Raw genomic sequence first — 72,089 nt, 5'->3', positions numbered from 1 at the left:
CGTCGAGGGTCACGTACAATGCAAAAGCGTACATGCCGGCCTCGTCTGTTAACTGACAGACATCGCTGACAGTTGGAAAGGGTCGTAATGTGTAATAGGGAGACATCTATCCAGACCATCACACAGGAATTCCAAACTGCATCAGGATCCAGTGCAAGTACTATAACAGTTAGGCGGGAGGTGAGAAAACTTGGATTTCATGGTCGAGCGGCTGCTCATAAGCCACACATCACACCGGTAAATGCCAAATGACGTTTCGCTTGGTGTAAGGAGCGTAAACGTTGGACGATTGAACAGTGGAAAGACGTTGTGTGTAGTGACGAATCACGGTACACAATGTGACCATCCGATGGCAGGGTGTGGGTATGACGACTGCCCGGTGAACGTCATCTGCCAGCGTGTGTAGTCCCAACAGTCAAATTCGGGGCGGTGCTGTTACGGTGTGGTCGTCTTTTTCATAGAGGGGGCTTGCACCCTTTGTTGTTTTGCGTGGCACTGTCACAGCACAGGCCTACATTGATGTTTTAAGCACCTTCTTGCTTCCCACTGTTGAAGAGCAATTCGGGAATGGCGATTGCCTCTTTCAACACGATCCAGCACCTTTTCATAATGCACGGCCTGTGCCAGAGTGGTTACACGACGATAACATCCCTGTAATGGACTGGCGTGCACAGAGTCCTGACCTGAATCCTATAGAACACTTTCGGGATGTTTTGGAACGCCGACTTCGTGCCAGGCCTCACCGACAGACATCAGTACCTCTCCTCAGTGCAGCACTTCGTGAAGAATGGGCTGCCATTCCCCAAGAAACCTTCCAGCACCTGATTGATCACATGCCTGCAAGAGTGGAAGCTGTCATCGAGGCTAAGGGTGGGCCAACACCATATTGAATTCCAGCATTACCGATGGAGGGCGCCCGAATTTGTAAGTCATTTTCAGCCATGTGTCGGGATACTTTTGATCACGTAAGTTAAATATTGTATAATCACAAAGTCAATGAAGTTCCCAGGGCCTTAGCTAAGTTTTTCTCTCACATAAGGAAATAGTATTACTTAGTGCAAAGATGTCTAGAAGGCTTCAAATGAGTATAAGTCATCAGTGGAAAATTTCTTCCCTGAGTCTGTCCATATTTGATTCTACATGTATTCCCAATCTTCAGAGTGTGGTCTGTGATGGACAGTCAGTTGCCTTACTGAGGCTGCCTCTGATATAGATTCACCAATGTTTCGAGAAATTGTGTCAATATTGTACTAGTTCCATTCCTTTACCTAGCCACAAAATTAATGGAAAATACACTTTAATAGTATCTTCGTTGGTGGTAAGTGATGCAACATTTTAGCTTGAATTGTATTCTCATACTGGCTTCAAGATTAATGACGTGAGACATTACAGCAAATCTTCGATGGTTGTAAGTGATGCAATATTTACCTAAAGTCTACAGAACTCGGCAAATAGTACGTGTGCTTTCTCCCTGTCCAAAGACAATATTCATGTGAAAAACGGAAATCAGAGTATGCCCTTGCACATTTTGTAACCTGAATCCTAAATCCTAATACTTCTAATGTTATTTATAATTGTAAGTTATTGCACACATGTCTTTGTAATTTGAAAAAAATTACATTCCACTTTCCTTACCACGGCTAATACAATCGGTAGACAACTTTTTCTTGGAATGAGGGGGAGGGGGGGTGGAGGGATAGTGTAAGATTCTCATATGTTTTCTGCTGTTGTAAACTGTTCACCGTTATTGCACTGGGACAAAGATGCATGAGCGCACTGCATGAGCAGTGAATAAAATCCTTGATTCTGAGTTTAGTTTTGTCTGTGGTTGACTTGCTAGCTAGATGTGTAGCGTTAGGGCATTCTTATTTGAGCTTTTGTAGCGAGCAGTTTAGTTTTTCAGAAAACGAGATCTGCTTTTTGTGAATATGGCAGAAGCTATCTGGAATACTTTATTCTGGAGATAAAAATTCATTTATAATACTTTCTCTCTCTTTATATTGACGGAGAAGACATTGGAGAAATTTTAAAGGTAACGAAGAAATGTACAAGAATGAATTGTTTGTCAGAATTATCAACTGAAGGAAATCTTTGTCCCTCAGATAACTAATAACTTTCATGATTAGTGTTAATTTGATCTCTGTGTTTTTCGTTATGACATGTATAACTCAACTGATTTAAATGTTTGTAGGTTTTTGTAGTGAGATAATTTTGCAAGTAATTCGTCAGTAAGCACAAATTAATTTGTCAAGAACGATCTTCTTCCAAGTAAAACGCACCTCCACGGTTTATAGTAAAGTTTTGGATATTTTGTCGTCTGCGTGGATTGCACCTTACGCTACGCGAAGTGACAGATTGTTTCTGACAAGCAAAAAGAAATAACTTGGTAGTGAGTAGTTTATTTCCCTTTAGGTGCTGCATCTGCTGAGTTGTACTTCCTTTCGAGCACGTCACTACTCCAGAGACAAAAACAGCATGCTGAGTAAGAGGCGAGTCACTTTTATTTCAGGGCAGACCTCACCTTGCATCCTTGAGCAAACTGTGTGTTGTCAGGATTTTCAGATGTCGTGCTAGCAATCAGATTAATTTCCAGTGAACAGTGTTCCTAATTTCAGTTATTTTCTTACGAACAGAGCAGTAATTTATTAGTAGATATTCTTAGTCTAACACTGCACATCACACAACGTTCATAACGTACTTTGGCCTTGAATTTTAGTTATATAGTTTTCATTGAGCACACAATTAGGTTATTCGTTTTGGCACTTATTTAGATTCATTTTCTTTATTTCAAGTTTTGGATTTCATGAAATTTAAAGTTTTATTTCACTAAACGGTTCACGTGCGCAACATAGAGCCAACCAACAGCCAGTTTTGTTCAGTAATTAAATGTGATACCTAAAGCATGCGTTAAATGAAGAAGAAGTTTCTGAAATCAGTTTTCTTACATGAAGGCAGTCTTTTATAGGAAGCATACACGTTGACTTTTTTATACGATTTGCTACACAATTGCATCTCACCGCTAGGAGGAATAAGTATTCATTGGCCTGAACGTAAATAAATGTAACGTATTACGAATGAAGAGGTGTAGAGATTATACTACTGACGACAAATCACTGCAAATACGAGGGCTATTCAGAAAGTACGGAACGTTTCCGTCTGACGCCGCTAGGCGCGCCGATCGCGTGTATTTTGGTTTATGTGCGTGCTCGGAAGCTCAGTCGGCGTCCATCCGTGACAGCGGGAAAGTCTCTGCGCGTCTGGTTATTTCGATATTCCAATTTGAAATGTGCGCTACAATCGAAAATCCCGCCAGTTGTGAGGTGCGGTCTGTGATACGGTTTTTGTTGGAGAAAAACCTAAAACCTACAGAAATTTATCATGAACGGTGCGAAGTGTACGGAAACAAAGTAATGAATGAATGTTCCGTCCAGAAATGGTGCATTCGGTTTAAAAATGACCAAAGATGATGAGGAGAAGAGTTAAGCCCGAGAATTGTGACTGACGTTCTTGTCGCTAAAGTTGATGGATCGGTTTGTGAAAACCGTCGCTTCACAATAACGGAGCTTTCGCTTTCTTTTCCACAAGTTTCACGGACTTTTGTTTAAACCTGTCACTCCACAAGTTTTGTGCACGATGGGTGCCCAAAATGCTGACAGAGCACCATAAAGAACAGCGAATGGGTGCAATGTTGACATTTCTGGAGACCGACCACAAACATGGTGATGCATTACTGGAACAAATCTACATCTAAATCTACATCCATACTTCGCAGGACACCTGAGGGTGTGTGGCGGAGGGTACCTTGAGTATCTCTATCTGTTCTTCCTTCTGTTCCAGCCTCGTATTGTTCGTGGAAAGAAAGATTGTCGGTATGCCTCTGTGTGAGCTCTAATCTCTCTAATTCTATCTTCATGGTCTCTTCGCAAGATATACGTAAGAGGGAGCAATATACTGCTTGACTCCACGGTGAAGGTATGTTCTCGAAACGTCAACAAAAGCCCTTACCGAGCTACTGAGCGTCTCTCTTGCAGAGTCTTCCACTGGTGTTTACCTATCATCTCCGTAATGTTTTCGCGATTACTAAATGATCCTGTAACGAAGCGCGCTTCTCTCCGTTGGATCTTCTCTATCTCTTCTATCAACCCTATCTGGTACGGATCCCACACTGGTGAGCAGTATTCAAGCAGTGGGCGAACAAGTGTACTGTAACCTACTTCCTTTGTTTCGGACTGCATTTCCTTAGGATTATTCCTATGAATCTCAGTCTGGCATCTGCTTTACCGACGATTAATTTTATATGGTCATTTCATTTTAGATAACTCCTAGTGCCTACTCCAAGATAATTCATGGAACTAACTGCTTCCAGTTGCTGACCTGCTATATTGTAACTAAATGATAAAGAATCTTTCTTCCTATGTATTCGCAGCACATTGAGATTCAATTGCCATTTCCGGCACCATGCGTCAATTCATTGCAGACCTTCCTGCATTTCAGTACAATTTTCCATTGTTACAACCTCTCGATATACTACAGCATCATCCGCAAAAGGCCTAAGTGAACTTCCGATGTTATCCACAAGATCATTTACATATATTGTTATATTGTGAGTAGCAATGGTCCTACGACACTCCCCTGCGGGAATCACTCTTACTTCGGAAGACTTCTCTCCATTGAGAATGACATGCTGCGTTCTGTTATCTAGGAACTCTTGAATCAAATCACACAATTCGTCTGATAGTCCACATGCTGTTACTTTGTTCATTAAACGACTGTGGGGAAGTCAAGAAACACGGCATCTACCTGGGAACCCGTGTCTATGGCCCTCTGAGTCTCGTGGACGAAAAGCGCGAGCTGTGTTTCACAGGATCGTCTTTTCCGAAACCCATGCTGATTTCTACAGAGTAGATTGCTAGTCTCCAGAAAAGTCATTGTACTCGAACATAATACGTGTTCCAAAATTCTATAACTGATTGACGTTAGAGATATAGGTTTATAGTTCTGCACATATGTTCGACGTCCCTTCTTGAAAACGAGGATGACCTGTGCCCTTTTCCAATCTTTTGGAAGGCAACGCTCTTCTAGAGAACTACGGTACACTGCTGCAAGAAGCGGGGGCAAGTTCCTTCGCGTACTCTGTGTAAAATCGAACTGGTATCCCATCAGGTCCAGCAGCCTTTCCTCTTTTGAGCGATTTTAATTGTTTTTCTATTCCTCTGTCATCTATTTCGATATGAACCATTTTGTCATCTGTGCGACAATCTAGAGAAGGAACTACAGTGCAGTCTTCCTCTGTGAAACAGCTTTGGAAAAAGACATTTAGTAATTCGACCTTTAGTCTGTCATCCTCTGTTTCAGTAACATTTTGGTCACAGAGTGTCTGGACATTTTGTTTCGATCCACCTACCGCTTTGACATAACACCTGAATTTCTTAGGATTTTCTGCCAAGTCAGTACATAGAACTTTGCTTTCGAATTCGTTGAACGTCTCTCGCGTAGCCCTCCTCACACTACATTTCGCTCCGTGTAATTTTTGTTTCACTGCGAGGCTTTGGCTATGTTTATGTTTGCTGTGAAGTTCCCTTTGCTTCCGTAGCAGTTTTCTAATTAGGTTGTTGTACCACGATGGCTCTTTTCCATCTCTTACGATCTTGCTTAGCACATACTCATCTAATGCATATTGTACGATGGTTTTGAACTTTGTCCACTGATCCTCAACACTATCTGTACTTGAGATAAAACTTTTTTGTTGAACCGTCAAGTACTCTGTAATCTGCTTTTTGTCACTTTTGCTAAACAGAAAAATCTTCCTACATTTTTTAATACGGATTTCTATTTATAGCTGAAATCATCGATGCAGTAACCGGTTTATGGTCGCTGATTCCCTGTTCTGCGTAAACTGAATCAAATAGTTCTGGTCTGTTAGTCACCAGAAGGTATGTTATCGTTACGAGTCGGTTCTCTGTTTAACTGCTCAAGGTAGAGTTCAGATAATGCACTCGATTCCTTGTATATGCCACCCGCTATAAACGTTTGTGTCTCCCAGTCTATATCTGGTAAATTAAAATCTCCACCCAGAACTATAACATGGTCGGGAAATCTACTCGAAATATTTTCCAAATTTTCCTTCAGATGCTCTGCCACAACAGCTGCTGAGCCAGGGGGCCTATAGAGACATCCAATTACCATGTTTGAGCCTGTTGTAACCGTGACCTTTACCCAAATTATTTCACATTTCGGATCTCCGTCAATTTCCTTCGATACTATTGCACTTTTTAGCGCTATAAACACGCTTCCTCCTTCACTGTCCAGCCTGTCTCTACGGTATACATTCCAATCTGGTTTAGAATTTCATTACTGTTTACATCTGGTTTCAGCCAACTTTCCGTCCCTAGTACTATGTGGGCATTGTGGCCGTTTATTAATGAGAGCAGTTCTGGGACCTTTCTATAGACGCTCCTGCAGTTTACTATTACCACATTAATATTGTTTCTCCCTGTTGCGTTTTGCCCACTGCTACCTTGTCGCATCTCAGGAGGCGTCTTGCCGGGCCTAGGAAGAAAATTCTCTAACCTAAAAAACCCACATGTGCACTCCACACGTACTCCGCTACCCTTGTAGCCGCTTCCTGCGTGTAGTGCACGCCTGAACTATTCAGGGGGACCCTACATTTCTCCACCCGGTAGCGGAGGTCGAGAAATCTGCACCCTAGATCTCCGAAGAATCGTCTGAGGCTCTGGTTTAAGCCTTCGACTCGGCTCCAAACCAGAGGACCGCAATCGGTTCTGGAAACGATACTACAAGCATCCACCCCACGAGCTAGGCTTTCCGCCTTCACCAATTCCGCCAACCGCCTGTACGAACTGAGGATGACCTCTGAACCCAGACGGCAGGAATCATTGGTGCCGACACGAGCAACAATTTGCAGTTGGATGCACCCAGTGCTCTCTATGGCCTCCGGCAGGGCCTCCTCCCCATCTCGAATGAGACTCCTCGGCAAGCAGACAGAGTGAACACTGGCCTTCTTCCTCGACCTTTCCGCTATTTCCCTAAGGAGTTCCATCACCCGCCTAACGTTGGAGCGCCCAGTCACTAATAAACCCCTTCCCCTCGTGTTTCCGCTCGGACCTTGCTGAAGGAACGGCCACACGTCCACTCATAGGCAGAGCGGGCGATGCCACACGGCCAGCCTCCACATTTACCCTCCGCCTCGTGCGACGCGAACGCCGCTGAACCCGCCACTCTCCTTGGGGAGAGGGTGGCCCAACCGCTCTCGGTACCCGCGAAGATGTCTCGACAGCAGGGTGAAGCTTGTAACACCTGGGGTATACCATTGACGTACCAGACTCCCCACTGCCGCTACACTCCGAGGCAGCAGCCTGAAGACGGCCGACCGCGGCCATCAGCACGTTCAGCTGTTCGCCAACAGTGGCCAGCTCCTCATGCGTCCGTACACAGGGGTCATACATCCTACCCATCCTAAGAAATCAACAATTTACTGTAGAGAGTTAATCAACTTTTAACTAGACTTCTAATTCACTAAAGACGGCTGATAGCTAACTAAACTGTGGTTACTAGACATTTCTTGTTGAAAACAATGAAAATAAGCACTACTTGTCTCTGGACTGTATTCAGAACTAACACGAAATCTGTGGAACACTACTACTAGTAATCGTGAATTAAAGCTTACTAAAAGCAAAAACACGCGAAAAAAGAAGTGACAAGTAAGAAAAACACAGTTAATACTTAAATTTACGAAGCTTGCCGCACAGCAGATGTGAAGCAGACGGCAGTTACAACTCGTAACCGATGATGAGACTTGGGTGAAACACGTCAATGGCGAGACAAAATTACAGTCCATGGAGTGGGGGCACATAAGGCCCCCCCCCAAAAAAAAAAACCAAGAAAATGTTTGCAGACCTTGTCAGCAAGGAAGTTGATGCGGACAGTGTTTTCGGATAGGCAAGGTGTGCTTCTTATTGATTTTCTCGAACGCGGGGCAACCGTAAATTGTGACTGGTACTGTCAAACTTTTCACAGCCTTAGAAGAGCGGTTGAAAACAAACGCCAAGGTAAGTTGACGTCCAGAATTTTTTTTTTGCACGACAATGCCCGACCTCACACGCCAAACCGGACTAAAGAACTCCTTAATTCATTCATATGGGAAATTTTCCCTCGTCCGCTCTACAACCCCGATCTTGCACCAAGCGACTTTCACTTGTTTCCCAAGACTCAATGCCCAGGCGTATCAAGGCCGTTATTACGGCCAGAGGTGTTTGTTCTGGTTATTGATTTATCAGGATCTATGCACCGAAATTGCGTGAAAAAATAATCACATTTCAGTTCTAATATAATATATTTGTCCAATGAATCCCCGTTTATCTTCTGCATTTCTTCTTGGTGTAGCAATTTCAATGGCCAGTAGTGTAATTGTAGGTAGACTTCACAGTACATAGCAAATTCAATCTACAACTGCCCGTCCACTTCTAAGTGTTCACTATGCGACATTCCGTGTCTAAGTCAGCTCTGGAGAAGCTGCGCGGGATTAGCCGAGCGGTCTATAGCACTACCGTCATGGACTGTGTGGCTGGTCCCGGCGGAGGTTCGAGTCCTCCCTCGGACATGGGTGTGTGTGTTTGTCCTTAGGATAATTTAGGTTTAGTAGTGTGTAAGCTTAGGGAGTGATGACCTTAGCAGTTAAGTCCCATAAGATTTCACACACATTTGAACATTTTTGACCTCTGGACGATGATCTACAACCAAGTGGGCGAGAATTCCTCTTCTGTTTCCCGAGTAGGCTTCTGTCTGTTGTCTTCGGGTCATCGGCGATTGGCAGAGGCGAAGTCGATATCTTCATCCTCAGCGCCGCCCTGGCGCTGGTGGAACTCGCGCAAGTGACGCCAGCCAACACCTTCTAACATACAGGCCTCCCAGCCAAGACGAGTAGGCCATGTGACGTCACTTCCACTAGGCCATTGGTGGAAAGACAGATTCTGCTACAACTAGCGCTGCTCGTGGCCAAAACTGGATCTAATAGCCATACCAACCACGCAACAAAAGGCACCGTTAGGATACGTTGTTCGTTTAATTGAAAATGAGTATATGAAGCACTGCAAGATAACGTAGCGCCGTTTACAAAGCAATATGTGATAAGAAATCTGCACTGTGAGACGCTGTGCTTAATTTGTGTGGATTTACCTTTATAAGCAATTCGAAATTCTATGTTTATTTTGGCTAACCTACCCGGGAAACAAAACTTGTGTTCTGTTTACTTTCTAAGTATAGTGGTTGATTCGTCGAAATTACATCTCCGTTTAACTCTGAGATTTGATTTAATCGTTCGAAATGGTGTATAAGTGTTGTGTTCCACGTTGCAGAGGAAATTACGAAAATGGGCCACGAGTAGCGGTGTTTTCTTTTCCTAAAAGCGCTGAAATGGATATCTGCAATACATCGTGAAAATTTCCAGGTTACACAGAATTCGAAGGTAAGCTCAGGTTCTTTACAATTCAGTTAGATTGCCTCAAGGTGTGTGTTCTTTAATTTAGAGAGCGGGAGCAACCAATCACATATTTAAGTAGCACGCTCTTTAGATGTTCATTAACAACGTGAAATCGATTCATTTCATGTCGTTGTCTAGAAGGTCAACTACATTACATACATTACTGAGTCACTGGAAAACTGATTTACTTATGCAAGAATAGCTTTAGCCTTTTAACCTGAAATACCGAGTGAACAATAATCGATTTGATCTGAAGGTAACTGACACTAATCCCATGTGTTAGCATTAGTTCCCCTCGGGATTATTACATGTAGCTGATAAAAGATCTACCCATTATTTCAAGGTCTGCGAGCTCCACTTCACTGAAGACGTCATTCTGAAACATGGTGAATATTTCGACAGTTCCACAGGGAAGAAATATTCTGTGCCACTTCCTAAACCTCGCCTTAAAACAGGAGCCATACCATCCATTCTGCCTAACTGTCCGAAGTATCTTTCGTCAGCTTCTTGTTCGAGGGAAAGTGAAGATGAGAGACGAAAGCTTCTAGAAAATAGAGACTTAGAAATTGCTATTGCAGCGAGTGTAGCAACCCATGCTCAGTACGAACAGGAGAGACATTTCGTAGACTTTAATGGTTTTGTTAAGTGTTTAGTGGGTATCAAGCTGCCTAATGACTTACATCTGATAAAGTCAGAAAGTTCCATAACTTTTGTTCTAACAGACGTCAAAGATATTCCTGCGCTTTTGTGTTCTGTTGTGGTGACTACTGACCTGAGTATGTCTTTATGTGAAGGTAAGAGTGTAATCTCAAAACTTGGTACAAGAAAGTTCCCTTCAACTATAAACCATTTAAATGACTTAATTAACACTGTTGATAACTTGGAGAACTTTCTAGGAAAAACAATGGTAGCACTGGAAAAGACCACTTGCTATTCGTTACTGATTATTTGACAGATATGGCAAAGCATTTTGATGAGAGTGAAAGTAACAACATAAATTTTTATGTAAGCAATTGAATCTAATGGGAGTCCACAAGAGCCATTACAGATACACCACAAATGAGTCCCATTTCACGATTTTGTACTGGTTAAATTAGCGTTTGTAATTAAACTTTTCACTGTGACAATATCGCCAATATCTATGCGATCATTGATGTGTCACTCATGCCGCAGTGAATTACATTTTTGTCCCAGTAATAAATTGTGATCTCTACAATAATTTTGTCATCCTGTCTGTTAACTGTTACAAAGTATCTCCGTTAGTGTCATTTACTGACTAATGCATCTAGGTTTCTGTAGCGAAGTTTTTGTTAACAAGTAAGTCAGATTTTGCATACGATTTTAAACACAACACAAGGAAATCACACTGTGTTGTAATCAGTGTGCCACATTGCGCGCGATATCATGCAAGGGCGGCACAATTTCTCTGTAAAGAGCAAATTGAACGATCAGTGAATTTGTTATGGTTTCACGAAAGAAATACACGTTCATCGGGTCTAGCGCACAGGCTGTCTTGAAGCGGCAGAGGGTGTTAAGCCTAGCGCTGATGACGCCATAGTTCCGCCGTGAGGCCTGCTCGCATCTTTGCTCGTGTGGTGCTTTTGCCCTGGCTGTGTCTTGTTCGCACGTCACAGCACTTCGTACTTGAACCCACCCACCGACGTCAATTTTTGTTACTAATTGTAGTGCATCCTGTAAAGAGGGTGTTTGACTATTGCAGGCGCAAAGGAAAGGGGTGAATAGAGGATCATGAAACATGAAAATAATCCTAATAAACATAGATCTGGTAACCAATGGCTTCCCTGATACGGCGTATTACGACGGAGTGCGCGAACACATTACACAAGAGCCTCCAAGCGTCCAAACTGCAGATAACCACTTGAGGACACACACATGACAACGACTGCTCCACATGGCCACCCTGTGAAGACAGGATTCAGCACTTCTCCTCATCGATGCCCGTACACCTTCAGAAACCCCAGGCGTGTTCCAACTACATTGAAAACAATCCACAATCCGCATTCTGTTCCCGTTCAACGACAGTGTTAGCAGTGCTGGAATATACCGAAGCTTTTAAATATCCCCCACAGAAAACCAGCAGGTTCAAGTTGGGTGCCCTGGACGCCATGAAACTGGGGAACAACGAATGATGCACTTGTTTTCGCAAATTTTGTGCTGCGTATTCCCGATCAGCCATGGGTTCGTTTAGCCTGAAACGGGTCTACTGGGGCACAATTGTCTCTGATAGGCTGTATAACGCGGATCACTGACTGCGTACGATCGCAGAGCCAAAGTTACTGCCTCTACTCTGAGTTTGTAGTGTTGGAGAAAGGGTGCGCTAGTGAACACAGTTGTAAATAGCTGTCTGTGAGTCAAAGAGGATGGTGTAGGTAGTTTTTGTGAAGCCACCAAGTGTTAGATTAATAATTAATATACGAATTACAAGAACTTGGAAGCAGAAGTCTTCTCATAGGCAAGTTAAAGATGTTAAATAATTAGGACCATCGTTTTGCCAGCACGTTAGTATAGATGAATTGGCTGGTAATTTGTAATCGTTGAGTAATCCCAGATTTGGTAAAAAGTCTAGTTATATATTTCACTTTTATAATGTTTCTAAGATTAGTTAACTGAGCCATATGTAATTTGGTGATTTGTATTTATGCTGGCTTAGTGAGGTTAGATAACACTTGCTGTTTAAATGTCATTGCTTGTGGATCAATTAGTAAATATGATGTATTTTTCTGACCAATGTAACTTCAATCGTCAGATGTTTTTGAAAATCCAGACTTAACTTGCAATATAATTTTGCTAAAAAGAAGTCTGTGTTAGTAATTCAGCACACTCAGTACCGCATCCCTCTCCATGTCATGTGTTTTTAAAGTAGATGGAATTTTCTTAAATGTTTTCATTTATCAGCCAAAAGATTTTCATGTGCATTTCAAAATATTATGGCCAGCATTGTACACTGCTGAGCCTGTATCTAGCATAATTTTTTGTGAGAGACGAGAATACATCGCGTTCAACCGTTGCTGCTTTCAACGTTATCATAAACCTGTTTTTATTTTAAAAGAAGGTTACAAGTCAGCCTTAGATTGAAACAAATATTAAAAAATCTGTATTGAAAGAAGTTACTATGAAGGCGTTTTTAATCTTGGAGAGCCGAACTTAGGCAATTCCAAGAATCCAGTTTCCAAAACGAGGCAAGAAAAGACTTTCAACAAACTTTTCGTGTAATGATGTCGCCGCCAAAACTACAGAAACTTCGGATCTTACGGAGGACGTATACCTTTGAACGTGGTCGGAAAGTTAGAAAATTTGAAAAGGGAAATTTAAAAGGTCACTCTAGATGCAGTCAGGGTCAGTGAAGAGCTCAGATGAATATAGGGTAATATCAACAGCAGCAGAAAATTGTATAAGGGGTGTAGGATTCGTTATGAGTAGGTAGGTAAGACAGGGAGTGATTTACAGCGATAGAGTTGTCATCTGAATCGACAAATACCAACGCCAAAAGAATATAACAATATAAGTGCCGACGTCACAAATAGAGGGTACAGAAACAGAGAAGATATACGAGGATACTGAGCGGGTAGGTGACTGTGAAAAGGAAATAACAATATAATAGTCAAGGAGGGTTGGAACACAGTTGTAGAGGAAGGAACAGGTGTGTGCGTGTTTGTGTACATTTTGTAGCCGTGCATTACAAGATGGACGTTGACCTCGCTACTCATAAATACGCATGGCACCCAGTTTTACGACTAGATGAGGGCAATGTATCCACATCAGCTGCAATAAACGGACTTTAGACTGAGCCCTGCCCGAAATTGCAAAATAAATTTCAAATATAGCCCGGTGGAATAACGTCCTTCGAATTTATCGGGAATGTGGTGCCCACCGAGAAGAAAATGATAAAAGACAGAGTTATGAGTGAATATTGATTTGGTATTAGGCACGAGACAGTAGTAGCAAAACCACCGTTCAAAAATCCCAAAAGGAGGAGGTATATGTGAAAAACGTCTGCAAATACAGGAAAAGTCCACATGCATTATATTATGGTCAGACAGATTCCGAAATCAGATATTTGATTTTAAGATGAACTTGCAACAGTCGTATCACAAGGCTGAAGTTTAAGGGACTACTCTGGAAGAATTACTGTGCAAAGAAGTGAGATACTGAACACTGTGGAATGATGAATTTCTCTAAGACTATAAATACTGCGATAATGAATATCATAGTAGCCAGTTCAAATGAAGAGTAATAAGTATTACTAAAAAATGTAATTACAGAAGTTGAGTAAACAAATCTAGGTACAAGGAAGATAACCGCGAAGAAATCTACGTTAAGTGCAAAGGAGAGAGTGGACAGCTGGAAACAGGCACGTTTAGGATCTCTAAGAGAGGAGTTGTCTGGCGACGTGACAGAAGAAGAAATGGTAGTCGATCTGAAAGACATAGGGAATCCAGTATTACAGTCAGACTTTAATAGCGACTATTCAGGTAGATGTATAGAGATTGTAGACATGCCATTAGATTTTACACACAATCCAAAGATAGTAAAAGGAAGAATGGAATTGAAAAGTGAGTACCAGTTTGCCTTTCGGAAAGGAAGGGGCACCAGGGAAGTAGTTCTGACATTGCACTTGATAATACAGTGAAGACTTACGGAAAATCAGGATACACAACAGAATATGTTGACCTGGAGAAAGGGTTCGACAATGTAAAATGGTGCAAGATATTCGAAATTCTGAGAAAAATAGAAGTAAGCTGTAGGGTAAGAGGGATGACATAAAATACCAAAAGGGAACAATATGAAAGGAAGACCAAGCACGAAGTGATCGGATTACAGAGAAAGTAAGGTGGGGGTGTAGTCTTTCGCTTCTATTGTACAATCTACTAAATGAAGGAGCAATGACGGAAATAAAGGAAAGTTCAAGAGTGGGATTTCTATTTAGATTGAAAGGTCACCAATGATAAGATTCGCTTATGGCACTGCTGTCCTGAGTGAAAGTGAAGAAGAGTTACAGGGCCAGTTGAAAGGAATGAACAGTCTAACGATCGAGAATATGAATCAATAGCAAACTGAGGAAAGACGAAAGCAATGATATTAAATTCAAAAATGGTTCAAATGGCTCTAAGCGCTATGGGACTTAACATCAGAGGTCATCAGTCCGCTAGAGTTAGAACTACTTAAACCTAACTAACCTAAGGACATCATACACATCCGTGCCCGAGGCAGGATTCGAAATTGCGACAGCAGCAGCAGCGCGGAAAGCAATGAGAAATGGCAGACATAAGTTTAGCGATAAACTTAGCATCAAAACATTGCAAGATAAGGAATTCTACTAAAACGGTAGCAAAATAACACATGGATGACGAAACAATGACGACACAAAAAGCAGATTATCAAATGCACACAGGGCGTTGATAGCGAATTTCTGAGATTGTGTACTTGGAGCAGAGCATTGTATGGTAGTGAACTTTAGATAGTGAACCTTAGACTGGGAAAAAACTGGGAAATAGAAGAATCGAAGCATTTGACATGTGGCGCTAGAGAAGGATGTTGAAAATCAGGTGGAGTGATGCTGGAGGAGATGCTCCCCAGAATCGGCGAAGAAAGGAACGTGTAGAAAATATTGACAAGAAGAAGGGACAGATGGTAGGAAACGTGTTAAGATATTAGGTACTAACTTCTATGGTACTAGAGGCAGCCGTATAAGGTAAAAACTGTAGAAAAAGACAGAAATTGGAATACATCGAACAAATAATTGAGGTTGTCGGATGTAAGTGCTACTCTGGTATGAAGAGGTTGGCACACGAGACGAATTCGTGGCGTGTCGCATTAAAACAGTACGGAATTGATGACTCGAAACTTTCCGCTTACCATTCGCAGGTGAGGTGGGGAGGCAGATAAGTGATTGAGGTACTCCGTGTGTATTCCACAAGACACTGTAATCGCTGAGTACAGACGTAGATTTAAACACATTTTACACCATTTAGAGTCAAATGAGGCATACTGCCATCACGCGTCAAAAACGCGTCAGCGCGCTAAGAAGCGGCCATTTCCTTAACAATACAGGGGAAACAATACAGTCATTGGCCACCTTTTGATATCTCATACGAGTCATCTGATTAGTTCACAGGTGACATCCATAGGCTCTTCTTGTACATGCAATGCAAAAGTATATGCACAGGTTGTAGCACTGCAGTAACGGCCGCTATCGACAGGGGATCTCAAGTTGATTATTTCTGGATTTCCGGAAAGCTTTTGACACCATTCCTCACAAGCAACTTCTAATCAAGCTGCGGGCCTATGGGGTATCGTCTCAGTTGTGCGACTGGATTCGTGATTTCCTGTCAGGAAGGTGCAGTTCGTAGTAATGGACGGCAAATCATCGAGTAAAACTGAAGTGATATCAGGTTTTCCCCAGGGAAGCGTCCTGGGACCTCTGCTGTTCCTGATCTATATAAATGACCTGGGTGACAATCTGAGCAGTTCTCTTAGATTGTTCGCAGATGATGCTGTAATTTACCGTCTAGTAAGGTCATTCGAAGACGAGTATCAGTTGCAAAACGATTTAGACAAGATTGCTGTACGGTGTGGCAGGTGGAAGTTGACGCTAAATAACGAAAAGTGTGAGGTGATCCACATGAGTTCCAAAAGAAATCTGTTGGAATTCGATTACTCGATAAATAGTACAATTCTCAAGGCTGTCAATTCAACTAAGTACCTGGATGCTGAAATTACGAACAACTTCAGTTGGAAAGACCAAATATATAATATTGTAGGGAAGGCGAGCCAAAGGTTGCGTTTCATTGGCAGGACACTTAGAAGATGCAACAAGCCCACTAAAGAGACAGCTTACACTACACTCGTTCGTCCTCTGTTAGAATATTGCTGCTCGGTGTGGGATCCTAACCACGTGGGATTGACGGAGGACATCGAAAGGGTGCAAAAAAGGGCAGCTCGTTTTGTATTATCACGTAATAAGGGAGAGAGTGTGGCAGATATGATACGCGAGTTGGGATGGAAGTCATTAAGGCAAAGACGTTTCTCGTCCCGGCGAGATCTATTTACGAAATTTCAGTCACCAACTTTCTCTCCCTAATGCGGAAATATTTTGTTGAGCCCAACCTACGTAGGTAGGAATGATCATCAAAATAAAATAAGAGAAATCAGATCTCGAACAGAAAGGTCTAGGTGTTCGTTTTTCCCGCGCTCTGTTCGGGAGTGGAATGGTAGAGAGATTGTATGACTGTGGTTCGATGAACCCTCTGCCAAGCACTTAAATGTGAATTGCAGAGTAGTCATGTAGATGTAGAATCACTTACCTCACAAAAATCTTCGTTACTGAAACTACTGCAGTACAGTTGTGTTATCATACCATATGGGACAGCCTTATGAATTTTTAGGGGTTACACTTCTAGGTACCTTTCCCATGTATTTCATAAATTTAAAACTAGAAATATAAACTTTGTAAATGTGGAACCTGTTCCTGCGGAACATCAAGCGCCGGCACGTCGACCCGGAACGTAACCGCAGGGAAGGCTGTGAGACGACGTCAGCCAATGGAACACTGACTAGGACCACACCACAACAGGAGCAGCCTCTACCCGAAGAGAATGTAAGTGCCGCTCCAGTTACCCTTGGCCGCACTAGAAGAGCCACACTGGAACACACTAACTCTTTGGTCGTGACTTGGGATCTGTATTATTTACTAGCATGTTGCCAATTGCTTGCGACACCTATTTGTGAAAAGGCAAAGTTAAGTACTGTCAGTTCCATTTCTGTAATAAACTCCATTAATAAGATTTGCTCGAATGTTGTCTAGCTATCCGAGAAAACAGATTCCTAGGCCTCTATATTAGAGTAGTGAGTAAAAAAAATATGGTTCAAATGCTCTCAGCACTATGGGACTTAACATCTATGGTCATCAGTCCCCTAGAACTTAAAACTACTTAAACCTAACTAGCCTAAGGACATCGCACAACACCCAGTCATCACGAGGCACAGAAAATCCCTGACCCCGCCGAGAATCGAACCCCGGAACCCGGGCGAGGGAAGCGAGAACGCTACCGCACGACCACGAGCTGCGGACAGAGTAGTGAGTAAGATCCCACAGTTTCGTATCTGACGAAAGAATGTGCTTCACGTAGTTTTTGAACTATAACAGAAAATATCCTCGTGTAAACCGATACTTTTTTCCCTGATTGACAACCCCGGATATTATTGAAATATGAAGTGTCCAATAACATAACATTAATTATCCTTCACAGATACCTTACCTATATTATCATTGGCACTTTGGCATTACACATTATGATGAAGAGAAACAACAGACAAGAGTCATCCTGTAACTCCTCACGCTGGAAAGACCATCCTGGAGTCCAATAGTGCCCACTTTGTAAACCATGGCCCAATTCATGATGGTTCTCAAACATTAAAATCTGTTAAGAGGGTTGGGTTATTTGATTATGACTATACGGAAGAATTCCTTGAGTGACAGGGGCGCCTAAGCGAAACGGGAGCCGTCAAACAAAGAGGCAGCCTTATGGAATCACTTCAGAGGTATAGAAAAATGTTTGAAAAAAATACAAAAAAAGCGGAAGGACCAGGAATTTGGGAGAGGAAAAATCCAAATTAGAAGAAAATAAAGAAGCATGTACTGCCACAAAAACCTCATCTATCAAGCAATGACAAGTTGTAAACACGCTTCTCTTTCCGTTCCACCTACAAGAGAGCACCAAAGAAGCAGGGGAGAACAGCTACAGTGTACGTCATAAATTACGAATAGACCTATACCGTAAGAAGCGTATTAAAACGCCACACAAGTACAATATGCGTGAAAGTGGTGAACACGTGTTCAGACACATAACACAACTGTTGGAAGGAATATTCTTCTAGAAGCTCATTAGAACCAGATCTATTAGACACAGAGCCTAAGTCTTCTTATGAAGATGTCTATAGCTTACTAAAGACAAAGAGCTACAGATTTCATTTCAGTTTTGTGAACATAATAATCACCGGTGTGTGTTTTAATTTAATTATAGCAAGGTTGAAGGTACGCGATTGCAGTCTTTTTCGGCGTATTCCACTGATGAATTCTTCTCGGGTTATCAACCGAAACTCATTGAAACGTTGCGACAAGACGACGCCACCACTGGGTTGATAACCAGACAAGAATTCATCAAAAGTTGAAAGTGTATAACAATCTTAAAAACAAATGCGAAAGCTGATCTCTGTATTAGAAACATCCAATATTTGTATTGGTCAATCACTGTGCTACCAGTGGTCAATAACTATTTTATAGCGAGTGACTGTATGAAAATACAAATTTCATTCTACCTTCGAATACAAGCAATATAGGCCTAATATAAAAGTAAACGGTTATTTTAATTAACGTACAGACAAAGGCTTATTGGTGAGTTACTGAAATTAAAGAATCAGTTGTCTAACTGTAATTCTTTTGCACAAGTCGGACGAGAGAAACAGTGAAAAAACGTTAAGCAAGTCAGACGAGCCACGTGATGTATCTGTGGCTTCTGGGTGTGGAGAGAAAGAGAGAGACTCCATGCTCTTAGTCTCTAGCAACATGCATAGCCCAACGGCGGATTAAAGGGTTGCAGGTGGGGGTGAGGGTGGAGGAGGCGATCGCCGCTCCCCCCCCCCCCCCCCTCCCCCGCGTGAGTTGAATCTAAATTAAAATCAAATGGTAGTCTTTGTAATCTGGGCCAAAGTTAAGCAAGCTAATTTAGAGTCTTGGACAGTGCAATGAGTCATTTATTCCCCAGTCCACCTTAACTGGCGAGGCAGTGACTTGTGCTGCCCCTCCTGTTCGAACACTGGGTGCCAAATCGTAGCAGGGCTTTCTGATCTGCCACATGAACACGCGCTTCGTGTTTCCCTTAGGGCACTACCGACAGTGGTAGCTCAATGTGAAGCATTCACTCACTTAGATTGAAATTTTGTATAAGAACTTAAAGAAAGTGCGGGCGACGAATACCATTCTGAACAGTATTGAAAATAAAAATTAAAAAAAGGTTATTATTTTCAAAATATAACCATAAATATGAACCAAACTGGCAAAAATATATCTGTCAACAAACTACAGTTTTAAAAGTATTTTATTCTAATTTAAGTTTATTTACTTTTAATTTGCATATCAGCTCTGTTAATACAGGGTGGTCCATTGATAGTGACCGGGCCAAATATCTCACGAAATAAGCATCAAACGAAAAAACTACAAAGAACGAAACTCGTCTAGCTTGAAGGGGAAACTAGATGGCACTGAGGTTGACCTGGTAGATAGCGCTGCCATAGGTCAAACGGATATCAATTGCGTTTTTTTTAAATAGGATCTCCCATTTTTATTGCATATTCGTGTAGTACGTAACGAAATATGCCTCAATGCATTTGGCAATATGTGTAACGACATTCCTCTCAATAGCGAGTAGTTCGCCCTCCGTAATGTTCGCACATGTATTGACAATGCGCGGACGAATGTTGTCAGGCGCTGTCGGTGGCAAATATCCTTCTTCTTTCCCCACAGAAAAAATCCGGGGACGTCAGATCCGCTGAACGTGCGGGCCATGGTATGGTGCTTCGACGACCAATCCACCTCCCATGAAATATGCTATTCAATACCGCTTCAACCGCATGCGAGCTATCTGCCGGACATCCATCATGTTGGAAGTACATCGCCATTCTGTCTGTATAAGTACGTGGCATGACGTAAAATTCCGCCAGTGCGGACGGTATTTGCTTCGTGATACATTACCCTTGTTAAAATAGACTGTTCACCAACTGTGGAAAAGGTCGTTATCGTGTTGATGTATGGTTATCGTGATCAAAATGCCCAACGGGCGTGTGCTATGTATGCTGCTCGGTATCCTGGACGGCATCATCCAAGTGTCCGGACCGTTCGCCGTTCCGTTATTTAAGAAACAGGAAGTGTTCAGCCACATGTGAAACGTCAACCACGACCTGCAACACATGATGATTCCCAAGTAGGTGTTTTAGCTGCTGTCTGGTATAATCCGCACATCAGTAGCACAAAAACTGCGCGAGAATCGGGAATCTCAAAAACGTCGGTGTTGAGAATGCTACATCAACATCGATTTCACCCGTACCATATTTCTAGGCACCAGGAATTTCATGGAGACGACTTTGAACGTCGTGTACAGTTCTGCCACTAAGCACAAGACAAATTACGGGATGATGACAGATTTTTTGCACGCGTTCTATTTAGCGACGAAGAGTCATTCACCAACAGCGGTAACGCAAACCGGCATAATATGCGCTATCGGGCAACGGAAAATCCACGATGGCTGCGACAAGTAGGACATCAGCGATCTTGGCGGGTTAATGTATGGTGCAACAATATGGGAGGAAGGATAATTGGCCCCCATTTTATCGATGGCAATCTAAATGGTGCAATGTATGCTGATTTACTACTGAATGTTCTACCGATGTCACTACAAGATGTTTCACTGCATGACAGAATGGCGATGTACTTACAACATGATGGATGTCCGGCACATAGCTCACGTGCGGTTGTAGCGGTATTGAATAGCATATTTCATGACAGGTGGATTGGTCGTCGAAGCACCATACCATGGCCCACACTTTCACCGGATCTGACGTCCCAGGATTTCTTTCTGTGGGATAAGTTGAAGGATATTTGCTATCGTGATCCACCGACAACGCCTGACAACATGCGTCAGCGCATTGTCAATGCATGTGCGAACATTACGGAATGAAAACTACTCGCTGTTGTGAGGAATGTCGTTATACGTACTGCCAAATGCACTGAGGTTGGCGGACATCATTTTGAGCATTTTTTGCATTAATGTGGTAATTACAGGTAATCAAGCTGTAATAGCATGCGTTCTCAGAAATGATAAGCTCACAAAGGTACATGAATCACGTTGGAACAACCGAAATAAAATATCCAAACGTACCTACGTTCTGTATTTTAATTTAAAAGATCTACCTGTTACCGACTGTTCGTCTAAAATTGTGAGCCACATGTTTGTGACTATTACAGCGCCATCTATCACAAAGCGAAAAAAGTGGTCCAACTAAAACATTTATATTTCTTTACGTACTACACGAATATGTAATTAAAAATTGGGGTTCGTATTTTTAAAAAAGCAGTTGATATCCGTTTGACCTATGGCAGCGCCATCTAGCGGGCCAACCATAGCACCATCTGGTTTCCCCCTTCAAGCTAGACAAATTTCGTTCTTTGTAGTTTTTTTTCGTTTGACGCTTATCTGGTGACATATTTGGCCCGGTCACGATCAATGGACCACCCAGTATAAGGTTTACGAGCTTGTTGCTGTGTGTAAACAATTATATAAAAGAAGTTATACAGAAAATGGGTGTGAATACTTTCACAAGAAATTTTTAATTTTTTCGTCTAAAATAAGACATTTTTGCAGTTGTTTGATATTTTTAAGTACCCAAACAGCTTAAAGCAGTAGTTTTTGAAGGTTTTTCCCTTAAATTTGAAGGGGAGGAAGCCTGAGTCTTCTTTCTCTTCTAGGCAACTGCCCCACCCACAGAAATTCATTAACCCGCCCCTGGTACAGCCACCAGCTTAGGGGAAAAAAATGTTCAAATGTGTGTCAAATCTTATGGGACTTTACTGCTAAGGTCATCACTCCCTAAGCTTACACACTGCTTAACCTAAATTATCCTAAGGATAAATACACACACCCATGTCCGAGGAAGGACTCGAACCTCCGACGGGACCAGCCGCACAGTCTATGACTGCAGCGCCTGAGACCGGTCGGCTAATCCCGCGCGGCAGCTTAGGGAAGCGAGAGCCGTGGCGCTGCGACTTACCGCAGGCTGTGGTACGCGCAGCGCGGACGTCGTCGACTCGTGTGGCTGAGTGAGATCCGCTGCTAGAGACGCAGTGAGCCTATCGGCTACCACCAGACGTCCCCAGCCAGTCTGTGTGGGCCACGGCCACCTAGTTTCGTCACTCCCCGGCGTCCACTGGGATGATCTTCCGACTGCTAATGCCCTCTCCAGTCTTAAATTTATCCGTTCAGAATAGATTCAATCGGGCTTCGTCAGTTTTGTACATCTTATAGCGCTTCTGGGGGAAAGGAATGGAAGAGGAGGCTGCCCGGCAGAATTCTGCACAGAACATAATTTAATCATCTCTATGGTTAAAGAATCATGATAGAAATCTGTAAGCGAGGAAGAGACCTGGAGACATTGGCAGGTTTCAGATTGATTATACACTCCTGGAAATGGAAAAAGAACACATTGACACCAGTGTGTCAGACCCACTATACTTGCTCCGGACACTGCGAGAGGGCTGTACAAGCAATGATCACACGCACGGCACAGCGGACACACCAGGAACCGCGGTGTTGGCCGTACGAATGGCGCTAGCTGCGCAGCATTTGTGCACCGCCGCCGTCAGTGTCAGCCAGTTTGCCGTGGCATACGGAGCTCCATCTCAGTCTTTAACACTGGTAGCATGCCGCGACAGCGTGGACGTGAACCGTATGTGCAGTTGACGGACTTTGAGTGAGGGCGTATAGTGGGCATGCGGGAGGCCGGGTGGACGTACCGCCGAATTGCTCAACACGTGGGGCGTGAGGTCTCCACAGTACATCGATGTTGTCGCCAGTGGTCGGCGGAAAGTGCACGTGCCCGTCGACCTGGGACCGGACCGCAGCGACGCACGGACGCACGCCAAGACCGTAGGATCCTACGCAGTGCCGTAGGGGACCGCACCGCCACTTCCCAGCAAATTAGGGACACTGTTGCTCCTGGGGTATCGGCGAGGACCATTCGCAACCGTCTCCATGAAGCTGGGCTACGGTCCCGCACACCGTTAGGCCGTCTTCCGCTCGCGCCCCAACATCGTGCAGCCCGCCTCCAGTGGTGTCGCGACAGGCGTGAATGGAGGGACGAATGGAAACGTGTCGTCTTCAGCGATGAGAGTCGCTTCTGCCTTGGTGCCAATGATGGTCGTATGCGTGTTTGGCGCCGTGCAGGTGAGCGCCACAATCAGGACTGCATACGACCGAGGCACACAGGGCCAACACCCGGCATCATGGTGTGGGGAGCGATCTCCTACACTGGCCGTACACGTCTGGTGATCGTCGAGGGGACACTGAATAGTGCACGGTACATCCAAACCGTCATCGAACCCATCGTTCTACCACTCCTAGACCTGCAAGGGAACTTGCTGTTCCAACAGGACAATGCACGTTCGCATGTATCCCGTGCCACCCAACGTGCTCTGGAAGGTGTAAGTCAACTACCCTGGCCAGCAAGATCTCCGGCTCTGTCCCTCATTGAGCATGTTTGGGACTGGATGAAGCGTCGTCTCACACGGTCTGCACGTCCAGCACGAACGCTGGTCCAGCTGAGGCGCCAGGTGGAAATGGCATGGCAAGCCGTTCCACAGGGCTACATCCAGCATCTCTACGATCGTCTCCATGGGAGAATAGCAGCCTGCATTGCTGCGAAAGGTGGATATACACTGTACTAGTGCCGACATTGTGCATGCTCTGTTGCCTGTGTCTATGTGCCTGTGGTTCTGTCAGTGCGATCATGTGATGTATCTGACCCCAGGAATGTGTCAATAAAGTTTCCCCTTCCTGGGACAATGAATTCACGGTGTTGTTATTTCAATTTCCAGGAGTGTATAATGGCTGGAGTGAAATTTTGGAGTCAGATTTTAAATTGTAAAATATTTCTAAGGGCAAATGTGGATACTGAACACAATTTATTGATTTGAGCTGTAGATTAAAAATAAATAAATTGCAGTATGGTAAGATATTAACGAGATGGGACCAGGATAGGCTGAAAGAACCACAGGCTGTTGAGAGTTTCAGAGGTAACATTAGGCAATAATTGACTAGAACAGGGGAAAGGAATACAGTAGAGACGATTAGGTAGCTTTGAGAGATGACTTGAAGGCAACAGAAGATAAAGTAGGTAAAAAGGCAAGGGCTAGTAGAAATCCTTGGATAACACAGGAGATATTGAATCTAACTGATGAAACGAGAAAATAAAAAAAATGCAGCAAAGCAGGCGTAAGAAAATATGAAAATCGAAAAATGTGATTGACAGGAACGGCTAGAGGGAAAATGTGAGGATTCATAAGCATATTTCACTAGGGGAATGGGTAGATACCAACTATAGGCCGGCCACGGTGGCCGAGCGGTTCTAGGTACTGCAGTCCGGAACCGCGGGACTGCTACGGTCGCAGGTTCGAATCCTGTCGCGGGCATGGATGTGTGTGATGTCCTTAGGTTAGTTAGGTTTAAGTAGTTCTAAGTTCTAGGGGACTGATGACCTAAGATGTTAAGTCCCATAGTGCTCAGAGCCATTTTTGAACCAACTATAGGAAAATTAAAGAGGCCTTTGGAGAAAAGAGAAATAAGTATGTGAATATCAAGCACTCAGATGGAAAACAACTCTGAAGGTGGTAGGCCTATGTAGACGATCTATACAAGGGAGATGAACTAGGAAGCAATATTACGGAAATGGAAGAGGACGTAGATGAAGATAAGATGGGGAAATATCTTACTGCTAGAAGAATTTGACGGAGTAGTGACAGATCTATGTCGAAACAAGGCACCGGCAATAAACGAAATCCCCTCAGTACTGGTGATAGCTATGGGAGATCCAGTCATGATAAAAGTATACCATCTGGTGTGCAAGATGCATGAGATAGGCGAAATATCCTTTGATTTCAAGAAGAACATAATGATTCCAATTCCAATGTAAGCAGTTGAAGACAGGTGTGAAAGTTACCGATCAGAGTAATAAATTAGCGTTGCAAAATACCAACACGAATTATTTACAGAAGAATGGAAAAACTGGCAGAAGTCGACCACGGGGAAGATCAATTTAGACTCCCGCAAAATGCTGGAACACGCGAGGCAACACTGCGCCTACGACATGTCTTGCAACACAATTTAAGGATAGGCAAACCTACGTTTATAGCATTTCTAGACTTAAAGAACGCTTTTTACACTGTTGGCGGGAACACTCTTTGAAGTCTTGAAGGCAGCAGGGGTAAAATACAGGGAGCGAAAGTCTATTTACAACTTGTTCCAACTTGTATATAAACCAGATGGTAGTAATAAGAACCCAGGGGCGTGAAAGGGAAGCAGTGGTTGAGACGGGAGTGGGAACGAGTCGATGACTCTCGCCCATATTGTTCAATCTGTACATTGAGCAAGCAGTGAACGAAAAAAGAGAAAAATTTGGAGTACGAATGATAGTTCAGGCAGACGACATAAAAACTGAGTTTGACCATGACATTGTAATCATTGTAATTTGGTTAGAGACAGTAAAGGACTTGGAATAGCACTTGAACAGACAGGTCAGTTTTTGTTGGCATCGAATACAGGTTTAAGTGTTACGAATTCTTTCCTAAAACTATTTCTATGGAGTGTAGTCATGTATGGAGGTGGACAATAGACTAGCAGAGAATACAAGCTTTTGAAATGTGGTTCTACAGAAGAATGCAGAAGATTAGGTGGTTAGATCACGTAACTAATGAGGAGATGCTGAATAGAATTGGAGGGAAAATATTATGGCACAACCTGACTAGAAGAACGGGTCGGTCTGATACGACACGTTGTGAGACACCAAGGGGTCACCAATTTAGTGTTGAAGGGAAGAGTGAGGGGTAAAAACTATAAAGGGAGAGCAAGAGAGGAATAACGTAATCAGAATCAGAAGGAGGTAAGTTGCAGTAGTTATTCGGAGATGAAGAGTCTTGCGCAGGATAGAGTAGCGTGGAGAGCTGCATCAAACCAGTCTTCGAATTGAAGACCACAACAACAACAACATAGTTCTTCCACAGTCGGCACAATTCACGATTCGTGAAGGATCAGTAAACTCGGAGGAAGTAGTCGTTGCAATCATATTCTCATTCTACAACGCCCAAGATAATACTAGTAGATGTATTACTGGATTCAAGTCCGAAGATTACGTGGTTGATTGATTTCTTCCGAGTGGCCACCAGAATCTCTATAAATTCAACTCTACCAGCGGAGTTTTTAAAAATAAGTACATCATTTGTGTGTCCACATCCCTTTGTGCGCTTAAAAATGAGCTGACTCGAAACCGGACATTAGTGTAAAATAAAGTACTTGTTTTAAATATCATCCGTATCTATTTCTGTTTTGTCTTTTTCATCTCATCTGCTAATACTCCAATTTCTCGCTCTTCCTCGTGCCAGTTAACGTCTTCTCCAGACTCGATCCATTCTGTACCGCTGCCATACATTTCTCTTCGCCCGTCTTTACTCCCATTCGACACGAACATGGTGAGATAATTATTTAATGATTTGTTAATTAGACTAGCTTTTCTGAAATAACATATATTTGTTAGTATCAATATTATAATTATTAAGAAGTTCTCCTCATATGATTTATATTGTAATGTCAACTCACTAAGAACTTCTGGAAAGATGTAAGACAGAGTCTGGATGTCCTTAACTTGCTTGTGGAATAAACGCATAAATAAATAAATTCTATGGGCTGCAGAAACATATTTGGTAAATGCTACAACAGAAGAGAGAATTAACTAAAATTTTCAAACTGAGCGACATAAATGGGGAATCATGAGATAAATATATAAGAGTTGTTTAAAGATAAAAAACTACCAGGAAATGGAAATATATAGGAATACAAGTGAATGATGATGTAACCAACATGCAGAGGTAGAAGAAGTTGTAAGTATGCGATAAACATAGAAGGTCTCCAGGGAAAGATAGGATTCCCAAATGAATTACTGAAGTATGAAGGATATCCACCAACTGAACAATCAACCGAGTTAGTTAGCATTGCTGTAACTCATAACAAAATTTCATATAAATTGAGAACTAGAATTACTCTTCCCATGTACAAGAAGTGAACTAAGGAAGACCCACCCATTTACAAGGGGATAAATCTACCCATTTCAGCTCTTAAACTAAGAGAAGCAGTATGTTTTTACATCAGGTATGTCGTGCAGGGACACAATATTCATTCTTAGACAAGCTGTAAAAAAGACCATTGAATACCACAAACCAGGTATTCAGTTATGGTAAACCTGGTCTAGAGGCAGTATATTCCGTCTAGCTTAAAGTGACCGTTTGAGTCCTCTACTTTCTAAATAGTCATAAATGAGGTGATAAAGAAGGTGTTACAATGAATGACGATGGAATTCGTGGTACATCACAAGTGCTCCCCACAGCTCTTTCTCAGACAAGAAAGCTGACTTTCCACACTGAGGGTAGACACTTGTTACAAAATCTCCCCTGCATTAGTCCTCATCATTGCGGCACTTATTCGACCTGCACTCCACAACCCAATTTAAAATCAAAGTAGTTCAAATGTGTGCACTGTACTTACTGTTCGTAAATCAATCGGTATATCACTTCATTGCTGCGCTGCTTACTTCTTAACTGGCAGAAGTTGGACGACGTCAGGGTGTTAATGATTTGTGTCTAATCACTCTAATAATAGTAATAATAATAATGACTACTGCAGGTACTACCTACAACTTGGAGAATACGTTTTCTTGAGACATTTAGGATTTGTTAGTTATATGTCTCACTCTAATTATCAGCGATTTACGGGACAAAGCACAACATATATGTGTAAATAAGGGACCTGTAACCTCCACCACATTAATGCTACCAACTGAGAAAAAGTAATTATCGATGACTTATAAAATCAGCATTGGAGTCTTACAGAATTGTAATAACAGTACTCATCTTTAGAAGATAATTTAGTTTCATGACTGAGACAGAAGCGAATCATTCATTTTTTACCCCTCAGAAAATTTCATTTTAACCCCTTTGCGATAATTACCCCCAGGTTGGCAACCATTCATCTAGAATGATAAAAGCTCTCAAGAAGTGAGATTTCACAGCACAGGGAAAGGAAAAAATGAAAAATGGCTCATTTTTAATTATATCACACGACAAAATATTCCACTTTCTCATTTGTTACCTGACATCCAACATTAAATTGTAACTACAATGAAATGAACACCCTTAGCTGCTCACAGGCTCAGGACAGATGAAAATGTGTGCCCCGACCGTGGCAGACGTATGTCAACGCCTGTAAGCAGCTATGGGTGTTGATTTCATTGCAATTTCATCCTAACGAGCTGCTTGGTCACCCCGATGGTATCGGTTCTTTAGGACATGTCCGAAAGAACAGATACCATCTTAGTATATATATATATATATATGTTAAAATATGTTAAATTGAAACATTCAGTAGTTGTGCATTCAGGCTGACTGGGTCGCAATGGTAAGTCAAACATCAGGCAAGGAATGACTTTATTGCTCATATGACGCGTTCCATAATCTATCCATGGCCAGATATTCAGAATGGATTACTGCAAGTAGATGTGGCGTTGCAAGCTGTATGTGAAAAAAAAATTCGCTGGCACGTCTCTGTGATTAATGCATGTAGACATGGCGTACCTTGTTGTATGTGAAACTCGTCTGCGAATCTTTGTTTCACCCACAACTTGAAACGACATATCTACGTGCAGAAGTCGCTCCTGGATATCTGATGATGGATAAATTCCGAAATGCGTTGTGCGAGCATTAAAGTCATTCCTTGCCTGTTGGCCGCCCGCTATGACCGAACGGTTCTAGGCGCTTCAGTCTGGAAACGCGCTGCTGCTACGGTCTCAGGTTCGAATTCTGCGTCGGGCATGGATGTGTGTGATGTTCTTAGGTTAGTTAGGTTTCAGTAGTTCTAAGTCTAGGGGACTGATGACCTCAGATGTTAAGTCCCATAGTGCTTAGAGCCATCTGAACCATTTTTCTTGCCAGTTGTTTCACTTTTACCATTGTGACGCAGTCAGCCTGAATGGAGAACTGCTGATTATTTGTTACGATAATGGTCGCCTCACAGAAGAATGCTGAAGATTAGATGGGTAGATCACATAACTAATGAGGAGGTATTGAATAGGATTGGGGAGAAGAGAAGTTTGTGGCACAACTTGACCTGAAGAAGGGATCGGTTGGTAGGACATGTTCTGAGGGATCAAGGGATCACCAATGTAGTATTAGAGGGCAGCGTGGAGGGTGAAAATCGTAGAGGGAGACCAAGAGATGAATACACTAAGCAGATTCAGAAGGATGTAGGCTGCAGTAGGTACTGGGAGATGAAGAAGCTTGCACAGGATGGAGTAGCATGGAGAGCTGTATCAAACCAGTCTCAGGACTGAAGACCACACCAACAAAAATGGTCGCCTGCCTGCTACTTCACTTTATCTCACATTTATATAATTGAAATTAAAACAGCCTCGAAAATCTTGGAAACCTTGGGACCGATATCTTCCAGTATCAATGTCGATAGCAGGCAGAAATAGTCGAGATTCTGGATTCCAGGAATGGATGGACTGTCTACTTACATAATTAACTTTATACGGAACCCTGAGTGCGTCAGCCGTACTTGCACCTGGCCAGTGTCTTTATTTTGTCTTCTTTTGCTTGTTTCATGTTGAACGAGGAAGGTTCCTGACGAGGTGGTCCAGTGATGATCTACTGGCGGTGTCCGTGCCGGTGCGGGTCACTGGAAGAGCAAAGGGAAAGGTGAGCGCCAGCAGGATTTGCTGGACCTCATTGTCAGGAGTGACTGTGTACTTTGTTGTTCATAAAACGTGAATAAAGAGTCAGTTCTTGTAATGTCCTGTCATATATAACACCTATCACGGTGTGCATAATACAAGGTGGATCTTGTGGTATCGATAGCAACGATACCACGGCTTAGGTGCAAGTTCATAAGTTTGCACTAGAGACACCGACAACAGCGCCCTCTAGGCGGCGCTGTGCAGCTCTACGAGCTCCGCTCCAGATTCTGCCCATTTGATCAAGAGCAGGCGACCGGGACACTTCGCTTCTAAAAGAGACTTTACACTACTTACGACGGGTCTAAGGCTTGCTCATCATTGCAGAGATACGTAACCACTTATTAACTTGTTTTTGCCTATAGCAAACATCTATAATTTCACACGCAGTACCGACGTGTTTTATCTTTCCGAGCTCCTACTCACTTCCTACATTCGGCCTACCCTTCAGTTTACAAGAGCAGACCCCCGCGCCGCCTTCCAGTCGAGTTACAAAAGATCTACAGCATGTTGTATTGCGTGCGTCTCTTAAGAATTGTAGTACAGTACCTCAGTTATGTAATCTACAGTTACGGAAAACATGAATCAGTTTACGTAAATTTTATTAAAAGCGTACAAATTTGCAAGCAGTTTGTTTAAAAGAAAGTTGCTGGTTTAAATCGCGAGTGTTAAACCTACTTCACTCACAAAACAATTACACGAATATTAAGAACAGCGGTGAAAAGTAGCCTTTCTGAAGAGTGAGTCAGAATTTATTCAGTTTTATAAATCTCTCTGAAGATGGTTAGAAAAAAGGAAATCAGGAAGAGTGATTTCTACTGTTTTACACGCGGTGATCATAACACATTTATCAGATCATAGCTTCAAGAAACAATTATGCAGAAATAATTCCGAAAGTTGGAAAGTTGTGGTAAGGTCTTATGGAACCAAACTGAGAGGTCATCGGTCCATAAGCTTCACACTACTTTATCTAACTTACGCTAAGGACAACACACACACAGGCCCGAGGAAGGACTCGAACGTCAGAGTGGCGAGCCATGCGGACCGTGACAAGGCGCCCCAGGCCGCTCGGCTACCCCGCGTGCAGATTTCGAGACATATAGTCATGTTCATCTATGAATTATCGATGTTAGCAACGACGTGTTGCTGTTTCCACAACCAAGCATTTTCGAACTTAAGCATTGACAGAAAGTGACTTGAAAGATTTCCGATCATTTGTCTTTCGATAGAAGTATCTGTTTCATACTTAAAAGATTTAAGTAATAAATGCACAGGATGTGAAGGCAAAAAACTTAACTAAAAGTGGATCACTATGCGGTGAGGCGGCTACATTACGCACGGTCAATCAGTCACTTCAAGAAAATATTTCGTCGCTATTGTATACAAGGTAAAATCTAACGATAATAAGAATTCATAATGATTCACGTCGATATACAGCTGAGACACCTTTTAAACAACGGAGTATTACCGAACAGTGGACTCCAATATTTTGAAAAGCTGTTTTTCCCAGCTTAATTGACGCAACGCAGTCTGTTCACCGCAAGAGTTGGCCAAGGTCGACTACATGGCGTTTCTTCTTTGATTGTAAAAGCAATTCATCTGTAAGGATAACTTTGTGTGAAAAAATAAAAAAAGAAACATTTAACTACTTCAGTAATTACGGTCATCTCCTGGAGATAACATCGTTGTCGTAATCTTGCTTCATAAAGAGTTTTGTAAGGCGCCTCTTCCGTGTATGAAATATATTTCCTTAATAACTTCTGATAAATCTCAGCCTGGCTCCCGTTTAAAAGGCAATTACTTTATTTGTACAAGGAAAAGGAAGGAAGCTTAGTGTTGAACGTCCCGTCGACAACGAGGATTAAGGAAGGGGAGTAAATCGGCTGTTCCCTTTCAGAGGAATTATCCCGCCATTTGTCTAAAGGAAATCGCATTATATCTAAATCAGGATAATGGGACGTGAATATGAACCATCGTCCTCCTGATTATGACTCCACTGTACTAACCCGTTCTTCTATTTTCTTTTTTTGTGGTAATAGTAGTAGCTTTATTCACACGTAGATCACTTCAGTAGGATACGAGGATCACTGCAAAAGAAATGCACACTATTTTTGTAAAAATACTGTTCTCATTCTGCATGTGTGAAAGTTTTACAGTGTCTAGATACATACTTCCCGCTTGTTTTCAAACTTAGTTTAACCTGTTCCCGTGAGTGGCGCCGCCACAGCATGTATTTAAGATGGCTGCTACACTTGACGTTCGTCAGAAGCAACGTGCTCTCATAGAATTCCTGTGCTGTGAAAATGAGGCAGTGGAAAACATCCACAAGAGGTTGAAAAAGGTGTATGGAGATGCTGCTGTCGATCGCAGTACAGTTAGTCGGTGGGCAAGCAGGTTACGTAATGAACGCGGGCACGGCAATATTGAGGATTGTCCTCGCAGGAGCAGGCCTCGTACTGCACACACCCCAGCAATGTGCAGTTAACGAATTGGTGACTACTGACAGACGCATCTCAGTGAATGAATTGTCACGCTACGTTGGGATAGGGGAAGGAAGTGTTTGCACAATACTGAAAGTGTTGGCGTTAAAAAAGGTTTGTGCCAGGTGGGTTCCCAAGATGTAGACAGTAGCTCACAAAGAAACAAGAAAAACAGTATGCAGCGAACTTTTGGAACAGTACGAGAATGGCGGAGATGAATTTCTTGGAAGAACTGTGACAGGTGATGAAACATGGTTCCACCATTTTTCACTAGAGACGAAGAGGCAATCAATGGAGTGGCATCATGCAAATTCACCCCAGAAAAAAAAATCAAAACCACACCTTCTGGTGGAAAAGTTATGGCTATGGTGTTTTTCGATTCCGAAGGACTCTTGTTTGACTGGCAAGTGGAACCACCATAAATTCTGATGCATATGTGACGACAATGAAGAAACTTCAAGCTCGACTGAGTTGTGTTCGACCACATCGGCAAAAGCAGGATGTTTTGCTGTTGCACGATAATGCACGGCCACATGTGAGTCAAAAAACCATGGAAGCGATCACAAAACTCGGATGGACAACACTGAAACACCCGCCTTACTGTACTGACCTGGCTCTACGTGACTATCATCTCTTTGAAAGACTCTCTTCGTGGAACAAGGTTTGAAGATGATGACTCCCTTGTGAACGCTGCGAAACAGTGACTCCAACAGGTTGGTCCAGAATTTTACCGTGCGGGTATATATGCGCTGGTTCCAAGATGGCGTATGGCAGTTGAGAGGGATGGAAATCATGTGAAGACATGAAAATATTTTTCCTAGAGGATGTATCTACACACTGTAAAACTTTCAAACATGTAGAATACAAGACGGATTTAAAAAAAAATATAGTGTGCATCTCTTTGGGAATGACCCTCGTATTAGACATGTGTTTGTAGAAGTGATCTACGGGTGAATAAAACTACTACTGGTATAAGAAGGGTAATTTGCGGTCGTTCCACTTTCCTTTAGTCTGGATACTCCTAGATATTTAATGATTATTACTGTTTCCAAAGATGGCGGTAGTTCTGCGTACACAAGATACAAAGGGGCAGTGCATGGGGAGAGCTGTCATTTCTACTCACGTGATTCATGAGAGAAGGTTTCCGACGTGATTTTGGCTGCACGACGGGCATTAGCAGACTTTGAAGGCGGAATGGTAGTTGGAGCTAGAGACATGGGACATTCCATTTCGGAAATCTTTAGGAGACTCGATATTCCGGTGTCCACAGTGACAAGAGTGTGCCGAGAATACCACATTTCAGGCGTTACCTCTCACCACCGACACCACTGTGACCGACGGCCTTCACTTGACGACCGAGAGCAGCGGCGTTTGCGTAGAGTTGTCATGGATAAGCAACACTCCGTGACATAATCGCAGAAATCAATGTGGAACGTACGGCGCAGGTATCCGTTAGGACAGTGCGGCGATATTTGTCGTTATCGAGCTGTGGCAGCAGACAACTGACGCGAGTGCGTTTGCTAACAGCACGACATCGTCGGCAGCGCCTCTTCTGGGCTCGTGACCATATCTGTTGGACGCTGGACTACTGGAAAACAAGGGCCTGGTCAGATGAGTCACGATTTCAGTTCGTAAGAGCTGATGGCGCAGACCCCACGAAGCCATGGACGCAAGTTGTCAGCAAGGCTGGTGGTGGCTCGACAATTGTGTGGATGCTGTCTTTACATGGAATGGATTGGATCACCTGGATGTTTCGCCACGGCGAGACCGTCTGCAGCCATTCGTGTTCCTCATTTTCCTCCGCAACGATGGAAGTTTTCTGGACAACAGTGCGTCATGTCACCGGGCCAAAGCTATTCGCGATTGGTTTAAAGAACATTCCGGAGAATTCGAGCGAATGGTTTGACCACATATCCCTCAACACAAATTCCATCGAACAACTGTGGGACATTTGGTGCACAAAATCCTGTACCTGCAACACCATCGCAGTGATGGACGGCTATAGCGGCAGCATGGTTCAGTATTTCTGCAGGGGACTTCCAGTGACCTGCTTGAGTCCATGCCACGTCGAGTTTCTGCACTACACCGGGCAAAGGGAGGTCTGACAGGGTATTAGCAGGTATCCGACGACTTCTGTCGTGGCACTGTACACTCGATTACTGATGCCTATCTCAGTCTATTTATGCACATTATTTTACATATATTTACGTTAAAGGCCAACTGGAAATCCCTGCACATAGTATGCATTTCACTGCAGTTTTGGCGTGGTTCTAACAGTTGAATACACAACAGCATCATCTGCGGACATCATTACTGATCTTTCAGGATTCTCCATCATATCATGTATGTGTATATTGGACAGAAAAGTTCGTTGGAAAAATATCGAAGCTACTTTCACGTGTGACAATTTCTCCCAGTTAAGAACGAGGTGTTGAAATGAGTCTTTTCATCTACATCTACAACTAGATGGATACTCTGCAGATCACATTCAGGTGCCTGGCAGAGCGTTCGTCGAACCACCTTCACAATTCTCTATTTTTCCAATCTCGTATAGCGCGCGGAAAGAATGAACAATTATATCTTTCCACACGACCTCTGATTGCCCTTATTTTATTGTGGTGATCGTTCCTCCCTATGTAGGTCGTTGTCAACAAAATATTTTCGCATTCGGAGGAGAAAGTTGGTGATTGGAATTTCGTGAGAAGATTCCGTCGCAATGAAAAACGCCTTTCTTTTAATGATTTCCAGCCCAATATTGTATCATTTCTGTGACACTCTCTCCAATATTTCGCTTTAATACAAAACGTGCTGCCTTTCTTTGAACTTTTTCGATGTACTCCGTCAGTCCTTTCTGGTAAGGATCCCACACCGCGCAACGGTATTCTAAAAGAGTACGAACAAGCGTAGTGTAAGCAGTCTCCTTAGTAGGTCCGTTACATTTTCTAAGTGTCCTGCCATTAAAACGCAGTCTTTGGTTAGGCTTCCCCACAACATTTTCTATGTGTTCCTCCCAATTTAAGTTGTTCGTAATTGTAATACCTAGGTATTTAGCTGAATTTTTCGGCCATCAGATTAGACTGATTTATCGTGTATCCAAAGTTTAACGAGTTCCTTTTAGTACTCATGTGGATGACCTCACACTTTACGTTATTTGGGGTCATCTATCACTTTTAGCACCATTCATATATCTTTTCTAAATCGTCTTTCAGTTCGTTTTGATCTTCTGCTGACTTTATTAGTCGATAAATGACAGCGTCATCTGCAATCAACCGAAGACGGCTGCTCAGATTGTCTTCCAAATCGCTTATATCGATAAGGAACAGCAAAGGGCCTATAACACTACCCTGGGGAACGTCAGAAATCACTTCTGTTTTACTCGATGACTTTCCGTCAGTTACTACGAACAGTGATCTCTCTGACAGGAAATCACAAATCCAGTCTCATAAATGAGACGATATTCCATAAGCACGCAATTTTACTAGGAGCCGTTTGTGTGGTACAGTGTCAAAAGCCGTCCGGAAATCTTGCCCTGAAGGACATGACTTTTGAGTATCGCTGTTTATGCATAAACATTAAACTTCCTGCAACTTAACGTGAACTGATGTTTTATATCCAGTCTTTATTAACGCGACCTTGAACTATTAAGATACTGCAAACACATATTCACTTTATTGTAGCTGTTTAACATTACATGTACATGACTATTAAATTTACTGGATAACATTCGCATAATTAACTTCTCTAACAATGTCAGCCTATAAAAATTAGCATGACGTTCTGGATGAGGGTGTGCAAAAAGGACTGAACAATATGAGAAATAACAAGTCCTGATGAACTAACAAATTTGCCAGAGGAACTGATGAAGAGCTTGGTAGGCAGAGGGGGGAGAAAGACAGACGACCTATCTTTATGAGGTATACGACAGAGGAGAATTGCGAGAGGGCTTTATCATAATAGTAATGACATCAGCTGAGGAAAAGAAGAATACCAAAAAGTGCGATAAGCGTAGGATTGTTAGTTTAATTCCTCATGCAGCCAAAATACACTACTGGCCATTAAAATTGCTACACCAAGAAGAAATGCAGATGATAAACGGGTATTCAATGGACAAATATATTTTACTAGAACTGACATGTGAATACATTTTCACGCAATTTGGATGCATAGATTCTGAGAAATCAGTACCCAGAACAACCACCTCTGGCCGTAATAACGGAATTGATACGCCTGGGCATTGAGTCAAACACAGCTTGGGTGGCGTGTACAGGTACAGCTGCCCATGCAGCTTCAACACGATACTACAGTTCATCAAGAGTAGTGACTGGCGTATTGTGACGAGCCAGTTGCTCGGCCACCGCTGACCAGACGTTTTCAATTGGTGAGAGATCTGGAGAATGTGCTGGCCAGGGCAGCAGTCGAACATTTACTGTATCCAGAAAGGCCCGTACAGCACCTGCAACATGCGGTCGTGTATTATCCTGCTGAAATGTAGCGTTTCGCAGGGATCGAATGAAGGGTACAGCCACGGGTCATAACACATCTGTTATGTAACGTCCACTGTTCAAAGCGCCGTCAGTGCGAACAAGAGGTGACCGAGACGTGTAACCAATGGCACCCCATACCATCACGCCGGGTGATACGCCAGTATGGCGATGACGAATACACGCTTCCAATGTGCGTTCACCGCGATGTCGCCAAACACGGATGCGACCATCATGATGCTGTAAACAGAACCTGGATTCATCCGAAAAAATGACGTTTTGCCATTCGTGCACCCAGGATCCTCGTTGAGTACACCATCGCAGGCGCTCCTGTCTGTGATGCAGCGTCAACAGCAACCGCAGCCATGGTCTCCTAGCTGATAGTCCATGCTGCTGCAAACGTCATCGAACTATTCGTGCAAATGGTTGTTGTCTTGCAAACGTCCCTATCTGTTGACTCAGGGATCGAGACGTGGCTGCACGATCCGTTACATCCATGCGGATAAGGTGCCTGTCATCTCGACTTCTAGTGATACGAGGCCGTTGGGATCCAGCACGGCGTTCCGTATTACCCTTCTGAACCCACCGATTCCATATTCCGCTAACAGTTATTGGATCTCGACCAATGCGAACAGGAATGTCGCGGTACGATAGACCCCAAATGCAATAGGCTAAAATCCGACCCTTATCAAAGTCGGAAACGTGATGGTACGCATTTCTCCTCCTTACACGAGGCATCACAACAACGTTCCACCAGGCAACGGCGGTCATCTGCTGTTTGTGTATGAGAAATCGGTTGGAAACTTTCCTCATGTCAGCACTTTGTAGGTGTCGTCACCGGCGCCAAACTTGTGTGAATGCTCTGCGAAGCTAATCATTTGCATTTCACAGCATCTTCTTCCTGTCGGTTAACTCACGTCTGTAGCACATCATCTTCGTGGTGTAGCAATTTTAATGGCCAGTAGTGTATTACTGAGAGTGCTGAAATGGTTGTATGGGAAGCTAGATTGGTAATCTGCAGTCTGGATTTAGAAAGATTAAACCAACAAAATCTGTAATTAGACTGCTAGAAAGAAGAGGAGAGCGGTGTACTGAAAGAGGTAGAGAAGTTATTACTGTTGGCTTAGAAATGACTGCCGGCCGCAGTGGCCGGGCGGTTCTAGGCGCTTCAGTCTGGAACCGCGCAACCGGCGCGGTGGCAGGTTTGAATCCTGCCTCGGGCATGGACGTGTGTGACATCCTGAGGTTAGTTAAGGTTAATTAGTTCGAAGTTCTAGGGGACTGATGACCTCAGATGTTAAGTCTCATTTAAACCATTTAGAAAATACTTTCGATCGAGTACTGTGGAGCAATTTGATACATATTTATAGGAACGCAAAGCTGATTGAAAGGAAAAGAGATTAGTACAAAATGACTGAGGAAGGTATGATCGGAATGAGAGTGAACAAAGGCTTCTATATTTCCCTCCTGTTAAGGTTTATGTTTGAAAAATTAACGATAAATGCTCAATCGTAAAACGCGGAATTTATGTTTGGAAAGAGAATAGTATGTGTACGATTTCCAGCTGATACGTTGTTACTAGTAGGAAGTGAAAGTAGGACAAACAAAACATTAATAGATCTTAATGAGTCCTACGAAGAGTACTGTATGATTATAAGGAAGAGCAATAAAAAGACCATAGTGATTGGTAAAGGAGATAATGTAGTTAGTGTTAACATGGTAAAACTTAAAATTAGCCAAGTGACTGATTACAGTACCTAGAAAGCATACTAGCAGAAGATCGAACCTTCCACCAGGAGGTCAAAGCTTGAACCGTTGTAGCTGAGGACCCTTTCAGTGGAAACAGGAGATTATTACGTGCAAAGCTAGATAAGGTGCTGTGGAAAAGACTAGACAAGCGGAATGTGGCCCTGCATGCAGCCGAAACATGGACATTACGAGCAGAGGAGGGAAGGAACTCGAAAGCTTTGGAGATGGAAAGGATTAGTTGGGAACAGAGAATGGCTTATGTAAAGGTACTGGGAGGAAAGAGGAGAGAGAAAGGCTACTGGAATTTATAAGAAAAATAAAAAAGGAATTGGTTCGACCATATGTTGAGATGGTGTAAGTAGGCTGTTTAAGTTTTTATGTTGGTAACGCCACGTAGCGCTCTGTATGAAAATCACTAACTGTGCTGGGTGCAGTCTGTGGTTGATTTGCATTGTTGGAATATTTGCTATTGTAGTGTTGGTAAGTTGGATGTGAACAGTGCGTAGCGTTGTGCAGTTGGAGGTGAGCCGCCTGCTGTGGTGGTTGTGGGGAGAGAGATGGCAGAGTTATGAGAGCGGACGATCTGGACGTGTATCTGTCAGAAAAACAAAGTTTGTAAGACCGGATGTCATGAACTGATAAATATATTATGACTCTTGAACACAATTAAGGTAAATACATTATCTGTTTCCCATCAAAATCTTTCATTTGCTAACTATGCCTATCAGTAGTTAGTGCCTTCTTTTATTTAGCTGGCAGTATTGGCACACACTGTACTGCAGTAGTTTGAGTAACGAAGATTTTTGTGAGGTAAGTGATTCTACATCTACATGACTACTCTGCAATTCACATTTAAGTGCTTGGCACAGGGTTCATCGAACCACAATCATACTATCTCTCTACTATTCCACTCCCGAACAGCGAGCGGGAAAAACGAACACCTAAACCTTTCTGTTCGAGCTCTGATTTCTCTTATTTTATTTTGATGATCATTCCTACCTATTTAGGTTGGGCTCAACAAAATATTTTCGCATTCGGAAGAGAAAGTTGGTGACTGAAATTTCGTGAAAAGGTCTCGCCGCGACGAAAAACGTCTTTGCTGTAATGACTTCCATCCCAACTCGTGTATCATATCTGCCACACTCTCTCCCCTATAACGTGATAATACAAAAGGAGCTGCCCTTTTTTTGCACCCTTTCGATTTCCTCCGTCAATCCCACCTGGTAAGGATCCCATACCGCGGAGCAATATTCTAACAGAGGACGAACGAGTGTAGTGTAAGCTGTCTATTTAGTGGACTTGTTGCATCTTCTAAGTGTCCTGCCAATGAAACGCAACCTTTGGCTCGCCTTCCCGACAATATTATCTATGTGGTTCTTCCAACTGAAGTTGTTCGTAATTTTAACACCCAGGTACTTACTTGAATTGACAGCCTTGAGAATTGTACTATTTATCGAGTAATCGAATTCCAACGGATTTCTTTTGGAACTCATGTGGATCATCTCACACTTTTCGTTATTTAGCGTCAACTGCCACCTGCCAAACCATACAGCAATCTTTTCTAAATCGCTTTGCAACTGATACTGGTCTTCGGATGACCTTACTAGACAGTAAATTACAGCATCATCTGCGAACAACCTAAGAGATTTGCTCAGATTGTCACCCAGCGCTTTTATACAGATCAGGAACAGTAGAGGTCCCAGGATGCTTCCCTGGGGAACACCTGATATCACTTCAGTTTTACTCGACGATCTGCCGTCTATTACTACGAACTGCGACCTTCCTGACAGGAAATCACGAATCCAGTCGCACAACTGAGACGATACCCCATAGGTCCGCAGCTTGATTAGAAGTCGCTTGTGAGGAACGGTGTCAAAAGCTTTCCGAAAATCTAGAAATACGGAATCAACTTGAGATCCCCTGTCGATAGCGGCCATTACTTCGTGCGAATAAAGAGCTAGCTGCGTTGCACAAGAGCGATGTTTTCTGAAGCCATGCTGATTACGTGTCAATAGATCGTTCCCTACGAGGTGATTCATAATGTTTGAATACAGTATATGCTCCAAAACCCTACTGCAAACCGACGTCAATGATATAGGTCTGTAGTTAAATGGATTACTCCTACTACCCTTCTTGAACACTGGTGCGACCTGCGCAATTTTCCACTCTGTAGGTACAGATCTATCGGTGAGCGAGCGGTTGTATATGAGTGCTAAGTAGGGAGCTATAGTATCAGCGTAATCTGAAAGGAACCTAATCGGTATACAATCTGGACCTGAAGAGTTGCCCGTATCAAGCGATTTGAGTTGCTTCGCAACCCCTAAGGTATCTACTTCTAAGAAACTCATGCTAGAAGATGTTCGTGTTTCAAATTCTGGAATATTCCATTCGTCTTCCCTGGTGAAGGAATTTCGGAAAACTGAGTTCAATAACTCCGCTTTAGCGGCACAGTCGTCGGTAACAGTACCATCGGCACTGCGCAGCGAAGGTATTGACTGCGTCTTGCCGCTTGTGTACTTTACATACGACCAGAATTTCTTCGGATTTTCTACCAAATTTCGAGACAATGTTTCGTTGTGGAACCTATTAAAGGTATCTCGCATCGAAGAACGTGCCAAATTTCGCGCGTCTGTAAATTTTAGCCCATCTTCGGGATTTCGCGTTCTTCTGAGCTTCGCATGCTTTTTCCGTTGCCTGTGCAACAGCGTTCGGACCTTTTTTGTGTACCATGGGGGATCCGTTCCATCTCTTACCAATTTATGAGGTATGAATCTCTCAATTGCTGTTGCTACTATATCTTTGAATTTGAGCCACATCTCGTCTACATTGGCATAGTCAGTTCGGAAGGAATGGAAATTGTCTTTTAGGAAGGCTTCTAGTGGCACTTTATCCGCTTTTTTAAATAAAATTATTTTGCGTTTGTTTCTGATGGATTTGGAAGAAACGGTATTGAGCCTAGCTACAATGACCTTGTGATCACTAATCCCTGTATCAGTCATGATGCTCTCTATCATCTCTGGATTGTTTGTGGCTAAGAGGTCAAGTGTGTTTTTGCAACCATTTACAATTCGCGTGGGTTCGTGGACTAACTGCTCGAAATAATTTTCGGAGGAAGCATTTAGGACAATCTCGGAAGACGTTTTCTGCCTACCACCGGTTTTGAACAAGTATTTTTCCAACATACCGAGGGTAGGTTGAAGTCCCCACCAACTATAACCGTATGAGTGGGGTATTTATTTGTTACGAGACTCAAACTTTCTCTGAACTGTTCCGCAACTGCATCATCTGTGTCTGGGGGTCGGTAGAAGGAGCCAATTGTTAACTTAATTCGGCTGTTAAGTATAACCTCCACCCATACCAATTCGCACGGAGTATCTACTTCGACTTCACTACAAGATAAACCACTACTGACAAACACAAACACTCCACCACCAATTCTGCCTAATCTATCTTTCCTGAACGCCGTCTGAGACTTCGTAAAAATTTCTGCAGAACTATAGGTTATTGTTAGTTAGGGCCATTCTTTTGTAGGGATTATTGAAAGTCAGATTGCGTTCATCATCATCATCATCATCATCATCATTTAAGACTGATTATGCCTTTCAGCGTTCAGTCTGCAGCATAGCCCCCCTTATAAAATTCCGCCATGATCCCCTATTCAATGCTAACATTGATGCCTCTTCTGATGTTAAGCCTATTACTTCAAAATTATTCTTAACCGATTCCAGGTACCTTCTCCTGGTCTACCCCGACTCCTCCTACCCTCTACTGCTGAATCCATGAGTCTCTTGGGTAACCTTGCTTCTCCCCTCTACTGCTGAATCCATGAGTCTCTTGGGTAACCTTGCTAATCCCATGCGTGCAACATGACCCCACCATCTAAGCCTGTTCGCCGTGACAGCTACATCTATAGAGTTCATTCCCAGTTTTTCTTTGATTTTCTCATTGTGGACACACTCGTGCCATTGTTCCCATTTACTAGTGCCTGCAATCATCCTAGCTACTTTCATATCCTTAGCTTCGACCTTGTTGATAAGGAAACCTGAATCCACCCAGCTTTCGCTCCCATACAACAAAGTTGGTCGAAAGATTGAACGGTGGACAGATAACTTAGTCTTGGTACTGAGTTCCTTCTTGCAGAAGAGACAGCTTATTTTGTGTTCACATACCTTAATCTCAACCAGCCAGTCTATTGTTTTCAACATATGATCCATAAATAATATGAACAATAGTGGAGACAGGTTGCAGCCTTGTCTTACCCCTGAAACTACTCTGAACCATAAACTCAATTTACCGTCAACTCTAACTGCTGCCTGACTATCTATGTAAAGACCTTTAATTGCTTGCAAAAGTTTGCCTCCTATTCCATAATCTCGTAGAACAGACAAAAACTTCCTCCTAGGAACCCGGTCATATGCCTTTTCTAGATCTATAAAGCATAGATTGCATTGGGCTAAAAAAAATATTGTGTGTCAGTTTACTGTTGATCAGAATAAGTAAAGAGAGAAATGTCTGAGTACGTTCAGTTTTGCTCAGCTATTTGAAAATCAAGTAACGAAGAGGTTTACCAGCACAGTCATTCTAAATTTTTCTAAGGGGATGTTTCAATGGGACTGTTCGATAGCGAGTGCATTGAAAGAATTTGTGTGTGAAGAAAGAATGAAGGATAAGATACAACATGGTGGATAACATTAAGGAAGTGGACGTTACATGAAAATGAAGAGAACAGTAGAAGACAGAAGAACTTGGAGAACAACGGTAGCAAGACCTGCTTCAGGCAGAACATTTTATTTGTTGAAATAATAACATTGTTAGGACAATTGTTTATATTAAGAGCATAGCAGTCTTGTTATGACACCAGCCTTTTTGGAAACGTTTCCACTACAGAAATCTTAGTTATTTAATTACCTAGCACAAGAATTATTTTTAATGTGGTAATACAGATCTAAGCAAGGAGAGAGAGAGGGGCGGAGATTTGTGAAAAGTCTTGTGATGAGGCAGTGCCTTCCAGGGAAGTTGTTAGCAGGAGTAGTGGATGGCCGATGCGAATGTTCAGATTTGAGGCAAAAGCCAGTGACACTGCACATGAATCATGAAACGCGTCAACAGTTCCGGTAGTGCTTGGAGGTCGCAAAATCGAGGAGTTGGTAATAGGTGTCCGAGTTGTCAGCCCTCTGGTGCAGAGGTGGTGTTTGTTTACTGTTTCTAAAATCGGAAAACAGTGATCCACTATAATCGATGTAGATTTTCTCCCACTACAGAAAGATTAACAGAGTTCACCAGCGCCTTTTCGGTGTATGAACATGGAGCGCAGATCAGGATTTTCTGTTTTCGTAGGCAATCGTTTTGGTCCACGGTCATACAGATATTTTGTATTAGATCGTGAAACTATTAGCTACCTGAAGATGGTATTTGATCAAGGTAATGGATTGGGGAGGTTCGTGTAAAGATAAAAGGTGAACACATTTACGTGGAAATTTTAAGCGTTTTGGTGTTATCTTTGACATACGTGTGGACTGATTTCCTGTTTTGTCTCCTATGCAAGTCGGGAAGAGCCAGCTGAAAGAGGTGTAGCGATTGTTAGCATGTTTCCAGCCCAACTGCCGGGCGTCAGAAACTTTCTGGGAGTAATTATGTTGCTACAGGTCATTTGTTGTTGGCACAGGATTAGTGACTTTGTCTGGCGGGTAAAGCGAAGCTTCTGACCCTTATTGAATAAGTCTTACGAATGAAGTAGTGCTGATTAGCGATGCGGGTACACCAATAAAGGTGTCATTGTTAACGAGTGGTACATTGCTTTGTCACACGTGTCGAACGTCGCTAGGGTCACTTGGGTTCCGGACGTGGTGACGCCACAGCAAAGACTAGAAACGTTTCCAGTACTTTTCACAACTCTACAAAAAACTGACAGTGATACAGGCCTCTAGCTCTGCACATTTCCTCCTTCTTCAGTAAACTTACCCATTTCTCTATGGGATCCGGATTGTTATACGGGTTCTGGCAAATTTTGTGAAAAATAGCGGTCCTTCAGGGACGGAATTCGCTGTACCCCAACTGTCCGCATCTAGAGTAAATCTCAAGTGCGAAAATGTTTTCCAAATGTTTGCGTGTGTTGTAAGTAGGCTGTTTAGGTTTTTATGTTGGTAACTCTGAGTAGCGCTCTGTATGAAAATCACTGACTGTGCTGTGTGCAGTCTGTGGCTGGTTGGCATTTTTGGAATATTCACTATTGCAGTGTTAGGCAGTTGGATGTGAACAGCGCATAGCGTTGTACAGTTGGAGGTGAGCCGCCAGCAGTGGTAAATGTGGTGAGAGAGATGGCGGAGTTTTGAGCGGACGATCTGGACGTGTGTCCGTCAGAAAAAGGAATTTTGTTTAATTGGATGACCGCTATTAAGGTAAATACATTGTTTGTTCTCTATCAAAATTTTTCAAATGCTTCAAATCGCTCTGAGCACTATGGGACTTAACTTCTGAGGTCATCAGTCCCCTAGAACTTGGAACTACTTAAACCTAACTAACCTAAGGAGATCACACACATCCATGCCCGAGGTAGGATTCGAACCTGCGACCGTAGCGGTCGCGCGGTTCCAGACTGTAGCGCTTAGAACCGCTCGGTTACCACGGCCTGCTAACTATGCCTATCAGTAGTTAGTGCCTTCAGTAGTTAGAATCGTTTATTTAGCTGGCAGTATTGGCGCTCGCTGTATTGCAGTCTTTCGAGTAACGAAGATTTTTGTGAGTTAAGTGATTCATGAAAGGTATAGGTTATTGTTAGTCAGGGCCATTCTTTTGTAGGGATTATTTAAAGTCAGATTGTGTTGCGCTAAAAAAAATATTGTGTGTCAGTTTAGTGATGAGCAGAATAAGTACCGAGAAAACTGTCTGAGTACATTTACTTTTGCTCAGCTGTTTGTAAATCAAATAACGTAAGAGGGTTACCAGCACAGTAATTCATAATTTTTCTAAGGGGACGTTTCGATGTATGTGAGGCGGAAAGTTGGTACCATCCTGGCATTAATCCTATTGGACGTGCGAAAATGTCTAAAACCCACAGCCAGGAAACATAGAAACGGTGTGTACTCTTTACGAATTTCTGTACGTGAGATTCTCCTATGTCGCAACTGCTTATGATAAAAAAGAAACATAGGATTAGGGGCAATATCTTCCTCGTGCTGCATATTCAGGGTTAAGTAAACAAAACTTGCATCATGACTTCCTAGTAATCAGGATCGTCCTCCTTGTTTCCTTGAAAGAAATAAAGAATGTAGATGTAAATAAACAGCACAGTGAGCCAAAACTTTTACGCACATTACAGTACTGGCCATTAAAATTGCTACACCAAGAAGAAATGCAGATGATGAACGGTATTCATTGGACAAATATATTGTACTAGAACTGATATGTGATTACATTTTCACGCAATTTGGGTGCATAGATCCTGAGAAATCAGTACCCAAAACAACCACCTCTGGCCCTAATAACGGCCTTGATACTCCTGGGCATTGAGTCAAACAGAGCTTGGATGGGGCCCATGCAGCTTTAACACGATACCACAGTTCATCAAGAGTAGTGACTGGCGTATTGTGACGAGACAGTTGCTCGGCCACCATTCACAAGACGTTTTCAGTTGGTGAGGTATTTGGAGAATGTGCTGGCCAGGGCAGCAGTCGAACATTTTCTGTATCCAGAAAGGCCCGTACACGACCTGCAACATGCGGTCGGTGCATTATCCTTCTGAAACGTAGGGTTTCGCAAGGATCGAATGAATGGTAGAGCCACGGCTCGTAACACATCTGAAAGTGTCAGTGCGAACAAGAGGTAACCGAAACGTGTAACCAATGGCACCCCATATCATCACGCCGGGTGATACGCCAGTATGGCGATGACGAATACACGCTTCCAATGTGCGTTCACTGCGATGTCGCCACACACGGATGCGACCATCATGATGCTGTAAACAGAACCTAGATTCATCCGAAAAAAATGACGTTTTGTCATTCGTGAACTCAGGTTCGTCGTCGAGTACACCATCGCAGGCGCTCCTGTCTGTGATGCAGCGTCAAGGGTAGCCGCAGCCATGGTCTCCGAGCTGATAGTCCATGCTGCTGCAAACATCGTCGAACTGTTCGTGCAGATGGTTGTTGTACGCAAACGTCCCCATCTGTTGACTCAGGGATCGAGACGTGGCTGCACGATCCGTTACAGCCATGCGGATAAGACGGCTGTCATCTCGACTGCTAGTGATACGAGGCCGATGGGATCCAGCACGGCGTTCCGTATTACCCTCCTGATCCCAACGATTCCATATTCTGCTAACAGTCATTGGATCTCGACCAACACGAGCAGCAATGTCGCGATAGGATGAACCGCAATCGCGATAGGCTACAATCTGACCTTTATCAAAGTCGGAAACGTGATGGTACGTATGTCTACTCCTTACAGAAGGCATCACAACAACGTTTCACCAGGCGACGCCGATCAACTGCTGTTTGTGTATGAGAAATCGGTTGGAAACTTTCCTCCTGTCAGCACGTTGTAGGTGTCGCCACCGGCGCCAACCTTGTGTGAATGCTCTGAAAAGCTAATCATTTGCATATCACAGCATCTTCTTCCTGTAGGTTAAATTTCGCGTCTTTAGCACGTCATCTTCGTGGTGTAGCAATTTTAATGGCAAGTGGTGTAGTTGTCAATAAACTGGGAAACAATAATGCTAGACGAGGCGGTAGACGAGTTTACTTCTCTATCTCTATAAGCTGACTTCTCCGCCCCCAAACTGTTCAGTGGAGGATTCTCTATGTCTTGTTTCATTTTTGCACGCTCTTACGGAAACACCCTGTACAATATGGCGTGGTCTCTCCTTTATCGAACGACTTCAGTGTAGGCCTAGTAGGAAATGAGATCTGCGAGAGCAATATGAGGTCTGAGCCGATAGTTGGGAGTAACGGCCGCAGTGTGGGCCATTGCGCTATCTGGTGCATGTGTGAGAGAGAGAGACTGTGTGCACGCACACGCATCCTGCCTCGGCGCCGCTCCTAGCTGCTGTACCTGCGTATCGGCCGCTAAGGCGCCGAGCTGCCAGATAAGATTGCTTATCGGTTCCCACAGCCGCCCCTTCCGGCCCGCCGAACGCTGTCGAAAGCGGCAGGACTCCGTCTTAGCGACATTCCACGTTCAAATATTACAGCACTACCGCTGCTCTTTCTAATTTCCTTGTCCCAGGCTCCGTCTTGGCAAAACTTTCCCCGTTCAAAATGTTGTAGCACTGCCGTCAATCTTTCCTGCTTCCTTGTTCTACCACTCACTATTAAGCGTGTGGTGGGTAATTTTTACCGAAGCAAATACAGGACTCCTGTCCTACTCAACAGATGTTTCCTTCGCAAGTCCTCAAGTTATGAACATGCCCCACTAAAACTATGGATGCAATAAACGAATAGCATACGTTTTTGGGCCTACAGACTGTTTCCAAACTCAAGTGGAAAACCCAACGTCCTAAAATAAACTGAGCGAAAAATATAACCACATTACCAGTAAGCGTGATTTTGCTACAGATGATTTAAAAATCGATACAACACCTCCCAAGGAATAGTAAATGCCACGTATCCAGAATGAGATATCACTCTGCAGCGGAGTGTGCGCTGATGTGAAACTTCCTGGCAGATTAAAACTGTTGTCGGACCGAGACTCGAACTCGGGACCTTTGCCTTTCGCGGGCAAGTGCTCTACCCTCTGACCGACCCAAGCACGACTCACGCCACGTTGTCACAGCTTTACTTCCGCCAGTACCTCGTCTCCTACCTTCCAAACTTTACAGAAGCTCTCCTGCGAACCTTGCAGAGCTAGCATTCCTGAAAGAAAGGATGATATAGTACTTGCCACCGGAAGGCAAAGGTCCCGAGTTCGAATCTCGGTTCGGCACACAGTTTTTATCTGCTAGGAAGTTTCAAATGCCATGTAGATGAAGTGTACTGGAATTTAAGAATATATTAAAGAACTTTTTGTCGACCAAACTTTTTCTGCTCCATTGATCTTCACAAGAAATCTTCATATTAACGAATTAGGATATTTTTATTGCTATTCCGTAAGCACACGACGGCGTGCGCTACCAATATGTTCCAAAACGCCAAGCATGAAAACGGGATTTATCCGGGGATCATGCATCGGGATCTATTGGTGACAGAATGGTAGAGTCAAGTACTTTGGATAGCCCATCTTACTGACTACCCTCCAGTGCTGGGTCGAAGTTTGAATATTACACACTTCCTCTAACTTAGACTAATGGAGCAAATCGGTCGCTTCTTTTCGCATTAGATGTGGTCTACGGTGCGCCCTGGAGACACCATATAGTTCATGGGTGGTTTCTGAGAAAACCGAAATAAAGCGTTTTTCATCACTTTTTCATCTTCAACAGCGGATATATAAATAACTAACAGAGCAGTTAGTTCATATTTTAAGTGCATATTCTCTATGTCAGTGGTTCCCAACAAAATTTTCTCGAGAACCCCCTCGTCGAGCATGAGTGGTACCTTGTCATATTACAGTATCAAATACCTAAAAAAGCCAAAAGAGTCTTTTTATACTTTTTATTTTTGGCACTTAGAAAAAACATTGAGATATTCGTTATTGAAAAAGTCTGCTGCAAAGAGGCAGCGCGCGCCGTCTAACGGCATACAGCAGAACTATTTGGCTCTATCTAATTCTAGTTTGCGCTAGAGTGTGCTAGTGTCAGTTGGCTCTAGGAAGACGCTACAAGCAGATGTTAGCGTTCGCTAAGGCTCTGCTCACGCAGGAAGCGGCCAAAACAAAAAAATCTGTTATGATGCGAAATATATGTAAAATATTTTTTATTCTAATAGCATCTTGCAGATCCCTCTGGCTTATCTCGGGTTCCGCGGACCACCTGTTGGGAACCACTGCTCTAGGCATTTATCTAGAAGTTCCATTTTCACATTTTTTAAAGTTTTTATACGTTGTTGAGAAACACTAAAAATATGGTGTTTGAATACTAAAATCAAGCCGTTGATTCCAAGTCGTCTATGCTAAGCAAGTGGCTGTAATTTTTACGATAAACTGTATTTCTAATATCCGTATCTCGAACAACCTTGAAAATTTTTTTGGTATCCGTTTTCGAGATTCGAAGACTCAAAGGTTACCCTATATGTGCAAATAAAATCCAGTGTGAGGCGTAAATGTAGTTTATAAAGTGGCGTAGCACGAAAAATATGCTGTGCAGTGTCTCCGTTATCATCAGAAGAGTTCTGGGAAACCCACGTACTAGTATTGAAGCACATGCAAGGTTTTTGTGAACTTAAAATCCGGCCTGAGACGTAAAACTAGTTTTGCTTTATTCACTTAAGTGAACTATCAAAATTTTACTGATCCATAAAATTATGTTCATATAAGTGACGTGCCCTGCTGTGACAGGGAAAAGAAAGAAATCAGCTGAAAAGTGCTCCTATCGGCGCACAAAAAACGCGAATATACTCCTGTTTAAAACACTCTATCTGAAAAGTGGGTACTAGCTGTCTCGTTCTGTCTTCATAAGTACTATTAAAAATTTTCCAAATAAATTTGGCATGCGAACATACTCGCGCTTTTTCATGCTGAGAGAGGAGACAGTGGAAGTGGAAGTGCACGAAAAAGTAATAAATGTTGGAACACAGGAGACAGTGGTTACGGTATAGAAAGAGCGAAGGGAACAATGGCAGTATTGCAGGAAGAGAGTGACACAGTGGCAGTGGAACGAAATTGACAGTGACAGAACAATGCTAGAAAAATACTGAAGGAGACGGTGTCAGTGAGAGAGGAATGAAGAGAAGGAGAAAGTGGAAGTGGGTGAGAGCTAATGATAATGAAGACGGAGTGTATGACAATGACAAGGAGGAAGAGAGAGATAGTGAGAGTGAGTAGAAGCAACAGCAGTGGGAAAGAATGAATGGCATACTGTCAGTAAGACGTAGCAAGAGATAGATAGTGACAGTGAGAGGATACAGAAGTAGTAGTAGAATAAAATGAAGGGGATTGTGGCTGTGAGCCAGGAGACAGTGACAATCAGAGAGAGACGTAGATATTAGGATAATAAGTTGGGCTGTATGAATGAGTGAAAATGGGCAATTGGGAGCAGATCGGTATGAGCAACTTACACAGGGTGTATACAACCCTGGACAATCGGGAGATCCGGGAAAAATCCGGGAATTTTTTCATCCGGGGGAAAACCGGGAAAAACCCAGGAATTGTTTAGAATTCCAGGAATTTTTCATTGTTTTAGTTTTCAGTTAAATGTGATTTTGACTGGTAAGAACCAATATTCTGACAAAGGATATTACTGTACCCCGCTACTGCAGAATAATACTGCAACAGCAAAACATGAGCGAGAGAAAAAGAAATGAAAATAAAACTAAGTTGCAAAGGAAATGCGCTGTATACAGCTACAAAACAGTGCTCATACAAGCGTCTGCCAACAGCAAAGTGTGTCAAAGTCTTTACGAAGACTATGCAATGCTTTATAACAACAAATTGCCTCCGATGAGCATGATGTGACAACTGTTTAAATTAGATTCGTTTGATCTGTTGCGGGCGGGCTCTTGAGCATGCGCAGTTGAGTCGCGTTTGAGTAGTACCTTCCCCCGCTTCTGGTTACAGAAGTGTGGCTGGGCGCCACTGCTTAATATTGCCTCGATTCGGAAATGTAGTAAATCTGGGGCCGATGCACAGAGCGGTCTGAGTTGTGGTGAGGAGGTGGGGAGCGTCCACGTCACCTGTGTGTACGTTCAGTGATTTTGTTGTTTCCTCTTAGTTTATTGCTCTCACGTTAAATGATAACAAAACGGCTTTTGTGGCCGGCAGCTATCAAATGAATTAAAATACTTTCGCATAATTGCGGAATTGTTTTTGCCAGTTTGCTAAAGAGATTTGGCTTAAAATCACTCTTTTCTGCTGAGGCAGTCAATTTTTTTGAAACGAAGTGTTTAATTTCACACTATTGGCTAGTTTCAACTGATCGCTGCATTTCAAGTGCACGTATGACATTATGCCATAATAACGAACCAAACACTAGAATAAAATTTACATACGAATGTGCATTTTAAGCCGATTTAAACGTTTTAGAATGGTTCACTTAATTCCGATGCTCTTTAAGTACGTCTGCTATCTTGTTTCTTTTATGACCTATGTAAGATCTTTTAATGTTTTACACGTGTGAACATATGGGCTTCCTGCGTCATCGTAGCTGCGCAAGCGCGGTGACGCCTGCTATTTGGCGCTGTTTTGCAACTGCTGAAACGAACCTATTTCCAACAGGTCGCGGAAAAATATTGCGAATGGTGGTTTGAAAAGCGTTACATTCAAAGCAGATTTCCTTTTACGCAAGATGAACTACGTACGAGAATGTGCGATGAAATTCTTAAATCACAAAGCGTTTGACTCTCGTTTAAAAATAAACTCTGTGAGGGCGACCAATTAGAAGAATTTCGAGCCCAGATGATCAGACATTTACGACGTTATTAAAAAATGTTCTGGCATGTTTGTGTGATGTATGTTAAAGTGTAACACGCGCAAAAAAAGATCAACATTATATGTGGAGCTTAGCTTTCCTTCCAGCTTATTAATCTTCGAGACCAATATTATATGTGAATGCTATGTATATTAATTTAAACCATTAACTTTACTTATTTGTGTGTTCGTGCTACTTAAGAGTGATCTTGCTATTAGCTTGCATCACGTGACCTATGCTGCCATCAACTGGCGAGATCACGTGACATGAGCTATGACTCTCTTACAAAAGTTCATCGCAATCTCGATTTCAATGTTTCGGAAAGTAACATGCGGTATTTGGTGGAATACAAATTTATACCTTCGTAAAACGAAAATATGCAGCGTACATGGCCCCCCCCCCCCCTCCCTGAGTTTCTTTTTCTAAAGTGCCGGGAAATTCACCTCCAGTATATAAAACCATAAAAATTCGAAGGATTGATGAGTTTTACAGTGCCGAGGAAGGGTATACTATCACTTAACACAGAAAAGGTCTGTTTTCACCCGGGAGAAAGTGTATTTTTAACCGGGAAATCCGGAAAAGATCTGGGAAATTTTTTTCCTTGTCCTCTTACAGCGATGGACTACTGGGTGCGGGCGAGTTACAGTAGCGCAGCCTGAGGGAGTGAACAGCATGTTAAAAAGAGCGCGAATATGTTCGAATATGCTGAGGAAGATAAAATGAGGCAACAGGTACAATTTTCAGTCAGAATCTTTTAAAACGAGCGTATTCACCTGTTTCGTGCTCCGACAGGAGCACTACCTGCCTAGTGCAGTACTACTTGATGATTTTTCAGTGTTCTGCACTTAAATATTTCACTTCTTTCTACATCGCAGAGACTTGTCTCTGTAGTAGTAAACTGCTATCCCGGAACTGGGTACCAGTTGCAGATTGCCTAATGGCTTCCATGAGCAAAAAAAACCTTCATTTTCTACATAACGCGTAACTATTGACCGAATTCAAACGTTAAACATTAGAAGTTACCTGTATGTGCTGTAACTGTTCATTTGCACGTCATGATACGTATGTACTTATCTTAACATGGTTTTTGTATTTTTGGAAAAGCCATTTTAAATATCTGGATGATTGGAAAAGTGGATCCTGGCCTGAAGCTAGTCATTAAGTAAATAAAAAAGTTATATATGCAACTTTGGCTGGTTTGACGTTGAACTGGTTAACAGATGTTGCTAACCTGCAATTACTCCAGCATGTCGGAAGTTAACATTTAAACGGCTGTCATAATCTACTTATTAAGGGGCATAATCTTATGTTAAGAGTTTAACGCAATAAGAGGAGCATTACAGTCAGAAATGGTGCATTTATGTTGAGGCGGACTAACTGATGACGCGAAAATATTCCAACTTTTTCATCCAGTTGAATGTCAGAAGTTTGAACGTAGTAGGAAAGCTAGGAAATCTGAAAGGGTAAGTACAAAGGCTCAATCTAGATATAATGGGGATCAGTAAAGTGAAATGGAAATAAAATAAGCAGTTTTGTACATAAGAATAAAGGGCAGTATCAACAACAGCAAAAAATGTTATAACGGTAGCAGGATTCGTTATAAATAGGAAAGTATGGCAGAGAGAGAGCTACTGTGAACAGTTCAGTGAAAAGGTTTTCTCCAATCAGATTTGACAGTAAACCAAAGCCAACAAAGATGGGTCAGGTCCATATGGCTACGTTGCAAGCAGAAAATGAAGGGGCGGAGAAAGTACATGACGATAACGAACGGGTGATTCATTATGTAAAGGGACAGGATAATCTAATAATCTTGTGAGATTGGAACGTGGCTGTAGAAAAAAGAATAGAAGAAAGGGGAACCGGAGAATATGAGCTACACAGGAATAATGAGAAAGGAGAATAGTAGAGTTCCCCAATAAACGAATACTCTGTTATAGAATCGCAAGAGGAGGAGGTATTTTTGGAAAAGACCAGGGGGCGCGAGAAGATTCCAGCTGGATTACATCATAGTCCAACAGAGATTTCGAAGTTAGATGTTGGATTGTAAGGAATACCTAAGTACAGATATAGATCCATATCCAACTTTAGTAATGGTGAGGAGTAGATTGAGGTTTAAGAGAGTCGTCTGAAAGAATCTGTGTGAAAGGAAGTGGGATATTGAAGTACTGAGAAATGATGAGAAACCTTAGAAGTTCGGTAAGGATGTGGATATTGCGATAAGGAGAACCAGAGTAGGCAGTTCACTAGGAGAGTAGTGGACGGTTCTAAAAAGGACAATTACAGATGTTGCACAGGCAAACATAGGTACTAGGAAGATAACTGTGAAAAACCGTGGGTAACAAAAAGACACGCTTCAACTGAACGTCGAAAGAAGAAAGTACAAAAATGTTCGGGGGAAGGTTGGGATATTACAACATAAATCACTTAGGAATGAAATAAATTGAAATTGCAGGGCACGCAAGGAGAAATTACTGCACAGAAGGTGTGAAGACATCGTTAAAGAAACGATCGTCAGAAGGACTGACTCAGGATATAGAAAAGTCAAAACAATCTTCAATGAAATTGAAAGCAGGGGTGGTAACATTAACAGTGCAAGGCGAATTCCACTTTTATAAGGTGGAAAGAGTGCACTGAAAGTCTGTATGAGATAGAGGAGGTCTTTTATGACGTGATAGAAAAAGAATGGGAGTCGATATGGAATTTGAAAGTGTTCTATGAGACTTGATATCAAATACGATTAAGACAGAAATAATGGATGACATTCTACCGGAATTTCTAAAATTAAAGGGAGAAGTGATAACCAAACGACTATTCAAGTTGGTGAATATAATCTCTGAGTACCATCAGACTATCAGACTTTCGGAAAAATATCATCCACGCAATTCCGAAGATAGAAAGAGCATCAATCTCACAATCAGCTTAACAGCTCATGCATCACAACTGCTGACAAGAATAATGTACAGCAGAATGGAAAAGAAAATTGGGGATCCTATAGATGTCTATCAGTTTGGTTTTAGGAAATGTGGAGGCAGCAGAGAGGTGGTTCAAATGGCTCTGAGCACTATGGGACTTAACATCTGAGGTCATCAGTCCCATAGAACTTAGAACTACTTAAACCTAACTAACCTAAGGACATCACACACATCCATGCCCGTGGCAGGATTCGAACCTGCGACCGTAGCGGTCGCTCGGTTCCAGACTGTAGCGCCTAGAACCGCTCGGCCACTTCGGCCGGCACCAGAGAGGTGGTTCTGACGTTGCGCTTGATAGTGGGAGCTAGACTGAAGAAAAACGAAAACATGCTCATAGGATATGTCGACCTAGAAAAACTGTTCGACATTGTAAAATGGTGCAATATGTTCGAAATTATGAGAAATGCATTCTTTTGCCCCTACTGTTCAGTCTATACGTCGAAGATGCAGTGACTGAAAGAAAAGAAAGATTTAAGAGCGGTATTAAAAAATAAAAGTGAATGGATATCAATAATAAGCTTTGCTGATGATATTGCTATCCTCACGGCAACTGAAGAAGAATTACAGGATCTGTTTTATGGAATGAACAGTCTACTGAGTTCACAATGCGGAATGATATTAAAGCGGACAAAAACAAAAGTAATGAGAACAAGAAGAAATGAGAGTAGCCTGAAACTTAATACCAAAATCACTGACTACAAAGTAGACGAAGTTAAGGAATTCTGCTACCTTGGATGCAAGATAACCCAGACGGACAAATTAAAGAGAACATAAAAAACAGACTAACACAATCAAAAAGAGCATTCCTGGCCAAGAGAAGTCTACTAGTATCAAACATACGCCTTAATTTGAGGAAGAAATTTCTGAGAATGTACGTCTGGAGCACAGCATTGTATGGTAGTGAATCATGGACTGCGCAAAAACCGGAACAGAAGACAATCGAAGCGTTTGAGATGTGATGCTACAGAAGAATGTTGAAAATTAGGTGGACTGATAGATAAGGAATGAGGAGTTTCTCCGCAGAATCGGCAAAGAAAGGAATATGCGGAAAACATTGACAAATAGAATTGACAAAAATAAATAATGAGAATACCTAGCGACTATGCACTGTGCATGAATTGCCGCCTATAACTTCATGTAACCAACCTTGTTGCGCACTAGCAAACGCAACCCAGTGCTAACAAGAGAAGAAACTGAGAAAAAAAATTACATAGTCTTCATAATTATGATTTATAATGCGAAGGAATGGAGTGGTAACACGCACAGAAGTCCATGTTCTGGGGAATTTCGACTGAGCACACAAAAGGCAGCTTTTTGCGTGGATTGTTATGAATATAGTTCTTGAATGCCTTTCCGTTACGTATTATTATTATGTTAAGGTCAATAGCAGTGACTTCTAAGAGGTAGTTCCTCCTAGATTGACGTCAACACACTAACGGAAAAATGCAATTGCGTATTGTACACAGTCCAGCAATACCAAAGATTAAATACTATAAACTAATCGAAATTAATCTGAAATTATTTTGTCTAAGCAAGAATGTAAGTGGTAGCGCTCTAGAACTATTCTTATAACGGAAATAATTTAATTTTCTTACTCGTAACCTCTCAGAGTAGCCAAGAATCACTACTAGCGGTACACACGCCAGACCGCTCTTTAACATAACTCACAGACCTTAAATGACCTCACTTCTTTCTTCAGCTTTTAGTAAAATCACAGTAAAGGTTCTTATATCTTGCTACCTTCTTACTTACGAGTACTCCCACCAAAAGTCAAAATTGTTTCGAATGTATTAATTTTGGCAGTCAGCGATCTGTTTTGTTGCTACAGCAACGCTCGTCATTAATATAGGCAATGTCTCTGTCTTTATTTCACTACGTTCGTAAACTTTCAACTTTAGATCATAAATAAGCCAATCCTTCATATTTTTCTGTGCTTTTGAATAGTCGTCTCCCTTTACATGCTTTTAAACACAAACTGCAGCCCTAATTATTTTCTTACGATTTTGTCAATTAAATTATCTTGAAGTGAAAATTCTTTAACCCATAAATACTGTGGAGTATCTATATTGCATTCATTTGTCACTCAGGAATCTCTGACCTTGACAGCTGTTTACGACATAAGGAATGATATGTCTCAGATAGCAATTATTTAGCAGCCCTAATTATTTTGTTACGATTTTGTCAATTAAATTATCTTTAAGTGAAAATTCTTTAACCCATAAATACTGTGGAGTATCTATATTGCATTCATTTGTCACTCAGGAATCTCTGACCTTGACAGCTGTTTACGACATAAGGAATGATATGTCTCAGATAGCAATTATTTAGCAGCCCTAATTATTTTGTTACGATTTTGTCAATTAAATTATCTTTAAGTGAAAATTCTTTAATCCATAAATACTGTGGAGTATCTATATTGCATTCATTTGTCACTCAGGAATCTCTGACTTTGACAGCTGTTTACTACATAAGGAATGATATGTCTCAGATAGCAATTATTTAGCAGCCCTAATTATTTTGTTACGATTTTGTCAATTAAATTATCTTTAAGTGAAAATTCTTTAACCCATAAATACTGTGGAGTATCTATATTGCATTCATTTGTCACTCAGGAATCTCTGACTTTGACAGCTGTTTACGACATAAGGAATGATATGTCTCAGATAGCAATTATGTAGTAACTTCAGGTTAAATGAGAACTCGGGGACTAGGTTTTGACTTTGAAACAAAATAACGGTTTATTTCCTTCTGTTTACAAACTACGTACAGAGACAAACGTCCGCGAGTGGTCGTGTGACAAATGAAACTAAATTCTCACTCTAAGCGAGATGAAAAAAAATCCTAGGTGCTACCACCAATTTTTAACTCAATTTAATACACAAACTGCAAAATTCTCAGTCACTTCAGGTGTTAGCGATCCTCGATCCCACTAACAAACACTCAATGAAAATGCCACTTGTCACTGTTAACCGCATGAATAATGAAACTTCCTGGCAGACTCGAACTCGAGACCTTTGCCTTTCGCGGGCAAGTGCTCTACCATCTGAGCTACTGAAGCACGACTCACGCCCGGTACTCACAGCTTTACTTCTGCCAGTATCTCGTCTCCTACCTTCCAAACTTTACAGAAGCTGTTGTTGTGTACGAAAACTTGCCTCGCACATGTTGCATATGCAGTTCCACTGAACACCTGAGGGAAAATAGTGACTGCAGGCACCCTGTACAATTGCCTTTTGAAAAATAACAACCAGGAGCAGTGACATATGTAGTTTTTCTGGCCCCACTATGGGTACATCAGGGCCTGGAAGTGGGAGAAATGTGAACGAGAAAGCTACAGAATCCAACCCTGACCCGGTTCTAGGCGCGCAGTCTGGAACAGTGCGACTGCTACGGTCGCAGGTCCGAATCCTGCCTCGGGCATGGATGTGGGTGATGTCCTTAGGTTAGTTAGGTTTAAGTAGTTCTAAGTTCTAGGGGACTAATGACCACAGCAGTTGAGTCCCATAGTGCTCAGAGCCATTTTTTTAGCCAACCCTGACCAGCAATAAAACCAAATGGAATGCGATAAAACTGACAGTTAAAGTAAATCAATCGGTAAAGATGCTGTCTGCGTCACTGATGACACAAATGATAATCAACACCAGAACGAGCCTATGGAAGTGGGAGAGTATGAGGAGACGGCGCCATGTGTTAGTGAAACTACAACCCCCAGGTCAATGGGACGCAATGGAGGGCTGCACAGCAGACGACCGTGGTAAATTAATAGCCGAAGGTGCCAACGTACAAGGTGAGGAGCATCAGAGTGTGCCTATGGAAGTGGACGTGAAGACGGCAGCAAGCGTTAGTAAAAGAAATGAACAACTCAAAAACCGTTAAAATAGCTATTCTGAATACGCAACAAACAAATGCGAATCTATGACCGATGAGGCTACCATCTTGGAAAAATTCGTGGAAAATAGATGCGATAAAAATAACCTTCTTCTAATCGGTGACGTTCAAAATCTTCATCGCGAAAGCACAAACGAACAAAAGTAACCTGTTCAATGCAGGTGAGGAACTCCGTGAAGAATCTGAGAATTGAAATGCCAACTCCATTCTCGAGTACCGTAAAAGGGAAGAGAAGGATAATGAAATCACGGCAATCTACGAGCCGCAACTCGATGTAACTGATGACTACAAGAATGGGCTGGGGAGCGAAACACAGCATCGGGGCATACGACACAACGGACTGTCCACTGGTGAGTAAACAATAAAGCCCCGATACTTTAAGTAATCGAATCGCCACGTATAAAACAGTTTCAAACTTTTGATTTCTCTACAAATGAGTTAAAGAATAAAATAATTGTTAAGCATTTAAATGAGAAAAAATTTGGGGAAGGTTTGGAGCTTCGTTAAATATTTGTTTGATGTCTTTAAGTGCTCTCATTATCAAACACTAGATGAGTATAGTCTGCGTAGTTGGCGCTCCGTTTTAAACAAACCTGGTTTTCCACGCATCTCAATGCTTATAACGCCATATCTTCCGAAATGTGTGTCATACACTTACATAATTTTGCAGGTACATTCAATGGTATGTGTGTATGCTGATGCGGTAACTTTACTGCATGAACTGCGAAAATGTAAAATCCAATAATTTTTTTCCATTCATCATTTTTCAGGAGATGTCCCCGAAAAAAAGTTACATAATAGTTTGATGTTTGTTGTAAGTCACTAAGTGGTCTTATTCTCAACAGTTATTGAATATAATCTGGTTATTTGTGTGCTGTGAGTTGCGCTGCCTCGATAATTTACACACATCACCACACGTATGACGTGTCTCTTCAAATGGATCTAAGTATTATGGGACTTAACATCTGAGGTCATCAGTCCCCGAGACTTAGAACTACTCAAACCTAACTAATCTAAGGACATCACACACATCCATGCCCGAGGCAGGATTCGATCCTGCGACCGTAGCAGCAGCGCGGTTCTGGACTGAAGCACCTAGAATCGCTCGGTCACAACGGTCGGCAAATCTCCTGAACTGTGTGTCGCACAATGATGTCATTTTACAGATGCGTTCATAGTTATGTGTAGATATCGTCTGCAAGAGGTAGTAAATAGGTATTAAGTTAAAAAGTCGTGCCTGATGCCGCAGTTTTTTTTATGTTGTTGTGGTCTTCAGTCCTGAGACTGGTTTGATGCAGCTCTCCATGCTACTCTATCCTGTGCAAGCTTCTTCATCTCCCAGTACCTACTGCAACCTACATCCTTCTGAATCTGCTTAGAGTATTCATCTCTTGGACTCCCTCTACGATTTTTACCCTCCATGCTGCCCTCCAATACTAAATTGGTGATCCCTCGATGTCTCAGAACATGTCCTACCAACCGATCCCTCCTTCTAGTGAAGTTTTCCCACAAGCTCCTCTTCTCCCCAATTCTATTCAATACCTCCTCATTAGTTATGTGATTTACCCATCTAATCTTCAGCATTCTTCTGTAGCACCACATTTCGAAAGCTTCTATTCTCTTCTTGTCTAAACTATTTATCGTCTACGTTTCACTTCCATACATGGCTACACTCCATACAAATACTTTCAGAAACGACTTCCTGACATTTAAATCTATACAAGATGTTAACAAATTTCTCTTCTTCAAAAGCGCTTTCTTTGCCATTGCTAGTATACATTTTATATCCTCTCTACTTCGACCATCATCAGTTATTTTGCTCCCCAAATAGCAAAACACCTTTACTCCTTTAAGTGTCTCATTTCCTAATCTAATTCCCTCACCATCACTCAACTTAATTTGACTACATTCCATTATCCTCGTTTTGCTTTTGTTGATGCTCATTTTATACCCTCCAAGAGACTGTCTATTCCGTTCAGCTGCTTTTCCGAGTCCTTTGCTGTCTCTGACAGAATTACAATGTCATCGGCGAACCTCAAAGTTTTTATTTCTTCTCCATGGATTTTAATACCTACTCCGAACTTTTCTTTTGCATCCTTTATAACTTGCTCAATATACAGATTGAATAACATCGGGGATAGGCTCCAACGCTGTCTCACTCCCTTCCCAACCGCTGCTTCCCTTTCATACCCCTCGACTCTTATAACTGCCATCTGGTTTCTGTACAAATTGTAAATATCCTTTAGCTCCCTGTATTTTATTCCTGCCACCTTCAGAATTTGAAAGAAGGTATTCCAATCAACATTGTCAAAGGCTTTCTCTAAGTCTACAAATGCTAGAAACTTAGGTTTGCCTTTCCTCAATCTTTCTTCTAAGATTAGCCATAGGGTCAGTATTGCCTAAGGTGTTCCAACATTTCTACTGAATCCAAACTGATCTTCCCCGAGGTCAGCTTCTATCAGCTCTCGGGAGAGCCAGTCCTTACATAAATCTACCATCTGGTGAGCAAGATGTATGAGACAGGCGAAATACCCTCAGACTTCAAGAAGAATATAATAATTCCAATCCCAAAGAAAGCAGGTGTTGACAGATGTGAAAATTACCGAACTATCAGTTTAATAAGTCACAGCTGCAAAATACTAACACGAATTCTTTACAGACGAATGGAAAAACTAGTAGAAGCCGACCTCGGGGAAGATCAGTTTTGCTTCCGTAGAAAGGTTGGAACTCGTGAGGCAATACTGACCCTACGACTTATCTTAGAAGAAAGATTAAGGAAAGGCAAACCTACATTTCTAGCATTTGTAGACTTAGAGAAAGATTTTGACAATGTTGACTGGAATACTCTCCTTCAAATTCTGAAGGTGGCAGGGGTAAAATACAGGGAGCGAAAGGCTATTTACAATTTGTACAGAAACCAGATGGCAGTTACAAGAGTCGAGGAGTATGAAAGGGAAGCAGCGGTTGGGAAGGGAGTGAGACAGGGTTGTAGCCTCTCCCCTGTGTTATTCAATCTGTATATTGAGCAAGCAGTAAAGGAAACAAAAGAAAAATTTGGATTAGGTATTAAAATCCATGGAGAAGAAATAAAAACTTTGAGGTTCGCCGATGACATCGTAATTCTGTCAGAGACAGCAAAGGACTTGGAAGAGCAGTTGAACGGAATGGATAGTGTCTTGAAAGGAGGATATAAAATGAACATCAACAAAAGCAAAACGAGGATAATGGAATGTAGTCGAATTAAGTCGGGTGATGTTGAAGGAATTAGATTAGGAAATGAGACACTTAAAGTAGTAAAGGAGTTTTGCTATTTGGGGAGCAAAATAACTGATGATGGTCGAAGTAGAGAGGATATAAAATGTAGACTGGCAATGGCAAGTAAAGCGTTTCTGAAAAAGAGAAATTTGTTAACATCAAGTATAGATTTAAGTGTCAGGAAGTCATTTCTGAAAGTATTTGAATCAAGTGTAGCCATGTATGGAACTGAAACATGAACGATAAATAGTTTGGACAAGAAGAGAATAGAAGCTTTCGAAATGTGGTGCTACAGAAGAATGATGAAGATTAAATGGGTAGATCACATAACTAATGAGGAAGTATTGAATAGGATTGGGGAGAAGAGAATTTTGTGGCACAACTTGACCAGAAGAAGGGATCGGTTGGTAGGACATGTTCTGAGGCATCAAGGGATCACCAATTTAGTATTGGAGGGCAGCGTGGAGGGTAAAAATCGTAGAGGGAGACCAACAGATGAATACAGTAAGCAGATTCACAAGGACGTAGGTTGCAGTAGGTACTGGGAGATGAAGAACCTTGCACAGGATAGAGTAGCATGGAGAGCTGCATCAAACCAGTCTCAGGACTGAAAACCACAACATGTTTCCTTCTCTCCCTTTTCCTACTCTCGAATTCCAGTCATGCATGACCATTAAATTTTCGTCTCCCTGCAGTACCTGAATAATTTATTTTATCTCAACATATATTTCATCAATTTCTTCATCATCTGCAGTAGTAGGCGTGGGCTGCGTGTCTATGTTGGCCAAATAATGCTTTCACTATGCTGTTTGTAGGAGCTTTTGATATAATCAGCGAAATTGTAGCATGTGAAATTTTTCCTTTCGGCACTTTGTCTGGGGTGTTAGAGAGAAACAGTTTTGTCATGTTTGTTATCATGTGTAAAGTTTGTTGGAAATCGCTAGGTCCTCTCATTTTCAAGTACTAAATGAATAAAGTCCGAGAATCTGAGCACTGTCAGCTACGTTGCCTCAAGACAAACACAAAGTTTTTCACTGTATTACTTCCCTTATTGTGTTAAACTTTTAACATAATGTTATACTTCTCAATGAGTACATTATGGTAGCAATTCAAAATATGTTTAATTTCGTCAATAATTATGCACAATATTGAAAATCAAATTGATGATGCAGCTAGAAACCACAAGATATGCAATTCGCAACTGCCACCGTGGACCACGAACCGGAATGGCCGTTTAGTGAGGTAGATGATCATCTGACGTAGCCTGCTACAGTAAATGCAGAAAGAAGCGTTAAACGTAATGAAACCACAGGCTATGGTTTTCAAGGTCACTTGAGAAATGACAGGTGGAAAGTTCTCACAAGTCCTAATATGGGAAAAAAGGAAAAGAAATCCTAACTAAATCAATGTTAAAACGTCGGTTCAATCACATTTTAACATCGCTATTTAGAGTCAGGAAATCATGTACGTTTGCGTTTCATAAGAAGAACCTATCCATATACGCAGTCACGTAGAACAATGGTAGTCCTAAAGTTCTAAAGAAATTTTATTTCAATTAATTTCAAAAATATGGGAGATTCGCCTGTATTATATACATATAGCTCACATAACCCGAAAATATAATTAACATGAACAATCTACAAACGTAAAAAGCAATTTAGATTTATACTTACGCTGGAAGACTCACAATAATTTTTGAAATTTTTAATCAGTTGGACTATGTTCCTAACAGAAAGTTGAGGTCTAAAACTCAGCTCGTCAAGAGAACCTTAACTTTACATTTTCTTTCATTTTCCACCTTTCTCCACTTTAGAAGGTGTTATTTGTGATAATGGGAGAGAAAAGCATTTTAATTTATTCGCTATGGAGGTCTTGATTGTAAGAAGAAAGATCGTAATTTTGTAAGGATATTTTACATTTAGAATGAGAGTTTCACTCTGCAGCGAGGTTTGCGGTGATATGAAACTTCCTGGCAGATTGAAACTGTGTGCCGGACCGAGACTCGAACTCGGGGCCCTTGCCTTTCGTGGGCAAGTGCTCTAGCATCTGAGCTACCCAAGCCCGACTCAGGCCCCGTCCTCACAGCTTTATGTCTGCCAGAACCTCGTCTCCTACCTTCCAAACTTTACAGAAGCTCTCCTGCGAACCTTGCAGAACTAGCACTCCTGAAAGAAAGGATAATGCGGAGACAGGGCTTAGCCACAGCCGGGGGATGTTTCCAGAATGAGATTTTCACTCTGCAGCGGAGTGTGCGCCGATATGAAACTTCCTGGCAGATGAAAACTGTGTGCCGGACCGAGACTCGAATACGGGACATTTGCCCGAGTCGTGCTTAGGTAGCTCAGATGGTAGAGCACCTGCCCGCGAAAGGCCGATGAGCGTCCCACAAACCAGATATCGTCATCATCATCTCATCATCATCATCATACAACCACACATATTTTGTGTAGTGACGACGTACTACTGTAATTCCTATACAGAGTGACTTTTTGACTTGTACAGAAAAACAAACAACGTAGATGTAATGCTGAAAGGATCTGTAAAGTTATGTGCTGTTTTCCACGCAGATCAACGTTACGGAGCTTTCGCTACATTTTCTTAGCTCGTAAACCACAAGTCGGAGGAACATAAAATTAATTCATAAGTAAAATGATCACTTTATAAAAATTGCACGGAGGTGCTTCGTGTAAAAGAAACTCGTTGGCCGCAAGAAGATCGAAAAGTTTTAGTAGTGAACCAAGCGAAGCTGTGAAAACATTGCACTCGGAAGTTACAATTGGCGAATGTCGTCGAGTGAGTGTGGTTGTGTTTATCGTCGTATATCTGCTGTGCATTGTCAACTAAACAGGAAGCCTCTAGCGTGACTGCTTGTTCCAACATCCGCATGCAGCTGCCTGTTCCGGCCACAGGCTGATTCCAAAGGTCGTTCCTATAAGAAAGTAAAAATAAAACAAAACAAAAACTTTTGCTTTTATCTGTATTACTAAACGGCTAAAACGGCAACCGGTCACCAAATACCGTTGTAGGCTGCCTATCTGACGGCTTCCAAATGCAACAACTACTTGAGTTACAGTATTTGACCGACCTGAAATATTTAAAATGCAGTCATAACCTACTTATTGAGAGGTGTAATTTTACGCTAAAGGTTTAGCACAATAAGGCAAGTATTAAAGTTAGAAACTGTATATACGTCTTGCAGCATAACTCACAGAGCGCAAATTACCATCAGTATATTCATCCAGTGTTTGAGAAAGAGAGCGTTTAGTGATTTCGAACAAACTTCGCGCTTAATTTCAGTCCCATTCGAAATGGTTTCTCGCTGACATCCCTCGCAAAATAATGACACGAATAATGTTTATCGCCTACTATATTTTAGCGTTTCATGCAGCACATCTTCAACGTCAGACACGACATTTTAGTTTATTTCTTCGTTACTACCAACTCATACCTGCATGTAATAAATCAACTCCTAAAAATTTTTCTCCTGTCTCACATTTCGGCAGAACAAGAGGGTTTCGTGTCAGGTAAAGGTACTCGAGAGGCAGTCTTGAATTTAAGGCAGATAATTGAAAAATGTTCTGAGTTCTGTGTCCCTGCCTACATCTTCTTCGTAGATTATAAAAAAAGCCTTTGACTGTGTTGTGTGGGAAAAGTTTCGGCATGTGCTCAACGTGTCTGGGCTTCCAAAACACCTGATATCGTTATTAAAAGGTCTTTATAATAGCCATACCGCAAACAATGAAAGTAGATGGTGAATACTCGTAATTTTTCAATGTGACAAATGGCGTTGCATACTGACACCTCAGCTCTACGATATCTATGGAGAGTGTGTAATCAGGAAATTGCTGGATGGCTGGGACGGTGGGTTATCAATTGGCAGCAGGAAAATCAACAATTTAGGCTTTGCAGATGATACTACACTCATAGCCGGAAGTGAGAAAGAACTTGGGAATCTCTTCTCAAGAGTTAAAGATATTAGTCTAAGCCTTGTCCGACAGATAAACATAAAGAAAAAAACTAATGGTTATACACTACTGGCCATTAAAATTGCTACGCCACGAAGATGACGTGCTACAGACACGAAATTTAACAGACAGGAAGAAGATGCTGTGATATTCAAATGATTAGCTTTTCACAGCATTCACACAAGGTTGGCGCCGGTGACGGCACCTACAACGTGCTGACATGAGGAAGTTTCCAACCGATTTCTCATACACAAACAGCAGTTGACAAGCGTTGCCTGGTGAAACGTCGTTGTGATGCCTCGTGTAACGAGAAGTAATGCGTACCATCACGTTTCCGACTTTGATAAAGGTCGGATTGTAGCCTATCACGATTGCGGTTTATCGTATCGCGACATTGCTGCTCGCCTTGGGCGAGACCCAATAACTGTTAGCAGAATATGGAATCGATGGGTTCAGGAAGGTAATACGGAACGCCGTGCTGGATCCCAACGGCCTCATATCACTAGCAGTCGAGATGACAGGCATCTTATCCGCATGGCTGTAACGCATCGTGCAGCCACGTCTCGATCCGTGAGCCAACATATCGGGACGTTTGCAAGACAACAACCATCTGCACGAACAGTTCGACGACGTTTGCAGCAGGATGGCCTATCAGCTCAGAGACCATGGCTGCCGCTACCCTTGACGCTGCAACATAGACAGGAGCGCCTGTGATGGTGTACTTAACGACGAACCTGGGTGCACGAATGGCAAACGTCATTTTTTTTGGATGAATCCAGGTTCTGTTTACAGCATCATGATAGTCGTATCCGTGTTTGGCGACATCGCGGTGAACACACATTGGAAGCGTGTATTCGTCACTACCATACTGGCGTATCATCGGGCGTGATGGTATGGGCTGCCATTTGTTACACGTCTCGGTCAACTCTTGTTCGCATTGACGGCACTTTGAACAGTGGACGTTACATTTCAGATGTGTTACGACCCGTGGCTCTACCCTTCATTCGATCCCTGCAAAACCCTACATTTCAGCAGGATAATGCACGCTCGCATGTTGCATTTCCTGTACGGGTGCCCTGCACAGCACATTCTCCAGATCTCTTACCAATTGAAAACGTCTGGTCAATGGTGGCCTAGCAACTGGCTTGTCACAATATGCCAGTCACTACTCTTGATGAACTGTGGTATAGTGTTGAAGCTGCACAGGCAGCTGTACCTGTACACGCCATGCAAGCTCTGTTTGACTCAATGCCCAGGTGTATCAAGGCCGTTATTACGGCCAGATGTGATAGTTCTGGGTACTGATTTTTCAGGATCTATGCACCCAAATTGCATGAAAATGTAATCACATGTCAGTTCTAGTATAAATATATTTGTCCAATGAATACCCGTTTATCATATGCATTTCTTCTTGGTGTAGCAATTTTAATGGCCAGTAGTATAAATTGCCAAGGAATCGATAAAAACCAACTTACAGGGTGTTTAAGGAATTTGAAGATAGTGGGTCATTATGTATATCTAAGCTGTCTGATCAATTGCAAAGGAAAGTGTGATAAAGAGATAAGACGACGAATCATTCTTGGCCGAGCCGCAACGGTCAAACTTACTAAGATATGGCAGAATGGGTCAATATCCAAGACAACGAACATGCGATTGGTAGAAGCATTTCTGTTTCCAATACTCTTATGCGAATGCTAGACTTGGACCGTGAAAGGTAGTCGTGAGAGCCGCATTGATGTCTTCGAGATATGGTGTTGGCGGAGGATGCTACGTGCATCGTGGTCACAAAAAAGAACAGATGTTTCAATAATAGAAAAACTTAAAATCACAAGGAGGTTATCTTCTCCTGCCAGCCAAAGATACCTTTAGTTTCTTGGGCAGATATTGAGAAGGAAATTGGATAATTTTGAGAAGACCATCGTGCAGGGAAAAATTGAGGGCAGAAGGCCAAGTAGGAGAGCAGCTAACAGATGGTTGGCTCAAGCGAAAAAGATTACCACCGTGCCTCTTCAAATCATATTAAGAAAGGCCGAAGATCGCTGTGGGTGAGACATGTGTCTGAGGTTCAACTGCATAAGAATGAATGAGGAAATGAGGTCACAACACTCAGCAATGAGAAAAACGACTAATGATGATGACTACCACTCCATTCGCAACACATTTTGGAGACGGCATCCACATACACTACTGAATGTCCCTGGGAAGTTGTATCACTGCACAATACGTACTTCACAATATACGACGTCGTAAACATTGAGATATGTGAAAAACGTGATTTTCTTAAAACTGATCTGTTTTATAACTGATAATTTGGTTCTTCTTAGAATTATGGATGTGGGAAAGTGTTACTGGTTATTTGCTGAACAATTGCACAATCACAGTAATGGAGAAGAAATTTCCGACAGCAAATTATTTACATTTTCTGCAAGTGGCGTTTTAGTATGCGTCAAACGTCACTCTTCAGAGCTGGGGCGGCCAACCCGAGGATCGAGGGCCACGTGCGACCCGCGAGGCACTAATTTTTGGCCCTTTGACGTAAAACCCACAAAAGAGCATTCCATCAAGCGTCTTTCGCATCATAGCCAATTACAATAGGAATATCTCAATCCATTGATTCAGCTATCGTTAGACTTTCGTCTACACTCCTGTTTCAAAAAATAACTGTGTTAGATGTGTTTTGGAAAGCCCAGGCGCCATCTTGAAGAAAATGTAGTTCGCCTTGGCGATGTGCAACCAACAATTAACAATAGTATGGATTCCACAATCGTATATGTTTTTAGCGCTGCGCGAGTGAGACGAGAGTCGGACACAGCCAATACATTCCATATTTAATTTTACTGCAAACTCACAGCACTATCAGACATCTAGTTACGGCAATTTTCGTGTACACGTGGCGCACATTCGATCGCGATAGACTTATTATTACCTCAGGTAAGTAAAGCCACTTTGTATCTTCTTACAATTAACCTGTGATGCTTGGCCGTGCGAGATTAGCCGAGAGGTGTAAGGCGCTGCAGTCATGGACTGTGCGGCTGGTCCCGGCGGAGGTTCGAATCCTCCCTCGGGCATGGGTTTGTGTGTTTGTCCTTAGGATAATTTAGGGACTGATGACCTGAGCAGGTAAGTCCGATAAGATTTCACACTTTTTTCTTTGTGATGCTTGTCTTTAATGTTAGTGGTTCAAATGGCTCTGAGCACTATGGGACAACTTCTGAGGTCATCAGTCCGCTAGAACTTAGAACTACTTAAACCTAACTAACCTAAGGACATCACACACATCCATGCCCGAGGCAGGATTCGAACCTGCGACCGTAGCTGTTACGCGGTTCCGGATTGAATGGCCTAGAACCGCTCGGCCACCCTGGCCGGCTTTAATGTTAGTGCACTTGCATTTATTTCATGTATTGAATTACGGTGTGCAGGTACACCTATCGACATTAGCAATGGTTTCTACCTCAGTAATTCCTTTAAATTTTAGCAGTACAAAAGAAATAAACATTTAGTTGTAAGAACGTGTTTTTGTTGATGACGTTTAAGGATTCCGCATTAAAAAGGCAGAAGAGGAATCCTCCAAGTGCACTTTCATCCATTGTCTTTCCCTCTTATTCACAGTAACTAATAATGTTATCAACTTGAAATGTGGAATAATAACAAAAGAAGTCGAAATTTTAAGGTAAGGCTGTTAGGTTAAGTGAAGCATATGTAATTTTTTGTATTTATGACACATGACGTTCATAACTAAAATATCAATTTTCTAAAGCAATTGAATACTACTCTCAAAAATTCTTCAGAGAACAGACTATAAAGTTTCCCAAGTGCGTATATTACTCAAGTGAAACACCGGTAACTCGACAAGCAGAATAGCTCTGTGGTACGAGGCTGGTAATTGCTGGATTGCTGTTTCGACTCTAGTTTAGGCCATTACTTTTTTAGTTTTTTTAGTTTTTCAGTTCAAATATCTACGTCATATAAATATATGCTAAGTAGCACACTTTTCTCATCTTTATGAAAAATGCAGGTCTTCTAATTTCTAACTTCGTTTCACACACAAAAATCCAGTTTTCATTGCAGAGATACATCCCTATCACCGATCCTTTACATATAAGATTGTTTAAAAACGAAAAATAAATCAAATTAATTTTTTCCATCTTCATGTACCCTAAAGTTCACAGAGATGTCCGTGGAACATGAACCTTTCTTTAAAAGCTCATCACAGCTGGGAATCGAAGCCCACTCACGTGGTAATTAGGCATCCTACCACAGAACAACACAGTCCATCAAAACAGTCACCTTGCTCTACGGTGTTAAACAACTCCAGGGAAATTTAAAGCAGATTTTGTAAGGAATTTTTGAAACTTGGATCGTACTACTTTAGGTATCTGGTATTTGATTTCGAACTTCACACACCACATATATAAAAAATTATAAAACTTCGATTACCGTCTGATCTCTTTGTCAGTTTCCGACTTGTGGTAAAATAATGTCTATATCAGATCAAGACGTAAACTTGGTACGGCGTCAACTAGTAAAAAAATAGGACCTAAGTAGAGGAAAGTAACAGAGGAGTTGCAAACTTTTAAAGTAAGTGGTCTCTAAACCGTTTTTTGTGGAATATGAAACAAAACTCATTTGTCTGTTATGCAGTGAATCTATCCCGGTTCCAAAATAATGTAACATCAAACGGCATTATGATACTCTACATGCAGTTATGTTTGATAAGTGCAACGGACAGTTTCGATAAGAGCAGGTAACCGACTTAAAATGAAAACTTTCTTCTCAACAGGACATATTTACAAGGGCGAATTCAGTGTCAACATGCTATGTGAAAGCGAGTTATGCAGTATCTCTGATACTGCCAAAAATAAAAAATAAATCAAAGCCATATTCAGATGGCAAAATGGTTAAGGAATGCTGTCTCCAGAAAATGAAAAGAATTTCTCAAAAATAAGCTCGTCTCGTCAAACTGTTACTAAACCTGACAATGGAAGACATATTGAAGATTATTAAAAAAATCGTGCATCTGAGTTTATATTTCATTCTCTAGCTTTGGATGAATGCACAGATGTGGTGGATAACGCCCAAGTGCCGATTTATGTCAGAGGTGTTCATGCCCATTTTAATAAAACAGAAGAATTATCGGCATTGTATCCACTTACGGATACCACGAAGTCACCCAATTTGTAGGAAGCAGTTATGTCGGCATGAAGTCGCTTTTCGTTAAACCTTAACGCCAGCAGCTGTAGAGAGCGGTTCTAGGCGCGGTCGCGGTTTCGAATCCTACCTCGGGCATGGGTATGTGTGATGTCCTTAGGTTAGTTAGGTTTAAGTAGGGGACTGATGACCTCATATGTTAGCTCCCATAGTGCTTAGAGCTATTTGAACCATTTTAAACCTTAATGACCTATCAGGGATAACAACGGATGGTGCTCCAGCAATGGCTGAGAAACAAGAAGGTGTAGTTCAGTTGATTGAAAACGAGGCCCCCAAAGTTGGTAATACGTTGATGCTAAACCTTCATTGCATTGTCTATCAAGAGAAATTATGTGCCAAGTCCCTCAAAATGGACCATGTCATGAAGGTGATTGTCAATACAGTGAACTTTATTAAGTCGAAAGGATTGACGCCCTCAGTTCCAAGAATGGTGGCTAATCTGTGCGAAAATGTTGAAAAGAGCAAGAAATACAAT

The sequence above is a fragment of the Schistocerca gregaria genome, chromosome 3, assembly GCF_023897955.1.
Source record: "Schistocerca gregaria isolate iqSchGreg1 chromosome 3, iqSchGreg1.2, whole genome shotgun sequence".
Classification (NCBI taxonomy): domain Eukaryota; kingdom Metazoa; phylum Arthropoda; class Insecta; order Orthoptera; family Acrididae; genus Schistocerca; species Schistocerca gregaria.
Note: the sequence above shows the minus strand (reverse complement) of the source record.